Genomic DNA, 72,089 nt, shown 5'->3' with positions numbered 1-72,089 from the left:
TATATATATAGATGTTTTATTCAAAATGATCAAATATTTATTCAAAACCATCAGCTGTGCATTACTTTAAAATCCTATTTAATTTTAGGATATAATTATCTTATTAAAATATTGATTTTTATCTTTGTGGCTCCTTACGTTGGTTATGGACAGTGTTTCTCTGTCAAATATATGGCTTCTGACTGTAGAACTGGATATGCATATAATACTTTATATCAATTCGAATATTTGTATTTTGAACACATTTCCCAGTTACTAAAATAACAATGCCATGTATTATGTCTCTAAATTTTGTATTTATCATTGTTTTCTTGGATGTTTGTTATATATTACATATAAATGGATTTAGTTTGGATTTATTTTCATACTTTTTACTCTATATCTTTAACATCAACTTTATTTTGGACAGCAAGAAATTCACAAAAATAAATTAGGTGCACACACAAATACAAATTCATAGCCCTTGCCTAATTTAAGACACTTAAATTAGGGTAAGTTAAGGATGTATATTATAATTTCCAGAATAACCACTAAAATGTATGAGTATTTACTAGAAATCTAATAGAGTAATTAATATGAAATATAAAAGAACATGATCCAAAGAAGCTAGGAATGTAAAACAAATGAAAAATAAGATAAGACAAATTAAATACCCATGGCAAGTTAGAAGACCTAAATAAACCATGTGCCTCATTATTCAAGAATTTTGCCATTTTTTTTAATTGCCAAATGGAATTTAAAAAAAAAAGAGGGGGGAGAAAAACATCATCCTATCTATAAGAGATACATAATAGATACATAGCTAAAAAAAGGACTAGAAATAAAAGAATGGAAAAAGATAGAATGCAAACAACAGTATGCTTAAGAAAGTAGGACAACAATGTTCTTTTTTTTTTTCTTTCAAGATTATATTTAAAATCAAGTTAAGTTAACATATAATGCAGTATTGCATATTCAGGAGTATAATTTAATGATTCATCATTTTCATAATACACCCAGTGCTTATCATAACAAGAGCTCCCTTAATGTCCTTTACCTGTTTAGCCAGTCCTGTCACTTACCTCTCCTCCAGCAACCCTCAGTTTGTTCTCTATAGTTAAGAGTTTCTTATGTTTTACCTCCCCCTCTGTTTTTATCTTATTTTTTCTTCTTTTCCCTTATTTTTCATCTTTTTTTTCTTAAATTTCACATATGAATGAAATCATAGGGTATTTGTCTTTCTCTGACTGGTTTTATTTCACTTGACACAGGACCCTCTAATTCTATACACGTTATTGCAAATGGCAAGAGTTCATTCTTTCTGATGGCTGAATAATATTCCATAGAATATCTATATCTATCTATTTTATATATATTTTACATATATTTCACATATATCTATATCTATATCTATGTCTATATCTATATCTATATCTATCTATATCTACCTATATGTACACACCCCACATCATCTTTATCCATTCATCAGTCAATAGACATTTGGACTCTTTCTGTAATTTGGCTATTGTTATTAATGCTGCTATAAACATTGGGTGCATGTGTCCCTTTGAGTTAATATTTTTGTATCCTTAGAATAATTACTTAGTAGTGCAATTGCTGGGTCATTGGGTAGTTCTATTTTTAAATTCTTGAGGAACCTCAATACTGTTTTACAGATTGGCTGCATCAATTTTCATTCCCACCTACAGTGTAAGAGGGTTCCCCTTTCTGCATATCCTTGACAACATCTGTTATTTTCTGAGTTGTTAATTTTAGCCATTCTGACAGATGTGAGGTAGTATCTCACTGTGGTCTTGATTTGTATTTCCTTGATGATGAGTGATGTTGAGTATTTTTTCAGGTGTCTATTATTCCAGGAGAAATGCCTGTTCATGTCTTCCATCCATTTCTTAACTGGATTATTTGTTTTTGGGTATTGAGTTTGATAAGTTCTTAATAGATCGTGGGTATTAGCCCTTTACCTGATATGTCATTTGCAAATATCTTGTCCCATTCCATAAGTTGCCTTTTAGTTTTGTTGACTGTTTCCTTTGCTTTACAGATTTTTATCTTGATTAAGTCCCAATAGTTCATTTTTGCTTTTGTTTCTCTTGCTTCCTAAGATGTGTCTGGTAAGAAGTTCCTGTGGTCTAGATCAAAGAGGTTGCTGCCTGTGTTCTTTTCTAGGATTTTGATGGTTTCCTCTAGCACATTAAGGTCTTTCATCCATTTTGAATTTATTTTTGTTTATGGTGCAAAAAAGTTTCATTCTTTTGCATGTCACTGTCCAATTTTCCCAACATAATTGGTTGAAGATACTTTTTTCCATTAGATATTTTTCCTGCTTCATCAAAGATTATTTGACCATATGTTGTACATCCATTTCTGGGTTCTCTATTCTGTTCCATTAATCTATATGTCTGTTTTTGTGCCAGTACTATATTGTCTTGATGATTACAGCTTTGTAATATAGCTTGAGTCCAGGTGCCTCCAGCTTTTGTTTTCTTTTTCAACATTACTTTGGCTATTTAGGGTCTTTTCTGGGTCCATACAAATTTTAGGATGGTCTGTTCTAGCTCTGTGGAAAGTACTGGTGTTACTTTGATAAGGATTATGTTGAATGTGTAGATAGCTTTGGATAGTATAGACATTTTAACAATATTTGTTCCTCCAACACATGAATAAGGAATGTTTTTCCATTTCTTTGTGTATTCCTCAGTTTCTTTTTTTTTTCCCTCAATTTCTTTTATAAGTGTTCTATTGTTCTCAGAGTACAGATCTTTTACTTCTTTGGTTAGATTTATTCCCGGGTGTCTTATGGCTTTTGATGTAATTATAAATGGGATTAACTCCTTGATTTCGTTTTCTGCTGCTTCATTATTGGTATATACAAATGCACAGATTCCTGTACATTGATTTTATATCCTGCAACTTTGCTGAATTTGTGGATCCGTTCAATTGGTGGATCCACCAATTACTGGTGGAGTTGTTCTGGTTTTCTGCATAGAGAATCATGTTGTCAGCAAAGAGTGAAAATTTGACCTCTTCCTTATTGATTTATATGCTTTTAATGTCTTTTCTTTCTTTCTTTCTTTCTTAGAAAGAGAGAGTGATTCAGGGGGAGGGGCAGGGAGGGAGGAAGAGAGAGAGACTCTTAAGCAAGCTCCACACCCAGTGTAGAGCCCGATGTAAGGCTCAATCTCACAACCCTGAGATCATGACCTTAGCCAAAATCAAGAGTTGGGCTCTTAACTGACTGAGCCACCAGGTGCCCTGCCTTTTATTTCTTTTTGTTGTCTGATTTCTGAGACTAGAACTTTCAATACTATGTTGAATGACATGGTGAGAGTGGGCATTCCTGTCCTGTTCCTGACTTTAGGGAAAAAGCTTTCAGTTTTTCTCCAATCAAGATGATATTAGCTGTGGGTCTTTCATAAGTTCCTTCTATCCCTACTTTGTTGAAGGTTTTTGTCAAGAAGGATGCTGTATTTTGTCAAATGCTTTTTCTGAATCTATTGAGAGGATCATATGATTCTTATCCTTTCTTTTCCTAATGTGATGTATCAGGTTGATTTATTCATGAATTAAACTACCCCTACAGCCCACTTGATCATAAAGAACAATCCGTTTAACGTGCTTTTGGATTCAATTAATTAGTATCTTGTTGAGAATTTTTGGATCCATGTTCATCAGGGATATTGGCTTGTAATTTCCTTTTTAGTGGGGCCTTTCTTTGGTTTTGGAATCAAGGTAACCCTGGCCTAATGGAATGAATTTGGAAGCTTTCTTTCCATCTCTATTCTGTTGGAACAGCTTCTGAAGAATAGGCATGAATTCCTCTTTAAATATTTGGTAGGAAAAAAATAAAAATAAATGTTAGATAGAATTCCCCTAAGAAGCCATCTGGCCCTGGACTCTTGTTTGTTGGGAGACTTTTGATTACTAATTCAATTCCTTTGCTGTTTATTGGTCTGTTCTTTCTGTTACTTCCTGTTGCAGTTTTCATAATTTTTATATTTCTAGGAATTTATCCATTTCTTCCAGATTGCCCAATTTACTGGCATATAACTGCTCATAATATTCTCTTATAATTGTTTGTATTTGTGGTATTAGTTGTGATCTCTCCTCTTTTTCCATGATTTTATTTATTTGGGTCCTTTCTCTTTTCTTTTTGATAAGTCTGGTTAGGGGTTTATCAATTTTGTTAATTCTTTCAAAGAACTAGTTCCTAGTTCCATTGATCTATTCTCTTTTTTTTTCTTTATTTCTGTATCATTTATTTCTACTCTAATCTTATGTATTTCCCTTCTGCTGGTTCTAGGCTTTGTTTGCTGTTCCTTTTTCAGTTTGCTTAGGTGTAAGATTAAGTTGTATATTGGAGACTTTTCTTGCTTCTTGAAGAGGACCTGTATTGCTATACACTTCCTTCTTATGACCACTTTTGCTGCATCTCAAAGGTTGTGAACTGTCATGTGTTGATTTTCATTTGCTTCCATGTAATTTTTTTATTTCTTCTTTAATTTCCTGATTAAGTCATTCATTCTTAAATTGGATGTTCTTTAACCTCCATGTATTTGTTGCCTTTCCTTTTTTGTTTTGGTTGGCTTCAAGTTTCATAATGTTGTGGTCTGAAAATATGCATGGTATGATCTCAGTCTTTTCCTACATGTTGAGGCCTGATTTGTGACCTGTATATTATCTATTCCAGAGAATGTTCTATGTGCATTCAAAAATAATGTGTATTCTGATGCTTTAGGATGAAATGCTCTGAATATATCTGTTAAATATATCTAGTCCAGTGTGTCATTCAAGGCCATTGTTCCTTGTTGATCTTCTGCTTAGATGATCTGTTCATTGCTGTGAGTGAGGTATTAAAATCCCATAATATTATAGTACATTATCATCAATGAGTTTTATCTGTTTGGCATTAATTGATTTATATATTTTGGTGCTCCCAAGATGGAGACATAAATATTTACAATTCTTAGATCTTCTTGTTGGATAGACCACTTTATTATAATATAGTACCCTTCTTCATGTCTTATTATAGTCTTTGGTTTAAAATCATGTTTATCGTATATAAGCATAACTACTCTGGCTTTCTTTTGATGTACATTAGCATGATATATGACTCTCCAATCCCTCACTTTCAATCTGGAGGTGTCTTTGGATCTAAAATGAGTCTCTTGTAAGCAGAATATCTATGGGTCTTGTGTTTTTGTTTGTTTGTTTGCTTTTGTTTTTGTTTAATCTATTTTGATATCCCATGACTTTTTTTTTTAATATTTTATTTATTTATTTGACAGAGAGCGATCACAAGTAGATACAGAGGCAGGCAGAGAGAGAGAGAGAGAGAGAGAGAGGGAAGCAGGCTCCCTGCTGAGCAGAGAGCCCTATGTGGGACTCGATCCCAGGACCCTGAGATCATGACCTGAGCCGAAGGCAGCGGCTTAACCCACTGAGCCACCCAGGCGCCCTATCCCATGACTTTTGATTGGAACATTTAGTCCATTTATTTTCAGAGTCATTATTCATAGATATGAATGTAGTGCCATTGTATTCTCTATAAAGTCGCTGTTCCTGTAGATTATCTCTGTTCCTTTCTAGTTTGTTTGTTTGTTTGTTTTTTGGTCTCTCTTTCCTGCTCAAAGGTTCCTCTTCAATAGTTCTTGTGGAGCTGGTATTAGTGTTCATGAACTCTTTTAGTTTTGCTTGTCTTGGAAATGCTTGATCCCTCCTTCTATCTATCCCTCTATCTCATCTCTCTGTCTATCAATCCATGAACCTTGCTGGATACAGTTTTCATGGCTGCATATTGTTCCCATTTATCATATTGAATATATCATATCACTCTCTTCTGGCCAATCAAGTTTCTGTGAACAGGAATGCTGCTAACTTTACGTGTCTATCCTTGTAGGTTAAGGAATTTTGTTCTTACTTACTTTCAGAATTCTCTCATTATCTTTGCATTTTGCAAGTTTCACTATAATACATATGTCTTGGTGTTGACCTGTTTTTGTTGATTTTGAGGGGAGTGCTCTGTGCCTCTTGGACTTGAATGCCTGTTTCCTTCTCCAGATTATGGAAGTTCCCAGCTATATTTTTTTTCAAATAAACCTTCTGCCCCTTTTCTCTGCTCTTCTTCTGGCACTCCCATAATACAGACATTATTACATGTTGTGGAATCGCTGAGTTCCCTAACTCTATATTCATGATCTAATAGTTTTCTTTCCCCTTTCTTTTCAGCTTTATTATTTTCAATAAATTTATCTTCTGTATCACCTATCCAATCTTCTGCTTCTTCCATCCTCATTGTGATAACATCCAGTCAGTTTTGCATCTCAGAGTTGTTTTTTTTGTTTGTTTTGTTTTATTTTGTTTTTGCCTGGCTAATTTTTAAGCCTTTCATCTCTGTAGCAAGGGTTGTTTGGGGTCCTCTATGCTTCTTTCAAGCCTGGCTAGATATTTTATGATTGTTGTTCTAAATTCTTATTCAGATATATTGCATCTATCTGTTTTGAGCAAATCCCTGCCTGTGATTTCTTCTCTATCTTTCTGGCCCTGTTCATGTTAAGACAAGAAGCACTGCAGGCAAAAAAAAGTGAAAACTTAATAACAGTAAAAGGATCAATATATTCTGAAAGTATAACTACTATAATTATATATGAGCCTAATGAAAATCCCTCAAAAATAATGAAGTCCAAATTGTCAAAACTGAATAAAAATGTACAAAAATTCACAATTATAGTTGGAGACTAATTCCCATCATTTGGCAATGAAAAGATTAACTAGAAAAATAATCAGTAAGGATATAAAAGATATAAATGACACCACAAACTCCCTTAACTTAATTTGCATTTATAGAAAATCACACTCAATAACTGTAAAAAGGAACATTTCTTTCAAGCCCATATAGAAATTCAGTAAGAGAGACCATGTGATGCACTATAAAACAAGTCTTAATAGATTTCATTTCAAAAGCTCAAAATGTTAGCGTATGTTTTCTGATCACAATAAAATTATATCAGAAACCATAAAATATATTGAAAAGAGCCAAGTATATAGAAATTAGTTAACTCATTTCTAAACAACATGAAGGCAATTAGCAAACAGTTTTTAACTGAATGAAAATGAAAGCACAATACATCAAAACTAGTCTGATGCAGCTAAAATGAAGCTTTAGAAGAAAATATATGACTTCAAATTCTTACATTCAGAAAATTAATACTATAAAATTGAATATCCAAGTTTTCATTTTGGAAGTGAGAATAAAGAAGAGAAAATTAAACTCAGGTGAAAGGAAGAAAGTAACCAATAAGGAGCTGAAATAAATGGAACAGGAAGAAAAGCATGCAATAGAAAAATATCAATAAAAATAAAGGTGGTTCTTTGAAATATTTAAAAATATATGTGTAAAATTCTAACTGACTGTTCAAGAAAGGGGAAGAACACCAAATACCAACATTAACAATGAAGAAGATATACCACTACATACCCATAGTTAATAAAATTAGTAAGTAATACTATAAATAGGTTTGCATGATGAATTTGACAACATAGACAGAATGAATAATTGCTGGAAAGACACACTTAACCAAAACTCAATGAGAAGAAATAGAAAATATCAAGAACTTTTATATTAGTTTTCTATTGCTGGTATAATAAATCACAACAAACTTGGCAACATAAATGCATTATCTTATATTTCTGGAGGTCAGAAGTCCAAAATGGGATTCACTGAACTGAAGCCAAGGTGTCAGTAGAGCTGTCATTCTTCAAGAAGCTCTAGGGAAGAAACTTTTTCCATCTTTCATTTTTCTTTTCATGAATTCTTTGGTTCATGCCCTTTCATCTGTCCTCTAAGTCAGCAATGAGCAGTTGAATTTTTTCCAAATTGCTTCATTCTGAGTCTGTTTTTTCTATCTTCCTCTTCTATGTTTAGGACTCTGATGATTTCATTTGGTCTAAACAGATAATAAGGATAATCTTGCCATTTTAAAGTCAGCTGGTTAATAATTGTTATCTTAATTCTCCTTTGTCATGTAAAGTAACATAGTCACATGTTTAAGAGCTTAAGATGTAAACATCTTTGAGAGGCCATTATTCTGTCTATCACAGCTTATATCTATTAAATAAATCAAAAGTAAAAAAACAGTAGTTGAAAGAATTCTAGACTCAAATATTTTCAAGGAAAAATTCATTAAATATTTAAGGGAGCAATAATAGCAAACTTACAAAAAATCACTTAGAATAAGGGAATATTTCCCAACCTATTTTATGAGATCAGTGTTCTCATACCAAGATTATATTGACAATAAAAGCATACTCGATACCAAAATTTCTCATAAACATAGATATATAAATCCTTATTAAATTTTTAGCAAAAGATATCCAACACTACATGGAAGGAATTAAACATTATGACCAACTGGGATTTATTTCAGGAACTCCAGTTTGCTTTATATTTGAAAATCAATTAGTGCATGTTAAAAATTTAATAGACTAACACAGGGAAAAAAAGGAACATGTCAATAAATGAAGAAAAATATTTAAGTGTTCATCTATGATAAAAGTTTTTAGTAAAATAAAATAGATAAGAAATTCCTCAACTTAATAAAGAGCATATGTACAGGTAATATACTTATCAATAAAAGACTAAAGATCCAACTTCTGCCCACCCCTACCACGACTGAGAACAAGGCAAGGATGCTGTCTCTTCTTTTTTATTCAAAATTGTGCTGGTGGTATTGGTAATTGTAGTAAGAAAAAAAAGGGGGGAAGGCATACAGATTGAGAGAAACAAGTAAAATCTTCTTTATTCAAAGATAGCATAAGTGATCTATTAAGTAGCCTAAGAAATCTTTGAACAAAAACTACTAGATAGTAAGTTTAGTAAGATTGAAAGGCATACAGTTACTATTCAAAAATAAATATCTTTAGTTACTAATAACAAACAATTATAAAAGAAATAAAAAGATATAAAAGTATAATTCCAAATAAAATGGTATCAAAATATGAAATACTTAGGAATAAATTAAAATATATATGCACAAGAAGTGTACACTGAAAATGATAAGCTCTGCTGATTGACATTAAATACATAAATGAACATAAAGACTTACTGTGTTCTTGGAATAGAGAACTCTGTATTGTTAGGATGAAAATTTGTCCTAAACTGAATGATGGATTAAATGTAACCCCAGTTAAAATTGTGGTATTTTTTGTTCATTTGTAAATATTAATCGGCTGATTTTAAGAATATATAATAGTGCAAAAGGTGTAAAACAGTCAAAATAATTTTTAAAAAGGAGAACCAAATTGGAGGATGTGTACTACCTGCTATCAAGATTTACTATAGATCTAAATGTAAGAGTTAAAACTATAAACGTTTTAGGACAGAATGTAGGAGAAAAAATCTTTGTAATCTTAAGAACGTTCGTGTATACTTAGATAAAACACAAATAAAGACAAAAGTATCAATAAATTGGACTTAATATAAAAGTTAGACTTTGAATTATAATATTAGAGAACAAAAGGCTAACCAAAGAATGAGGAAAAAAATATAACACATACACCTGATAAAGAACTTTTCCAGAATGTATAAATCAATATATATAACTCAATGATAAAATGAAAAGTAATCTAGTAAAAATGGGCAAAAGGTTTAAATAGGCACTTCACAAAAGAAGATATATAAATGGCCCCCAAACACATATAAAGATGCTTACACCTGTAGTCATCAGGAAAATACAAATTGAAGTCCCATTAGTTACCAATTAGTAACTCATTACAAGGGCATAAATATATATATTTTTAAAGGTTGTATTAGGGATAACAAAACGGAATCCTCATATATTTCTGGTGGAAATGTTATATGGTACTTTGTCTTTCCTCAATTTCACTCCTAATTATTTACCAAAGGGAAATGAAAACATATGTGTACACAGAGGCTTCTACTTGAATGTTTATAGAAACTTTATTCATAACAGCCCCAAAAGGAAACAATAAAAGGTCTATAGGCAGGTGAATGGAAAGAAACATTAAAATATGCATACAATGGACTACTCATCAGTTACCTAAAGGATCAAACTACTGATGCACTCAATAATATGAATAAGTACTTTTTTGAAAATGTATGGTGAGTGAGCAATGCTAGACACAAAAGATACACATATCTTGAGTTCACTTATGTGCATTTCTGGATAGAGCAAAATCATAAGTGACAGAAAGCCAGTTAATGGTTGAACTGAGCCTCATGGTTATGGGAAGGACTGGCTGAAAAGCAACAGACCAAAAACTTCTGGAGAAAAGAAAATGCTCTGTGTCTTGAATGGGATGAAGATTTCACGTTTATAGGCATTTCTCAAAATTATTAATTTGTACATTTTCAATGGTCTTAGTTTGTTGTGCATAAATTATGTCTTTTTAAAGTTGATTTTAAAATATCAATTTCCTCTAGGAAGCGGAGTCCGGTGTGAAGTCACACCCAATTTGAGGCTGAAGTTGTCTTCTAAGTGACCCCACTACTATTGTCTTTTATGTGATATGACACTTGGAGTCATGAGATATGGTGACCCTGGGCGGAGAACTGTCATGGGCTTTCAAATTTACTAATATCCTTGTATATCATTTGAATTATATAACCATATGAGTTATGTTTTCAAAAATTTAAAACATAAATTCCATTGTACATATACAGAAACAATGTGGAACATGATAAAGGGCTACAAGTGTCATCCTTAAGGATAAAGTTAGACTCAGTGTGATTGCCAAATCCATTAGATTTCTGAAGAGGAGACAGACTTTTTCAACAGTCACAGTAGAGGTTATCATTTTTGTAATTTTCTTTTTTAGATTGCATCTTATCTTGATAAAGGCAGAACATTTTCTTTTTAAAATTATGTGAACTCTACAGGATAACTATTTTTGGCAACAATTTGAGGAAATGGAATCTAGGCGAAAATCTATTCTATTACAAGCTCGAAAATAACAGTTACTTTTGGGTGCCTGGGTGGCTCAGTGGGTTAAGCTGCTGCCTTCGGCTCAGGTCATGATCTCAGGGTCCTGGGATCGAGTCCCACATCGGGCTCTCTGCTCAGCGGGGAGCCTGCTTCCTCCTCTCTCCCTCTCTCTGCCTGCCTCTCTATCTACTTGTGATCTCTCTCTGTCAAATAAATAAATAAAATCTTAAAAAAAAAAAAAAGAAAATAACAGTTACTTTTTAGAAAAAAAAATAAAATAAAATGTATGATTTCTATTTTAGAAAGTACCTAGCTAAATATTTGGAGATGGAGAATAGTGGGTGTAGCAGACTTCACTTGTAAAAGAAAAATAGATACATGAATTCTTCTGCATAATAAATAAGTAGACATTAGGGATAAGAGAAGAGAGTGGGTGGAAAAAAGAAGTTGGGAAAGTCAGACAAAGAATAATTTTCATAGCTGGCCCAACTGGATTTGAATAGGGCAGTCATATAAGATGGTGAGGTGATCTGTAAATGGAATTATTTTAATATATGCAGAGCTCAAAGTCAGAGGCATGTAAGAAAAATATAAACCTCTCACCTAGTATCCCCAGGTAAAGCAGATAGAATATGTGACTCCCATCTCAATAGCTGTGAATAAAGCAAAATTTATGTGAAGCTCAAAGGACTGCATGTATTTGATGACATGTTGAATACAAAAAGAATGCAGATTTGTAATCTCTGTTCTGGCACACATATTTGTGTATTTTCTCAACAGGTCCGTTTCCTCTCTTGGTTTCTGATTCCTTTGTGACATAAGAAATTTAAATCACAGTTTTCAAGATATGTTATATTTGGATATTTGTTATGCCCTCTTGACATGCATGCCACTAAATTTAACTGTATTTGAAATTCCTTTCATATATATATATATATATACATACCTCAGTTTTGAAAAGGGCAAAGTGTTTGGGTTTTTAGGATCTTTCTTGCTTTGTTTTAATTGGTTTTATTTCAAGTTCAGTAAATACCCACAGACAACCTTTGACATTTTGAGTACATGTTGAGGCTACAATGATGACCAGGTTCATGTCTTCATGAACCATTTTCCTATGGGGGAGACAGATGCAACTCAAATTTCAAGTTGCCTAATTTTTTATTCTTTCACACGAATATTCATAAGAATTAAGAAAATCTCGCTTACAAAAAAGAAGAAAGAAAAAGAAAATCTCATAGTCAATTAGAAAAATTAAGGTTAACTTTTGGATATTTGAAACTCAAATGATCATAAACCCTATGTTGCCAACATTTCCTCTTTACAGATACAACAAAATGGTGGAGAAAAGGGGTAGAGAGGAAAACCTACTCTCTCAGCACGATGAGACAGTGGGTAATGTCCTCTGCCCTGTTGTGGCCATGTCTTTGAATCATGCTGATATTCCCTTCCACTGAAGGCAGTTTAACTAAAAGAGCAAATAGAACCAGCATATGGTCAGCCTAATTATCACTGGAAAAACTAAAGCTCACTAAATCTTTGATAATATATGACTAAGAAAACCTACGCAAAAGTAAAAGGAACCTGTTACTTCCTGTTATATAAATGCAAAATGTAATAACTACTAGAGATACTACATTTTCTTATTAGTAAGGACTGCTCTGCAACCAACATAGCTAAAATAATATTTAACTTCATAATCAAACCTCTTTTTATTTTTGGATTATTTTGATTCACGAAAAAGTCATGGTAATAATTCATGTATTCCTACCCGGTGTTTCTTCCCTCTGCATATTTCTTTCTTTGCCAATTTGAATACCTTTTATTTCTTTTTGTTGTCTGATTGCTGTTGCTAGGAATTCTAGTACTATGTTGAACAACAGTGGTGAGAGTGGACATCCTTGTCGTGTTCCTGATTTCAAAGGGAAGGCTGTCAGCTTTTTCCCATTGAGGATGATATATGCTGCGAGTTTTTCATAGATAGATTTTATGAAGTTGAGGAATATTCCCTCTATCCCTATACTTTGAAGAGTTTTAATCAGGAACGGATGCAGGAAAAAATATACATTGGAAAAAAGACAGTCTCTTCAATAAATGGTGCTGGGAAAATTTGACAGCTATGTATAGAATAATGAAATTCGACCATTCTTTTACACCATACACAAAGATAAACTCAAAATGGATAAAAGACCTCAAGATGAGGCAGGAATCTATCCAAATCCCAGACAAGAACACAGGCAGTAACCTCTTTGTCTTTGGACACAGAAACTTCTTTCAAGATGTGGCCCCAAAAGCAAAGAAAATAAAAGCAAAAATGAACTTTGGGGACTTCAAGAAGATCAAAAGCTTCTGCACAGCAAAGGAAACAGTCAACAAAACAAAGAGGCAACCCAGAGAATGGGAAAAGATATTTGCAAATGACAATACAGAAAAAGGGCTAATATCCAAGATCTATAAAGAACTCCTCAAACTCAACACTCACAAAACAGATAATCACGTCAAAAAATGGGCAGAAGACATGAACAGACACTTCTCCAAATAAGACATACAAATGACTAACAAGCACATGAAAAAGATTTTCATCATCATTAGCCGTCAGGGAGATTCAAATCAAAACTACATTGAGATACCACCTTACACCAGTTAGAAAGGCCAAAATTAACAAGACAGAAAACAACAAGTGTTGAAGAAGATATGGAGAAAGGGGAACCCTCTTGCACTGTTGGTGGGGATGGAAGTTGGTGCAGCAGCTTTGGAAAACAGTGTGGATATTCCTTAAGAAATTAAAAATAGAGCTACCCTATGATCCTGCAATTGCACTAGTGGGTATTTACATCAAAGATACAGATATAGTGACAAGAAGGGCCATCTGAACCCCAATGTTCATAGAAGCAATGGCCATGGTCGCCAAACTGTGGAAAGAACCAACATGCCCTTCAATGGATGAATGGATAAAGAAGATATGGTCCATATATACTATGGAGTATTATGCCTCCATCAGAGAGGATGAATACCCAACTTTTGTATCAACATGAATGGTACTGGAGGAGATTATGCTGAGTGAAATAAGTCAAACAGAGAGAGTCAATTATCATATGGTTTCACTTGGAATATAATATAAGGAATAATGGAGGACATTGGGAGATGGGGAGGAGAAGTGAGTTGGAGGAAATCAGAGGGGGAGACAAACCATGAGAGACTGTGGACTCTGAGAAACAAACTGAGGGTTTTGGAGGGGATGGAGGTGGAGGGTTGGGTGAACCTGGTGGTGGGTATTAAGGAGGGCATACATTGCACGGAGCACTGGGTGAGGTTCATAAACAATGAATTTTGGAGTATACACACACACAAATTAGATTAAATTAAATTTTTAAAAAAGATACAACATTTCATTGTGCATCTTTTGTAACTGTAACATGTGGTTAGATGAGTTTGTTACTTGTCTGGAAAATTTTTCAGTATCTATCAATGCTTCTTTATATTTTTAATATTATTAATTCTGAAATATTTTAAGCACAAGGCAACATAGTATGATAAGACACCAGTTACTGTAAGATTCAAATATAGTTTCCCCTTTTACTACTTGTGTGACCAAAAGCAAATTACTTAGGTTTTCATGTCTTTGTTCCTCATCCATTAAAGGGAGAGGATAATACTTCTTTTCTCATCAATTTATTATAAAAAATTCAATAAACTGATATAAATAAAGCCCTTACAAAGGGGTCTAGCAAAAGTCAAGAGGTCACAAATGTTACTGTATTGGCGTTTGAAATAAGAAGTTGGTTATCAGGAACATGAACAACATACAATGCAGAAACCATGACTCCAGTTTATAAGTGAATCCTGTGGTGACTCACAGTCATGTGCTATGGCTGTGTCCACTCAAGTCTCTCCTCTGACAGCAAGGTGTTGTGAGTGCTCTGGGTAGAAGTGATTCTGTTGCTCTTCCTGTGCAACTGTCTGATTTATCAGCTCTTCTACTCTCACTCAAGTCACATGAGGTGTTCACACTCTGCTTTAACACAGCATCTGCTTTTAAGAACTTCACTGCTCAGCTGGCATATCTTTATAAAATCCCTTTTTATGGTCTCTGTTTCCTGTGCTGTTTTACTGGACACATTTCACTCTATTTTCTGGAGAAGGTGATTTATTTTTCTTCTACAATGGTCTTTTCCGGTCCTGCTGTGTGTCTCATTCCTTCCTCCATGGCATAATTTCCTGTACTTGTACTTTAAATAGTTCCTCTGACGTATGTGCCCTGCGTACTTTCTGCAGATGCCCATCGTGACATTTGCTCCATGTCACTGGTTAAATCATCTCATCATTCAACAAATACTTATTAAATAACACTATACTCCAGGCCTTGTCCCTGCCTTTTGAGTTTAGTGCTGAGAGAAAGAAGACAAATATCAAATTAAAAAATGCATAAACATGTACTTAAGGGAAAAACACAGGACCATAGGAAATTATAATGGGGAAATATAATTTAGGTAGAGTTGAGTGTGGTCAAGGGTGGATGTTCTCAGGAGGTGTGGTCTGAGGTGTCTCTGACATCAGGAGTTAACTTGTAATGTCAGGGAAGCTAATGGATATAAATTTGAAGATTTTGAAGATGATGTTTACTACCGCATAATTGAATGAGATGATTGTGAGAGGTATAAAATGAGGAGAGTGACCAGAGCTTAGCTCTGATGAATTCCAATATTTAAAATTTGGGTAGAGAAATAAGACCTTGAATAGGTGACTAAGATAGAAAATACATGTATACATAGCTGAGGGATATTTTCTTCCATGAGTCATAAAAGAAGCTCTCCCAGGAAATAGTTAATTATCAATCTTGTATCTAGTGAGAACACTAGTTGGGTGAGGAGAGAAAGGGGGCATATAGGAGTAGATTTCATTGTTGACCTTTCAAGAAATTTTAATGGAGAAGTGGAGATGAATACCAGACAACACATCAGAGTTGGGAAAGAAGAAATTAAAAAAATAGGTTTAAAAACTTATGGGAGGGAATGGCAGGTGCCACCTTCATAGCTCCTCTTCTTCCTGCAAAATTAAACCCTGAAATTTGGCAAAACCCAGGGTTACTTGGAATATAACAACTTCTCCATCCCCCTCTTCACCTTAGTAACTAACATCTGGCACTTGAGTTATAAAAGGATGTGTTTGATGGGCAGGAAGTCTTCTTAAAAGAGGGCTGCCAAACACCCATTTGTGTCTTCTGACTTTGTCCTGTCTTCCTTCCCATGTCCTGGACTAAAGCACAATGGCTGAAATCTTCAGCTGCTATTTTTAGCCATGGTGCTGAGGGCTACACCCTGTTGATGTTACTACAGTAGATTGGAAGGAACCAATTTATTACCAAATAACTGAGCTGCAGTACCAGTCCCAGATTAACAGTTTTCAGATTTCATTTCAAAAGATAGAAGTAAATTTCTGGTAAACCACCCTTCTTTAAGTTTTCTAGCCTAGAAACCTGAGCTTAATTACACCTGAAAGAAGATATTTAGCTGTAAAGAGGAAAAAAGAAATTGTAGATAAAATTTTTCAATGTATTTAAATACACAAATAAAACATTAGGGTAAGAGTTCAAAGATAAAGAGGAGTGCATTCCTTAAAATAAATACACAAATAAATGACAGATGATAGTGATGATATAGGTTATTATTGGAGATAACCACATGTATTCTAACTAAAAAAAAAGTGTATAAAAATACATTTAATACAATAGATAGATAGAAGATAGATGGTAGATAGATGATAGATGATAGAGAAATAGATGATAGGAAGGACATAGAATCCAGAGAAAAGATAGAGGAGTTGTCTTTTTTTTTTTTTCAGTGTAACAGTATTCATTGTTTTTGCACAACACCCAGTGCTCCATGCAACACGTGCCCTCCCTATTACCCACCACCTGGTTCCCCCACCTCCCACCCCCGCCCCTTCAAAACCCTCAGGTTGTTTTTCAGAGTCCATAGTCTCTTATGGTTCCCCTCCCCTTCCAATTTTCCTCAACTTCCTTCTGCTCTCCATCTCCCAATGTCCTCCATGTCATTTGTTATGCTCCACAAATAAGTGAAACCATATGATACTTGACTCTCTCTGCTTGACTTATTTCACTCAGCATAATCACTTCCAGTCCCGTCCATGTTGCTACAAAAGTTGGATATTCATCCTTTTTTTTTTTTATAAACATATAATGTATTTTTATCCCCAGGGGTACAGGTCTGTGAATCACCAGGTTTACACACTTCACAGCACTCACCATAGCACATACCCTCCCCAATGTCCATAACCCCCTCCCCCTCTCCCAATCCCACCTGCCCCCAGCAACCCCCAGTTTGTTTTGTGAGATTAAGAGTCACTTATGGTTTGTCTCCCTTCCAATCCCATCTTGTTTCATTTATTCTTCTCCTATCGTGTATGGAACTAGAGGGTATCATGCTTAGTGAAATAAGTCAATCGGAGAAAGACAACTATCATATGATCTCCCTGATATGAGGACATGGAGATGCAACATGGGGGGTTAGGGGGATAGGAGAGGAGTTGTCTTAAGAAAGGATAGAGATCATTCCTTAAGGGTAATGGAAGAAGTAAATATGAGTTCAGAAATAAGCAGAATTGTAAATTCGATGGTTGGAAAACAAGGGAGTTCTAATTTGGTAGCTTTTAATTTTTTTAGTGAAGATATTTAGCTGATTGGTACAGAGTGAGAGAAATTTGATGAGAGTGAACTAGCCATGAAAATGTTAGGGCAATTCCACTCTGAAGCATATACACAGAAGAAATTCTTACAAGGGAGCAAAGAAAAATGAAAAGAATGCTCAATGAGAATCACTGTTAACTCTGTGGTTTATGAATTTCTGATGGGATTATCTTCTCAAAATGTTTTCCAATTGCAGGGTCATAGGGAAGCTCTATTTTTAATTTCTTAAGGAATCTCCACACTGTTTTCCAAACTGGCTGCACCAACTTGCATTCCCACCAACAGTGCAAGAGGGTTCCCCTTTCTCCAAATCCTCTTCAACACTTGTTGTTTACTGTCTTGTTGATTTTGGCCATTCTAACTGGTGCAAGGTGGTATCTCAATGTGGTTTTGATTTGAATCTCCCTGATGGCTAGTGATGATGAACATTTTTTTCATGTGTCTGTTAGTCATTTGTATGTCTTATTTGGAGAAGTGTCTGTTCATGTATTCTGCCCATTTTTGACACGATTATTTGTTTTGTGTGTGTTGAGTTTGGTTATTTACTCCAAAGATACAGATGTAGTGAAAAAAATGACCATCTGAATCCCAATAATCATAGCAGCAATGGCCATGGTCGCCAAACTGTGGAAAGAACCAAGATGCCCTTCAATGGACGAATGGATAAAGAAGATATGGTCCATATATACTATGGAGTATTATGCCTCCATCAGAAAGGATGAATATCTAACTTTTGTATCAACATGGACAGGACTGGAAGAGTTTATGCTGGGTGAGATAAGCCAAGCAGAGAGAGTCAATTATCATATGGTTTCACTTATTTGTGGAGCATAAGGAATAACATGGAGGACATGGGGAGATGGAAAGAAGTGAGATCACGAAATTGGAGGGGGAGACGGACCATGAGAGACTGTGGACTCTGAGAAACAAACAGAGTTTTGGAGGGGAGGGGTGTGGGATGTTGGGTGAGGCTGGTGGTGGGTGGAAGGCATATCTTGATGAGCACTAGGTGTGGTGCATAAACAATGAATTCTGGAACACTAAAAAGAAGTTTAATAAAATAAAAGGTTTAAAAAAAAAGAAAAAGAAAACATATTTAGTAATATGGTAATATATGTATATATATTCTCCACAGCTTGTGAAAAAAAATTTGTTTTCTGTTAGGAAATAGATTAAGTTAAAGGAAAGTCTGAATTTCTGGTCAATCAATGCCCCCCAAGAAATGTAAGTTTGCCTTTGTTATATTACTGGTAACTCTGCTTTCCAAACAGTGTCAATGGACCAATCATTTCCTGGAATAGCAGAGACAAAAAGAAGATGACTATTGTGTACTTTTGTTTACTTCTCCTTTGCTATTACATATAGATTACATGGACCAAAGGAAACCCTTAGATTGCATTTTGAATGAGTTCTAAAATACTAGAAAAATGATATTTTTTCAGATGAAATTAATCATACTGTTCCAAATATAAAGATACTGAAAAATTAGAAAACAATCTAATATTCAGAGATTAGGAAAGTATCTTGTAACCTCTTTATGTGATCTTTGATAATGAGAAAAAAATGTAATGAATATCTTGGCTGCCTTTCCATTGATAATACTACATAATTGTAAGTGGCTCATTGGCTGAGATAGTGGTTTCTGTTTCCCTTGAATGGAATCACTCCTTAGGCCACAAACAGTAATTTCAGCATCCTGTGTAATATCAAGAGTTTTAACTCATAAGAAGGACCAGGGAAAATGAAATAGGTTCATCATAATTTTCTCTGTTAAGCCCTTAATAAATATATATTGTGAACAGGTGCTTCAATTTTAGTTAGGTTCAATTTATTTTCAGTAATAATAGTATTACCTTAGTATTTATGATTATTGAAGATAAAAGAATATTAAGTAGAGTATGGAAAAATATCAAATAATTAGTCACTTAGAGCAGACTCTTTGGTACCTACACTATTTAAATTGCTAGGATTTTAGAAGGAAAACTAAGATAAAAAGATAAGTTCATATCTCAGAAGGGTTCGCCCTGGAGGTTTCAATATAGCCATGACTAAGTTTTTCAGAATATCATTAAAGTAGTCTTCATCTTTGTAGGCCCTGAAATTTAGTTCTGCCAGTTCAATCAAGGGTGATAAGTTCTGGACAATTAAGTTAGCCAAATCATCCCAGTGAGATACTCTTAATAGAACATTGAATAATATTTTATAAACTATACAGAGTTCACTAAATTGTTACCACCATACAAAAAGGCAGATATTGGCAACCATCATTTGTCTTGTGTGGCTTACATCCTGATTTTTTTGAAAGAATATATTTTTTATTTCACATGTGAGCAGTTACATGTTAACAGTTCTGGTAAACTATCATCAAGTCAATGTCCATTTATGGTAATGCCTCTATATCATCTCTTACACTAATGTCTTAACCTGTTAGATCTGATATCTGAATCAGCTTCCAACTTATTCATATACTTATCCATAATGTCTTAACCTATTAGATCTGATATCTGAATCAGCTTCCAACTTATTCATATACTTATCCATTTTGAGTATTTTCTTTATGCAAGTCACTGCTTTAGGCTCTGGGAACTGTGAAAAATTGAACAGCAATACTACATAAAATGAGGGATGCTTCATTGACAATATTTTTTTCCCCAAAACTACAAAACAGAATAGATTTCCTTGGATAGAAATAGTTGAGAGAGTCTTTCCATTAAGTCATTCAACAATTAATGTTGAGGACCAACTACAGCCCAAACAGTGTATTAAATCTTGAGGCAACAAAACGGGATAAGGCATGGCAATTGGGTAAAATTTTTATTTTCTTTCTGTTACAGAGATCTTATAAATCAATGGACCTAGAGTATGGTGGCTTGACCTTTTTTTGGTATTCAATATTGGTTGAATAAATTAATGAATCTCCAAATGTCAGTCATGCTGAATCTGGTTCTAAAGATAAGATTTTTGTTTAAACCTAAGGATATGGTCCAATATTTGTACCTTTGAAAAAAATTGCAAGACCTCTGTAAATTAGTTAGCTAGTGCCTGGCATTTAATAGGAACTCCTGCTCATGTCCTTTTTCAAATGTAATAGAAATAATCTGTATATATTTAACATGATGAACCTGGCTAAGGATAGATGGGAAAGATGGGAAAGAGAGGGTCTTGAAATATATTTTAGAAATACAAAATGTGATGTAAATGTCTAGTGTAATTTCAATGCTATATTATTCTTGTCATTTATTGACTGGCACCCAAAACTCCAGCCTTATGGTTTGCCTTCCCCCACATACCATTTGTTCTTCAGTTATATAAAACCACTGGAATCCTTGTGTACACCATATTCTTTGTCCTTCTGTGCTCTTCTATGTTATTACATCTGTTTGGGGACCATATTTATTGGTAAAAGTTATTATTATAGACAATGGGATCTACCCTAGCTAAACAAAAATATATATAAAAAATGTAGGTGACACAGAATTATTGGAAAAGCTAAAGAATAGATTTAAGGCTGGTCTTTCAGAAAATTCTTCAAAGGATTTCACCGATCTGGCCATCAGGGAGTCATTGCTTCTGATCCATGAGAAGAGTAGCAGAATGGAAGGCTGAGTGCCACAACAACTGGCTCAAAGTCACCTTGTCTCTCTTCAGTTATGGGCCAGAACCATGGAGATACAACTTCTGCTTCTCTTTCCCTAGAAATTCAGTGGCAAAGTGGCACTTAGGACATCTTGTAGGAAGAACCTAAATCCCATCCAGAACCTGAACTGCAAGAGAGTCTGCAAATTATAGTTCTTGCTTCCCAGATGTGGAACCTTTGAAAGCATTTGGCATAGGTGTTAGTAAGCCAATTTAAAATATATCTTACAAACTCACACTTTCAATGAGTTTCATTTTTCCAGTTTCATTCTTCTTCCTTTATATCACTTCTTGTTATCCACCCAGATTCACTCATCTGTTTATTCATTCATTGTTCGTTTGTTCATTCAACCACCCCTTCCTTATTGAGGACATAATATCTTTTCTGGTTGCACTGAGGAGTTTCTTATATGCAGTTCTCTCACAGTTATCATTTAGATTATGCATGTTTCTATAAGAGATTTTATAAAAGGTCATTGTGATTCTTTTTTTAAAATATTTTTATTTTATTTATTTGACAGACAGAATTGGGTTGCATTCCTAGCCACTCTACTGGCATCCAAGGATTTCTTGGTGTCTTATGTGGGGCAATACCACCTGCCATGTTAGAATTGAGTCTGGGAACACTTAAACAATATCAAGTTGTCAATAGACAATCTATGGTTCAACCATAAATTCTTAAGGAATGGGACATTCTTTTAAGTGTGTTCTCAGACTTGGGGTTCCTGGGTGGTTCAGTTGTTAAGCATCTGCCTTCGGCTCAGGTCATGATCTCAGGGTCCTGAGATCGAGCCCTGCATTAGGCTCTGTACTCAATGGGAAACCTGCTTCTCCCTCTCCACTCCCCCTGCTTGTGTTCCCTCTCTTGCTGTGTCTTTTTATGTCAAATAAATAAATAAAATCTTTAAAAATAAATAAATAAATAATGTGTTCTGAGACTTGAGTATAAGAGTGAATAAATGAAGGATTAATTAGAGAATGAATGAATGAATAATTTCCTAGATCAATTTGTTTATAGTGGGACTTAAGCTTTATTCTTGGAAAGAAGAGTGACTCATTTCTCTAGATTACCTTCATAAGAACTGGTATGCAGCTTTTGAGTCAATGACTTTATCCCAGTGTTTACCAGTGGAGTTGCAGATTCATTGTCTAAATCAAGGGATTTCATGTTCAATTAAGTTGATGAACCACTGAACCTGAACTCAATTCTTGTTACCTTTACCATGTTTGGACTGGCCAAAATAAGCTTTAAGCATTTGGGGCTGCATTTAATATATATCTAACTTTCATCATCATGCTAAATTTCTGGAAATTTCTGGAATTAGAGACCTGCTATTTCTCAATTTCTTACTAAACTATTTGTTCTGCCTTCCATTTTGTTTCTTTAATACATACTCTTGAGAAGTCAGTTGGATTAAAGCAGCATATTTTTTTTCTGAGATGTCAGTATTTTCTTTTCTATTTATTTATTTGTTTATTAAAAAATATTTGTTGAGAATATGCTCTGTATCAGGCATTATTATAAGCAGTTATGAGAACCAACAAACTTCTTTCTATCAGAAAATTTATATTTCAGTGAGAAATGATAACACATAAATAAATGAATAATTGAAAATGCTAAAAATAACGTATCAGATAGCTATATATCCTGTGAAGAGATTTAATTTAGGTAATGGGAAAAGGAGCAGCCTTATATTAGTTATTCAGAAACATCTGTATAGAGCAATACATTTGGCAAGGAATCTGAATGAAACAAAGGGCAAAAATGTCAATATTGGAGGGGAAGGAGCATTCAGAAGAACCAGCTAACACAGGGTTTGGCAAACTTTTTCTAGAAAAGGTCAAATATTCTAGGCTTTGTGGAACAGGGTGTCATGACAACTACATTCTCTTGTTGCAGCACAAAATGAGCCACAACAAAAATACAAATGAAGGGAAGTCACTTTGTTCCAATAAAACTTTATTTACAAAATCAGGTTGTAGGCTAGATTTGGCTATCAGACTGTAGTTTTCCAATCCCCGTGCTAATACAAGGACCCTAAATTGTAACTGCACAAACTGGGAAAGTTAGAAGAACTCAAAGAATGGCCTGATTGTACCCTTGTGATAGGTGAATGGTGTTATGAAATAAAGCAAGAGCTGTAATCAGCATCAGCATCATATAAAAAAAATAAAGAGATTGGGTCATATTTTAAGCTTATAATAAATTATGAATTTGGCAACATATTCCTGCTGTACCTGGATCCATACATCATTTTTTATATTTAGTGTGCCCTCATAATCTGATTTTGGACTTGAACAGCTTTTATGTACTGGGACTAGTTTTCATTTCTGTTTTTAGGATAGATTTTCTTTCATAAAAGTTCAAGTTCATTCAGGCTTCTTAAAGAATAGATTATAAACTGACAAGAAAGAGGATAGGATGGCTCATTAAAACTATGCCAGTACTACAGAAAGACTTGATGTCAGAGGGATAGTGAAGGTTCTAGACATGTTTTGAGAGTGGTTTCAACAGATTATCATGTGGGGTTGAATGTGGGGAGTGAGGAAACAAGAGAAGTCTAGAATCACACGTCAATATTATAATTAAGATGGTAGAATGGTGATATTGGACTGTGAGATGGGGAATGTCTGAGAATCAATGATCTCTGAAGTGAATGACAATCAAGAGGTTTGTTCTGACCCATTTCAGTTTAAGGATCAACATGATACCTAGAACCAAAGAGATTTCCAGTTTCATGGCTAATTAAGTCTTCCTGCTTAAGCAATCAAGCACAAGCATTTTAGGTCTTTACTTGAAGTTGCCAAATTGAGTATAATACCTAGAATTGCTGGGAAAATACTATTAAGACATAACAAGAGGGACAGTGAAGAGAGACCAGTGAAGAGATAGAAAATGAGAAAGCCCTTTCAGAATTAGACCTAAAGATTCTGGTCACTATAAATCAGGTTTCACTTCTTTTGGGGCAATATTTATCTACCTCAGAACACCTCCTGTATCTTAACTGAGTGGCTCATCAAGGAATGAAAACTTTCTCTCCTTCTAAAAGTGCTAGAGTGGAAAAACCACTGCATTAGGAGATGAGCAAGGTAGGGCTGGAATTGTGGTGTCACCACTAACCCATTCTGTGATCTTGAACAGTCATAAAATCTCTCTCCTCAATTTTCCTCTCTCTATATAGTACAATTTAACAATTCCTATGCAAAGGCATTTTGAGAGGATTTAATTGGTTTAGATTAGTTTCACTTTTGTTAGTGTTTATTATCAATTACAATAAAATTATGATCTTGAGAGGTCTTCACGATCAGGCTTGTGTACACATTACAAAATCCAACTCTACCACTGTCCTTTCTTACTGTCCTTCAGCCACAGAAGTTTGGGATTTTTTTTTTCCTGCATCTAGAACATACCGTGTCATCCTTATCTGAGACTTTGCATTTACCCCACTTCATTTTCACAAGGCCTAATCCTCCCTGATCTATAAGATGGCAGCCTAAATGTCATCTACTCAAAAAGGTATTACCTCACTGGAACACTGAGTTTCAGAATTTTTATTTTTTTCATAGCACTTAAAATTTAGCTTAAGTTATTTAATCTATTTATTGTTACTATCTTTCTTCCCTACTAAAACATAAGCTTCATAAGACCAGGGGCATTTATCATGTTTTTAATAAAAAACCAAGCATAGTACAAAGTCTGACACAAGGTAGAAACTCAGTAACTGTTAGATTGTAAGATAATTGATTAATTTGCTCACTTTTAATACAGAACTTGGCACTCTAAATAATACTTAATATTGTTGTGATTTTATTATGGTCCCATTTTGAGAAAGGATTTCTGAATCCCTCAGTAGTCCTCTGCTTTCAGTAGACTTTCAAAGAAAAATCTCTCAAATAAGCTTTTATGAATTTTTCCAACTTATCCAAAAATGGTCCCAATGGAACTGCCTTTCTCTTTAATAGAACCAATTAGTCTAACAAGTTTGGGTTTGACTGAAAGGTGTTCCAGTTTCAACCACTTCTACAATTAAGCTGCCTTAGATATCTAGGCCTTGATTTGTATTTTTCTGGCACAGAAATTTGTCCTGTAGTCTCTTATATAACTACAGAACAAATTTCCACTCATTTACTCTATTTTTATTTCTTTCCCTCTCTTCTTCCTTTCTCCCTTTCCTCCCTCTCTCTCTTTTTCCCCCTTCTTTTCATTATTCTTTCCATTTCCCCTGCCCTTTTGTCTTCCTACATTTAATCAACTAATCAGGCATTGCTCTTAATTCTGGAGGTAGAATCACAAACATGACAGAAAACCCTGCTCTAATGGTGCTCACACTCAGACATGGAAGACAGGCAATAAATAAGAGACCAGATAAGTGAGGGATTTGTGTAGCTCTTTTCATGAGGAACATTCCAGTCCAACGGGGTAAGAAATGCAAATGCCCTGAGACAGCAATATGCTTAACATGTTTACAGTGAATAAGGATATCAGCCTTATAAGTATGGAAGTTGTGGGAAATTACATTTGAAGATTTGCCCAAAGTAAGACCAGTGCAGCACCTATATTTTACTCTAAATATACAGAAAAAAAGATTGAAAAGTTTTGCCAAGATAATGGTTTAATCTGATTTACATTTTGACAAGTTTGCCCCGTTTTGTGTGAACCACAGAATGTAAGGGGTCAAAGATGGTAGCAGGGAAACTAGATAATGATGGTTTGGAATGTAGCATAATCATAAAATAGTGAGTCTTGGGATCTATTTTCAAGGTGAGGCCAATAGAGTTTATTTGTGGTTTAGTTACAGTGTATGAAAAAGAAAAATCAAGCTTGATTCTACAGTTTGTTTTCTAAGCAGTGTTGTAAATAGTAATGCTATTTATTTGGACAGGGAAGAATTAATTAGGATAGAAAATCGAGTTCAGTGTTGACATGTTAAGTTGGAGATGTATCAAAGGTTTATAGTTCTATATGAATCCAGAGTTCAGAAGAAAGATGGGAATCAGCTATAAAATTTAAGAGTCATCTGCATAGTGATGATGATGTTAAAATCCATGGCTTGAATAAGGTCATGAAGGGTGTAAGTGTACTCAGGAAAAAGGCTATAATATTGATTTAGGAGTGATCCCAAATCAGGAAAGAAAGTCAAGTGTGTAAACCTGGCGATTCACAAACCTGTACCCCTGGGGATAAAAATACATTATGTGTTTATAAAAAAAAAAAAAAAAATGGAGGAGGAGGCGAACCACAAGAGACTATGAACTCTGAAAAACAACCTGAAGGTTTTGAAGGGTCGGGGGTGGGAGGTTGGGGGAACAGGTGGTGGGTAATAGGGAGGGCACGTATTGCATGGAGCACTGGGTGTTGTGCAAAAACAATGAATACTGTTACGCTGAAAAAAATAAATAAATTAAAAAAAAAAGAGATTGAGATAAGGAGCCATTGAAATTAGAAGAAAACCAAGAGTGGCTTTCTGTTATGGTAAGGAAATAAATATGGAAGGTGAGTGCACCAGGAGAGACCACTTGATGAAAAGGTTTTCTTTCTCCTTAGGTTCTATCTAACCATGATTCCCTCTTGCTCACTACACAATTACTATGGCTAATTGACCTTGTGGTAAATTCCATGTTCACTACAAAAATGATCTGTTGACAAATGCCCAATTATCTGACAACTTTATCTGACATAGGTTCTCATCACACCTCACATAAGAACATAAGATATTATTGCAGACAACTGGATTATTACCTCCTTTGTAAATTGAAGATAGCATTTATTTACTTTTGGAACTAATCCTATGTTAGTCCAATGACATGATGCACCTTAAAACTCTTTGAACATTATACAGTACTCTATTAATGCCACTTTTCTTTGCTATCATTTGTAAAAGAAACCAATGATAGTGAGGAAAGACAAAGAGAAGGAAAGATAAAGTTTGGTTTGTTTCCTTTTTGATTTGGCATGAATCACTGGGTGTACTTAGTTTCTATTCCTTTTCTTTAACATGAGTTTTCAACTTTGCTACTCATAAGTTTAAGTCTTATAAAGTGTTTCCTGCTGAAATGCCATGCTGACTGTTATTCAGCAGCAAATAAATATTGCTGTCCTCACTAATTTGAAACAGTATGAGTTGTAAACCTCTAGCTGTGGGAGATTTATTAAGATTACAGTTTTCATCACCATCCCTTCAAGTCCATCAAGATAGGTCAAAGCTGTATAATTAAAAAAAAAAAAACAAAAACAAAAAACAACTAACAGCAATTTCCATTCTTTTTAGACTATGCTTTCTGAGCCAGCAATATTGTTAGAAACACAGGCTTGAAGTAAATGAAATAGATATCCACAAATCCTTGTAAATAGTTTAACCTGACCTCTAATTTTGGAAGTAAGAAATTTTGTTGAGTATTTCATTTAACCATAACTATGAACACAAAGCATTCCTTGCTAAAAAAGCATACATTGTATATACTAAATTATTTTTATGCTTTCTTTTCAAATAGTTATTTTATAATAATTAAGTTAAAATGAAAACGTAATCTTGCTATTCACTCTGAAATGGTGAATATTAGTAAAAAACTCTTATTTAATCTTGTAATTTTCTAAGTATCATTTCAATAAATTGCCTAATTGTTGTATTTATTGATTTAGAGTAAGTGGCCTCTGGCAAATGAATAAATGGCAAATGGAACCATTTTGTTCTGAGTTCATTAATACTCAGACAAACTGAAGTTTGAGAATACTTTAGTAATTATGATGGTCAATGCATAGAAATAGCTTGAGAAAAATTTGAGAATGTTTCAAGAAATACAATTTATGGAACAATAGTCAGCATTTGAAATGGTCCTTCTCTTGCTGGATAGATTTTTTGTTGTTGTTGTTGGATAGATTTAAATTAACACTCAAGTGAGAGTTAGTATTTTGCCTAATAGACCAGTCATGACCATGAAATTTTGAGAACAAATTGTATCATTATATAACAAATCCAATTTTAAAGGCATTAATTGAGTCATTTTTTTTCTGAGAAACTACAATGAATATTTTTATAAGGAAAAAAATGACTCCTCTATAGCTAATGACCAATTAAACATTACAGTAACCCTTGCTATGCATAGGTTTTCACTCAATATTTATTCAATGAATAAATATATCTATTATATAAGTCCAAGTTTTCAGATTAGAATAATTTACTTTTAGTGATTTTTGCATATTTATGCATAGCAATGAGTACTAGATTTTAAGAAAATCACCTTATGTACTTTTTTTAAAATAAATATTTTATTTATTTATTTGACAGACGGAGATCACAAGTAGGCAGAGAGGCAGGCAGAGAGAGAGGGGGAAGCAGGCTCCATGCTGAGCAGAGAGCCTGATGCGGGGCTCAATCCCAGGACCTTGAGATCATGACCTGAGCCGATGGCAGAAGCTTTAACCCACTGAGCCACCCAGGTGTCCCTAATGATTTCTTAATTCAAAAAATGTACTAGATAATTCTTATAGAACATTAAAAAAAGAAAATGTATCCAAACCAACCAAAACTCTCAGTAAGCTAATAAGTGGGCTTTAAAACAGACACCTAAAGTTATATCTTTTCTTTAAGTAATGATAGTACTTGAATGCAACTTACAAATTGAATATTTTGTGTATGGCTTAAAAATACTAGTGAATAGAATAATAAATATTTTGCTACTGCACATATATGATGAATTCATTCTTCATGCTAGAAAGTCCTCCTCTGGATTTTACAGCTCCATCCTATTATTCTTGTTCCCCATCCTGATTTTTCACCCACACTTTCTTTTTCATTTTTCTTTTTTAAAAATTTTCTTTATTTTTTTTTAATTTCTTTTCAGTGTACCAGAATTCATTGTTTATGTACCACACTCAGTGCTCCATGCAATATGTGCCCTCCATAAGAACCACCACCAGGATCACCTAACTTCCCACCCCCTCCCCTCCAAAACACTAAGTTTGTTTCTCAGAGTCCACAGTCTCTTGTGGTTCTTTTTAAGAAGAATATATTCATTCCTCTAGTTCTGAGTGAAGATATACCTGCTAACCCCCTTGTAATCCTCTCACTATGTGCCCTTTTTATTTTTAGCATTTGAAAGAGATAAAGTTCTGCCACAGACTGGGTAGCTGTCAGGATGGGGCAGGAAGTGTTCCAGGGATTCCAACAGGTGGATATAAAGACTTCAAATAATTAACTGAATCTCTCAAGTCTTTTTGAAATTGAGTCACCTACCTTTGTTGCTTTATTACGTCTTCTTTTCTGTCAAAAGTTTAAAATGTGGTCCCCTTACCCAAGTTTCCTTCTTTATCTGCTACCTAGTATAGAATGTTACAAGTATAAAGTGCATTGAACCAAAGGATTAGATATGAATTATTAAACCCGCATTTACTACCTCATAATCTTAGATAGGTTTACCTTTAGTCTCATCTCATTATATGATGTTACTACTGCCTCACTATATGTTGTTACTCCATTAGCTATTATTTCCTCATTATGTGGTGTTACTACATTTATTGTGAAAATTTATATTAAAGATCCTATCTGTTTGTTAGTGGACGTTAGCTGGGGATGCTAGCTGAACATAAATAGGTGTTGGTGATTACATATGTAAATGAAGTTGGCTACATTTGAAAAGAAAATATTGTTTCTATTGCAATTTTTGATGAGTTTCTAATTATTTATCTTGCAGAATTTTAGGTCACTTTAAACATTGATTTATTCATTGAGCATTTCCCATGTGTCTAGTATTTAAAACATTGTGCTAAGTATCATGGCAAATGGGACTCAGATTGGTGAAATAGTTGTGAGACCTTGTTTCCTCTCATTGGTTCAACTTTACCTCTTCTTTTCTCCCACAGCTTTTGTGCTTAGTTCTGTTTCCTTAATGAGTAACAATTTTTTTTCATTTTATTTTATTTTATTTTATTTTATTTTTGCAGTGTTCCAAGTTTCATTGTTTATGCACCACACCCAGTGTTCCATGCAATATGTGCCCTCCTTAATACCCATGACCAGGCTCACCTAACCTCCCCACCCCCTCCCCTTCAAAATCTTCAGTTTGCTTCTAAGAGTCCAAGATCTCTCATGATTCCTCTCTTCCTCTGATTTCACCCAATTCACTTTTCCCTTCCTTCTCCTAATGTCCTCCATAGTATTCCTTATCCTCCAAAAGTAAGTGAAACCCAATGATAATTGACTCTCTCTGCTTGACTTATTTCACTCAGCATAATCTCCAGTCCTGTCCATGCTGATACAAAAGTTGGGTATTGAAAAAAAAAAAAAAAAGTTGGGTATTCATCCTTTCTGATGGAGGCATAATATTCCATTGTATATATGGACCATATCTTTATCCATCCATCTGTCAAAGGGCGTCTTGGTTCTTTCCACAGTTTGGCAATTGTGGGCATTGCTGCTATGAACATTGGGGTACATATGGCCCTTCTTTTCACTATATCTGTATGTTTGGGGTAAATACCCAGTAGTGCAATTACAGGGTTATAGGGTAGCTCTATTTTTAATTTCTTAAGGAATCTCCACACTATTTTCCAAAATGGCTGCATCAACTTGCATTCCCATCAGCAGTGTAAGAGTGTTTCCCTTTTTCCACATCCTCTGAACACTTTTAGCTAAGGGACTTATTTCTTTCACCCCAGATTTTATCAAGTAACACATTCTCAAGAAGTATTTATTAAAAGAAGGAATGGTTGAATAAAGCAGGAAGAGTTCAAGGGGGTTACTGACCTACGATGGTTGTGAATGGGTGCTCAAAGCAGAGCTGGTGTGACTCAAGATTTCTTGCCCAAAATGCTTGACACTTTTTCTCTGCCATGAGTTTTGGCATCCAAGTCAATGAATCATGAATTGAACATCATATTTTAAAATAAAAGTATCTGAGAGGGAACTGAAGGCTATTGTTCTGGCATTATTTATAAACTAATGATTTTGTGTGCATTGATTCTCCAAGCCCTAGGCTCCAAAAGTATTTTTTGTAATTAAAATAAAATCAGTTTGTTTTCCTCCCACATCTAACTAAGCTTAGCTGCACCAATTCAGTGGGAGTCTGGGGAGGAGATTAAGACTCATTTGAGATCCTTGAAGGAACTGTTTACACTTTTCAGTGAGCTTGAGTGGGGTACTACGTTTGACTGATTAAACCTAATTGAAAATATTTTGTGAAATAGAATTTGCCATCCTGGTTTGAGAATCTAATTACCAATAAGAACATTGAATACATGGAAAACAAAAATATAATCCAGATTTCTACTTACTCCAGATTGTTTGGACAGGTCCTTTCTGTAATTTTATTTTTTTTTCCTCATGCAGCAATCAAGTTATATTATGCTTTAGGTAATCAGGGCAATATATGTTACATGATAATTAATTGCAAAAAGGAGAATCAGTGGTTAATAAAATAGTTTATTGCCTAACAACTGCTGAAGAGTTTCACATTATTTCCTTTAGTTCCTACCAAATCCTTATAAGATTAGTAATACTATCACACTATTCTATATACAAGGAAAGGGACCTGGAAGGAAGAGAGAAAGTCAATATTAGAGTCACAATTTGAAACCGGCCCCTTGGTGTACTTCAACATTGTTACATTGCACTGAACCCATATTTATCTACCCCTCAAGAATCAGTGGGTCCTATCTTTGTGCCTGGCACAGTGCCTGAGTAGAGTTGTGGGCAATGCAAACATTTTTGTTCTTGTCTTACGGAGTATAGATCCCAATGCAGGGAGAGAAATTACACCAATAAACACACAAATATGTACTTAGATGTTACCATCTATTATTTGAAGTAAAAAGGTGGTTATGATGAGAGAGAAAAAGGGATGCAATTTAATTTAAATAATGTAGTGATGATTGGAGTGGTCAAGAAAAGCTACCTGGGTAGGTCTAATGGAGGCAGGGCTTATGTGAGGTCTTGAAGGGTGCATACGATGTAGATAAACTAAAGAAAAGCGTTTGTAAAAAGACAAATACTTTGAAGGTCCGTGAGAGTAAATGAGGTTGGTTCTTTCCAGAGACTGTGAGATTAGTCTGGGTGGGCTCTGTGTGTGCTTGATCATTGAGCTGGCTGTAGCATCAAAGTCAAAGGGTTTTAGAGATCCTGCCTGAACTTGTCTGCCAAGTCCTTCTCTGGATGCCCTTATACCATAAAGTTAAAGCAGCTGAAGCTGACTCACTCCCATCTTGTCTCCCTTTGGTAGGCAATGATACTTATCTAAATTTCCTGGAAGTTTTCTCTTATAGACATTTTCAGAGTTTTCCAGGGGCTTTTCTGACAATAGTTTTCTCACAGCTTGAAAATAAACAGATAAACTCTAATTTGAGTTCCACCAAATAGTTTCATTATCCTCTAAGCTTTAGGAAAATGTCTATTTCATGGATTAGAGTCTGTGGAATGTGTGTTTATATTTCATGGAATATACTCCATGGAAAAATCAATTTGGAAACCACTGCATAATACACCTCTGAGATCATGGTCTCCAGTAATACATAAAAACAAACAAACAAATAGAAACTGATCAAAGTTGCACCAAAAATAATGTTTCATTTTCTTCAATGCAGCATTTCTCTAAGTCTTTTGATCATGGAAAACTTTTCTGTTGCTGTTGAGGGTTTTTAAGAACTTTACCTTCTAACTCATAGTTTGGGAAAAGCAGCTTCAACTCCATCACATAAACCTTAATACATAGAACTCTCTCTAAGGAAGGCATTTTACTTCTTAAATTAACAATAGACAAAATCAGATATGAGTAAGCAACTAATAATTAAATCTCATTGATGTTTTGTTGGCACATAAATCAATTTACATGGCACTGAAGATATTCATGGGTTTAATCTCATCTCTTTTGTATGATTTTAACTGACCCACCTATTAAACAATTTGGAGGAACCAATCATATAGGGGGGGAAATTTGTACATGTATTTCATTTCAAAGTCTCTCCTAAAAATAGATCCTAAATATAATGATCAAAAATATGACTTTATATCTTCTTAATATCTACCATCAACGTATATTTTTTGAATTAGTATTCTCTCCTACAACTTACCTAACATTTTGAGGAATTAACAATTTTTTAACAAATTAAACTAAACTTTCTTTTTTCAATATGTAAATTAATTCCAATTCTTAATTGTCTTCTTAATCCAATTTTCTTCTCTTTAGCCATGTGTACACGTATGAAATATTTTAAAGATTGTCTTGAAATATAGTTATTAATATATCTCAATTTTAGTTTTAAAAGTTACTCTCTTACAAAGTCATGGAGTTTTGGGATCAAATGAACTTGGTAATACTTGCTTTGCTTTGTTCATTATATCTTAAGGTGCCCTCTAGGTTGCCCTGGACTTCATACACTCCATGCTGGGATCATCTGTTCTTTTTTCTAATTTGAGTTTTCCAGCTCTTTTTTTTCCCCCTCTTAAATTTGTTTTAAAATACTATCACCATTATTTGAGGCATATGGAGAAATGGTAGTTTTTGATGCATTTTCTCTTTACTTCTGTCAGACTTAATTATGTATTATATTATACATTTTTTTCTAGCCCATGTTTGGCTAAAACAATATTTGTTGAGACAGAGACAATGATACTCAAGATACGTTACTCAAGAATGTTTCAGAACACCTCCTAATACTTTGAAATAATGTAGATGTAAATCTGGAGCCCCAGAGTAATTTGCCTAGTATCATCCAGCACAAAGAGGCAAAGCCTCTGGTTTTTCTGGTCCAAGTATGTGCTCATGCTTCTCTACCACAAAATCTCACTTCATTAATAAAATACTAACGATGACTGGCTTGGTAGTAACCCATGCAAATGTTAGCTGCTGTGATTTTCCAGATGTTTCTTTAATAATCTAATTAGTACCCCAGTGGATAAATGTTATGCAGTAGGAATATATGTATGAGAGAGAAAAAGTTAGTTTTTATTTAACAAAGATGAAAATGATACCATTGTTATGAACAGATATTAGCTAATAGCTAAATATGAAAAATTGTGTTTAGAGGCAGAATGCACTTGGATTGCAAGTCTTTGCTTTTTATTTAGCTGATTTTTTTTTCCTATTTGCTATAGGTTAATATACTGATTTCTAACAAGATGTGTATGCGTCTGTGTGTTTGTAAGACAGACAAAAATTATTATCAGATAGCACTCCTTAATGACAAAATATGTAGAACTTTTAAATTTGGCTTATTCCCATAAAGAAAGAGACAAGAAAGAGATCTCCTCAGATAAATCCATATCTAAAATAACACCTTAATTTATACTAATCCCTTTTTAACCACTTCAGTCAATAATGATACATATAATTTATTGATTTGTATTTTTTACTCAACGTATATTGGTGGGGTGATTTTTTTTTTTTTTTTTTTTTTTTTTTTTTTTTAAGATCAGGTTCTATTCTATGCACTGGGGACAAGGCTTAAATCAGAAATGGCCCTTGCCCTCATGAAGTCTTTTGAAGGGTTTGAAGACAAACAGTAAACTTGTAAACAATTTACAGATTGTGAACAGTGATATAAAACTGCTATACTGGAGAGTAAAGTGTGCAGGTTGACATTTAAGCTCAGTCCTGAAGAACGAGAATGAACTAGTCATGCAAAAATTTCACTGAAAACAGTTCTACTCAGAAGGAATGGCAGGTGCAAAGCCCTAGGTCAGGAAATACCTTGGCATGTTTAAAGAACATTAAAAACAGAAACAGAAACAAAACACCACCCACGACATTTTGGACTACAGTGAGCAAGAACAAAATTGGTAAGAAATAAGATAAAAAAAAATGGCAACACAGATCCTTTAGGATCTGGTAGGCTGTAACAAAAGGTATTGGTTCTATTTTATGCGCACAGGGTACATCAGAATGTTTTTAAGCATAAAAATGATATAATCTCATTGTGGTTGATATCACCTCACACCAGTCAGAATGGCTAAAATTAACAAGTCAGGAAATGACAGATGCTGGCGAGGATGTGGAGAAAGGGGAACCCTCCTCCACTGTTGGTGGGAATGCAAGCTGGTGCAACCACTCTGGAAAACAGCATGGAGGTTCCTCAAAATGTTGAAAATAGAACTACCCTATGACCCAGCAATTGCACTACTGGGTATTTACCCTAAAGATACAAACATAGTGATCCGAAGGGGCACGTGTACCCGAATGTTTATAGCAGCAATGTCTACAATAGCCAGACTATGGAAAGAACCTAGATGTCCATCAACAGATGAATGGATCAAGAAGATGTGGTATATATACACAATGGAATACTATGCAGCCATCAAAAGAAATGAAATCTTGCCATTTGCGACGACGTGGATGGAACTAGAGCGTATCATGCTTAGTGAAATAAGTCAATCGGAGAAAGACAACTATCATATGATCTCCCTGATATGAGGACATGGAGAAGCAACATGGGGGGGTAGGGGGATAGGAGAAGAATACATGAAACAAGATGGGATTGGGAGGGAGACAAACCATAAATGACTCTTAATCTCACAAAACAAACTGGGGGTTGCTGGGGGGAGGTGGGATTGGGAGAGGGGGAGGGGGCTATGGACATTGGGGAGGGGAGGCGAACCATAAGAGACTATGGACTCTGAAAAACAACCTGAGGGTTTTGAAGGGTCAGGGGTGGGAGGTTGGGGGAACAGGTGGTGGGTGATGGGGAGGGCACGTTTTGCATGGAGCACTGGGTGTTGTGCAAAAAGAATGAATACTGTTACGCTGAAAAAAAATAAATAAATAAATAAAAATAAAAATAAATAAAAAAAAAGAAATATTGATAATTCAAAAAAAAAAAAAAAGAAAAAAAAAATGATATAATCTGACTTATGACTTGTACGTATTAATCTGAATGAAATATAGAAAGCTGATAATAGGAAGTGTGGCATAAGCAGTAGTTGAAGACAAATATTCCATTTTTCATATTTCTTGGAGTTGAATGCTGCTGTGCTGTGTCACTAGTTGGCTTAGTCAGCAAAAACCCCCACAGACAGGTCTCTAGTCCTTCACGTTCTGCACTACAGCAATGGAGGAGGATAAATTTTCCAGATAGTATTTCTATTAGATGAGGAGTCCCAGTCAGCCTGGGCCCCTAAATGACTATACACAGCAGAGTCCCTCAAAATTCCATAAGAAGCGTGTAACAGGAGCATGAAATGAATACTAGTTGGGTTAAGCCACTGCAGTTTTGGAATTGTTTGTGACCACAGCATAACCAAACTTGTTATGGGTAATACAGAGAGCAATGTGGGTGAAACAGACAAAACCAGTGGACATATTGGATGTTCTGAATGTCTTCTAAGTGAAGTTAGTCTATTTTATCAATTGTCTGTTGGAACCTGAAACCCATTCCCACACTGATCTCTAACGTCTCTGTAGCAAGAGCTAGAAGCCTGGAACCTACATTCTCTGGAGTCTCTGAGGCAGGGTTCCAATTTATGCCCTGCAAATGGAAAATTCTTGTTAAATATTTGATAGGATGAGAAGAGTGGAAAGTTGCCTTAGCTTCAGTGTGGAGGTGTGAAAGCGCTGGAAGGTGCCAAACAGGAGATTTTTGCTAATAGATTCCAAGCATCAACATGTGAATCAATGTACTTGATGTTGAGAGTACGTTTGTTTGGGGTTGACAGTGATCTCTGCTTATCAGGATTTCTGGAAAGGCAACAGCAATTTCCTTGATCCTCTCTGTCCCCACTTACCCAATAATTTCAAATGCTTCTAATTCTTTGTATTAAAATCCCTTCTTAATGGAAATACCTACAGTTGTTTCTGTTTTCCACACAAACTGTTCATTACCCAGTATGATATAGCATATCTATTTTCTAATAAATCACCTTAGTAATCAGAGGAAACTGAGGCTCAGAAAGTTAAGGGCATTGTCAAAGATCCTTTCATTATAATTGGTGTAACTGGCCCATAAAGCCAGTCCGTAACTCATGATTCATAATTTGTGCTCCTTCTACGATAACATGTCTCTCTAAATCTTAATATTCTTCCCTACAAAATGGAATTTTAAACAATCCCCTTGTAATCTCTGAGCTTTGATTGACACTATCACAATTTATGCATTCTTATTCCAGCAATGAAATTTCTGCTTATAAGGAAATGATACCTACTGGTGCATCTTGGCACATTTTTATTTTCCATCTGATTTTCATTTTCACATAAAGCTACCAAATCAGATTTCATAATTTGAAACTCTTTGAATTTGCTGGTTTAGCTTACAGGTAAATGATACTATGCAGAATTGCTGTTATGAATCCAATAACACCACAGTGAGAAATGAGAAAATAGACATTATTGAAGAAGTGGGGAAAAGGTTTTAAGAAACTGATTTTTGAGTCAAACGCCTTTCATCACAGAGAGAGGAACATTAACGAAATGCCTAAGGTAAGCAAAATGTTGCAGCTGTAGGTTTTTGGTTTCTTTCTTTCTTTTTCTTTTCCTTTTCCTTTTTTTTTTTTTAAAGCTATTTTTGTTTTTCTCAAATGTTCTGGGAACATGTATGTTTTTTAACTTCTCAAAATTAACTTTCGTCTTTCTTTTTCATAGTCAAGGGTGTCATTTTCATTTCAGCCAAGTGTTAGGTATAAATAGAATGGACAAGTACTTGGTTAGAAGTAGTTAATTAGGAGAAGTAAAGAGAAGCGGACACACATACACTTAGATCCATAAGTAAATTACATGTGAATCATACATAGAGGACAATTCACCATGTTTTAGGTTTCACTGAGTAGCACTTTCAAAAGAACAGAGAGGTCCTAAAAATCAAGTGAAATTATTCAAATATCATTCTGTTATTTATAGTATATACAGCATGTTAGTCTGCTCAGGCTACCACAACAAAATATTGCAGACGGGGTGGCTCACACAATTTAATTTCTCACATGCAGAGGCTGGAAGTCCAAGGTCAAGGTACCTTGCAGCATTGGCTTCAGGGAGGCCTCTCTTCCTGGCTTGAGATGGTCACCTTTTCACTGTGCCCCAACTCACCTTTTCTCTATGCACACAGAGACAGAGACATCTTCGTCATCTCTTCTTATGAGGACAGCAGTCCTATTGAATCAGAGCTCCACCCTTAGGAGAGTATGTAACCTTCATTAACTCCTTAAGGGCTCTATCTCCAAATATAGTCATGTTGGGGTTTAGGACTTCAACATGTGAATTTGAGGGGAAACACAGTTAAGTCCAAAGCCTATACATAACAAGGATTCAATAAATACATGTAGAAATGAATTTGAGACTAATACATTATAGATAGAAATTATGATTGATATCATCATCTCAATTTCCAAGTGACTGTTACAAAGTACTGGCCTAAAATATGGATGGAACTACATCTTCAGTTACAAAGTCAGAGGACTCAAGAAAAAATACCATTGTTATGCTTTGACAGAAACTTGGTCAATATTTTTTTCTTATATTTTTATTCACCGAATTTGTGAATGAAGCTACTATGTGATTTTTATCTTCTATTGGGTCCATTCTCATGGCTCTCTTTAAGTATAATTAAATAAAACAAAACCAAAAACAAAACAAACAAACAAAACCCAAAAGCAATAGTATTGGTCTTCAATACCCCTGCTCTCTGGAGAAAAGAGGTACTCCTAAGCTTAGAAATGAAGGGCACTAAGAAAGGATAAAAGCCTAGATCTGTCTATGTAAAATTAAAATGTTTTGTCAATAATAATCCATTTTAAAAACTGTACCACATACTGAGGAAAAACAGCTAACCAAAAATATAATACTTAAAATGCAGAAAATTCACAAGGAAGGAAAAAGAAAAATATTCCTCCTTACTAATAATCAAGAAGATACAATTCATATCCTATTTCTCACCTGAAATAGTATTTCAAAATGCAGACAGCTTGCCAGTGAAAAAGATGCTCTCATATATTGTCAGAGTGGGTGTAAATAAGAACACTGACTCTGGAAAATATGATGATAATATTTATTGGAGTCTTTAAGTTTTATCCCCATTGATCTAGTTTTGTTAAACTTGAGAAGAAATTACAAGTAAAACTATAAATATTGTGGAAAAGCCCAAATCGTGACCCTTAAGGATATCATATCCCAGTTCCTAGAACTTGTAAATATTGCCTTATGTGATGAAGATTTTTCAGGTGTGATGAAATTATGGATCTTGAGATCAGAGTATTATCCTGGAATATCCAGCAGGCCCTACATCTTACCACAAGCACCTTTATAAGAATGAGACAGAGGGAAACACACACACACACACACACACACACACACACACGTACAAGCACGTGCACACATGGGGTGGTGGAATGGCCACAAAGCAGAGAAAGACTTGAAGATGTTCACCTTGAAGTCTGCAGTAATATGGCATTATTGGGGAATGCTGGCTGGCAGACCACACAACACAAGCTGGAAGAGGGAAGGTGTGGATCTTGTCTTAGAAACTTCAGAAGGAACACAACTCTGACAGCACTTTGAATCTGACCCAGTGATACTGATTTTGGATCTCTGACCCCCAGGACTGTGAGAGGATGAATTTCTGTTCTTTAAGCTGACAAGTTTATGGTACTCTATTACACAGAAAACTAGTACATGTAGATTAAAAAGAAGGAAAAAAAATAGTTCATAGCCACATCATTTCCAAATGATGGGAACTCAAATTCTAAAACTATAGATCAGCCATGGTACATTTATCCAATTGAATACTATTCTACTTTGAAAAGGAATAGCTGTAATTTTAGACAAAATTTCCAAAATTAGTGATGAAATGGACAAAAAGTTATGTAATTGTAATTATGACTATAAAAATAAATGAAACACACTTTATTTCAATATTGAACACTTAACAAGATGGAAATTAATCATGGGTTAGTATGACCCTCTCCAGCCTAAGTCTAGAGATACTGCAGAAGTTAAAGGAAAGTGTATGTGTCTACAAGTCGCTGAGAAAAGCAAGGGATAAGGGAAATATCAAGCAAGTGACATTTGTTACCTCCCACCAGAAGGAGCAATTCCAAGATGACTACCTCCTTCATGGTTCACAGGTATTGGGGATACCAAGAAAGATATGATTCACACAGGCACCTGATGGAACAACGCTTTACTCACATAGAGCAAGACAGAGCATGATCAGCATCAGGAGTGAACATAGGTCACCCACAGACAGTGGGTCTAACCCCACAGGCACAGAAGGGAGATGCTCTGCACATCCCCTTCTTATACTGCAGGTGAAGGATCATGTTCCCCCCCGCCAAGAGCAGATAGAATACTGAGTTGGACAGGTGTCATATAATACACACACTTAAGCAGAACAAAGAGAGGGCAGCCTAGAACACAGGACAGTTTTCCCAAGCAAGGTTATAGGCACAGCACAGAGTATAAGGGCTCTCTCTCTCCCTGTAAGGAAATGCTCCCCTCTGCTCTCCTCTGCTGTAGGTAACACTCTACATACTGGTATATTTAGGCAGAAATGTAATGAATCTGCAATGGACTTTGAAATGATCTCAACAGATGATAGTTTAATGGACAGATAGATGAATAGATGGACAGAAACTATTAATGGTTGAATCTGAATAACAGATATAAGGACGATCAACGTAAAGTCTTAAGCTTTGCAGTAAATACTGTTTGAAATCCTTATCATTAAATGTTGAGTGAGAAAAGGAAATACACTTTGTACCACAATTTTATTTATGTAGACAGTTGACCCTTGAACAACGTGGAGGGAGGGGTTAGGGTGCCACCCCCTCACAGTTGAAAATCCACATATAACTGTGACTCCCCCAAAACTCAACCCACTAATAACCTTCTGTTGACCAGAAATTGTATTGATAATGCAGTCGATTAACACATACTTTGTATGTTATGTGTACTATTACGATAATGTAAACTAGACAAAAGAAATGTTATTAAAAAATCATGAAGAAAAGAAAATATATTTACAGTACTTATTTAAAGAAAATCTGTATATAAGTGTCCTGTGTAGTTCAAGCTCATATTGCTCAAGGGTCAACAGCATTAAAAACATACTCAAAAGGCACATCATAGTATGCTGCAATATTAGGAACATATGTGAAACAAATCAGAGTGGTCACTTATTTGGGGGACAGAAACGATAGAGGTGAATGGAGATGGTAAGGGAAAAAAAATGTGAATTTCTTTGCAGAGATTGGAGATGACCAAGGCCAACGAACCAAGGAATGCAATTAGATCAGCAGTTTGTGCTGAGATCCAAAATAATGAATATTGTTTTGATAGCCAGTGAGAGAGAATGCTGTAAAAAGCAAGCATCGCATGTTCCCTTCTATATTATGTAACCAACTCCATGTGAGAAAGGACGACTGACCCACATTTCTGTGACATAAAATGGCTGCATTTTGTAATCAACTCCATATTCCAGGAACCAGCTATCTGTATAATGGTTCAATTCTGGTTCTATATAAAAACGTTTGAATCTCCAGGTACCACCCATATTGAAAAGTATTGCAAAAAGAAACATGGTTCCACTGAGGAAGTCAGAAGACCAATATGTATCCTGATATCCTGATATTGTCTTGTGACTTGTGTGCAATCGCTTCAGCACCTGCTTCTGAAATGTCTCCAGGTGTAGAGTGGGTGGGATAGGACTGAATACCTTCTCCAAGTCTTTTTTTTCTAACTGCATCATTTTCTGGAAAGATGTTAGAACAGAATAAGTGCAAAATCTCTGAGTTCTGGTAGTTTCTAATTCTAGTTCTGCAACATGCTTATGAGGTAAACATGGGCAAGTCTCGGGATTTTACACAGCATGTTTCCTCTCCTGTAAAATGGAAAGAAAGCATTCAGGCCAGGACAATTGTGAGGATTTAAATAACAGCATAGGTAAGGCACTCGGTAAGAGATTCATCATCTCATATGGTTTCAACAAGTATTTTTGCTAATAAAAATTTCAGTCTAGTTTTTCTCTCTGAGTAGTTTTGCCAGATCATCAAAAACACGTATTAGCCTTTTAACTTAGGTCTGATTTGAACATGCCTTGGAGAACTCGATAAATACTTGGTATTAGCAGTTCATTAGATATCATTTTTCTCCTGCTTCCCATAAGTGGAAGCCTTGTTCTGATTCACCTGACAGATGCTGAACTCCCAAAGAAAAGCTTGTTAAACATTTAGCCAACTGGAGCATTTTTGTAATTTCAATGGCAAATGTACCAATCAAATAAGCATTTGTTGAATAAGGAGCTCAAAGCATGTGTTAGTAGTCACTGTCACGGGAATCCTGGAACAATCTTTCTGCCAAAACTAACTTAGTCTGTCCCAAACTCCTGTTCAATCCTCCCACATTTCCTTTGCTTAATTTTTTTTCTTTTACATTTTTCTTAATTTAGTTTTAAAATGCAAGAACCATTTTTATCAATGGTGAGCTTTATGTAGTTTCCCCCCCACCCCCACCCCCTGGTGTTGCTGGAGTGCTGACTGGAAACTGACAGCTGGGCCGTGGAAACCAAAACTTTTTTTGTTACATTTTGGATTTTCTTATTAAGTAGCTAGGTAGACCTTAGTCTATCACTCATCCTCTGTAGGTTTAAAGATCTCTGTCCCCATCTTTAAACAGCAGGTCCATTGTGATCATGCCCTGAAAATAGAGTCTTTGTTTCTGAACTGACACTTCTGTGCAAAAATATAAGGGTCATATTTATATACATTTCTCCCTGCCCTTATAGCATTGTAAGTCACAATTGATGAAGGCACAACACTCTGTGATCTGATGTAATTCACTGTGAAACCACTATCCATTTTTGACACTTAAGCTCTGCTTGCCAATTTGTAAGTCTGCTTACAGACTGCCCAACTGTGGGGTCAAGCAATTATTCTGTGGGCCATTGTGAATTCTCTGATGTGGTTGCTCTCTATGTGATTTGATTAAGAGGGTGGCCTGAGGCCATATCCATACACTTCTTAACAATGAACAATTAGGTAGAGAGTGTTTGAGCATGAATGCTGTGATTTTAAGGAACTGAGACGGTCCTTCTGTCCTTTTCTTAACCTTCTAAATGTTTATACTCCAAATCAAGTTAACAGGTAGAAAAAAAGCATTTTATTTCATGGTTAGAGGTTAGAATTTAAAAGCAAATGCCTGGGGTTAACTAAGACCATTTAGCTAAGTTACTTCTTGTGCTGGGTTTAACAGTGTCTCTCTGTCTCTGTCTCTGTCTCTGTCTCTGTCTCTGTCTCTCTCTCTCTCTTTCTCTCTCACACACACACACACACACACACACAGATATACTGCTAAATCATATCATTCCTGGAATTCAGAATGTGACCTTATTTGGAAATAAATTAATTGAAGTTTAATTAGTTAAGTAAGATGAAATCATAGAGATAAGGTGGATCCTTAATCCACTATGACTCGTGTTTTAAGATGAGAAGAGACACACAGGCATACAGGGAAAATGCCCATGAGACAAGAGGCAGAGTTACTGGCAACAACTGCAGCTAACAGAAAGGCAGGGAACAGAGTCTCTGCTGAAGTTTTCAGTGAGAGCAGACCCCTGCTGACACCTTGATTTAGGTTAGATTTCTAACCTCCAGAACTGTGGAACAGCACACTTACGTTGTTTTAAACACCCACCCTGTGATGATTTGTTATGGCAGCCCTAAGATGCTAATGCAGTATATCATATATATATTACATAATGCAGTATATTATATTTTGGAATTTTCATAACATAAAGACACTGAACCCTAGGGTGAAGGAACACAGGAAATAGATGAACATAGTCAAAAGTAGCGTTTTATGCCATTCCTCAGTAGCTTACCAAAACATTTTAAAACTGGAAAGATTGTCCACATAAACTCTAAGAATGAGATCTGGGCTTTCCCCTCCTTACATTTTTATTATCTCTGCTTCTTCCCTTTTTTGCGTGAACTTCATTAGCCTTCATTCACACACTTTGAAGGCCATTATGTGCCACGTTTTTAAAAACTAATTTATTTCTGTCTCTAATTCTTGGAGCTATCAAACGTAATTGTCCCCATGGTCTCATTGATTAGTAAAACCCTGCAAAACAAAATAATATCTCTGTTTATAAATTAACTTCTGTCGTTGATAATAAAAGAACAACTGAAATTAGCGTGCATGACATTTTGAAGAAGCCATTAACAGGGGCCATTTTGACGTAGACAGTTTAAGGAAAGCAAAAAATTAAAGCTTCTCTTAATTAGTCTTTAGGATATTTTAATTTGCACAACGCACAAATTCATCCCCATCCTGAGTCTTTTCCCATCTGGATTTCTGGCAACCAACCATTATCCTCAGTCAAATAGTAACATGGGTTTGGACTCAGGACTCAGGGATGAGGTTCTTGTTGGGTGGCCAGTCATGGATACAGTCTGAGAGAAATGAGCGTCAGAGATGGGATGAAGCCAAGGAACAGCCCAGTGTTTCTTTTGCACACTTTTAAATTTATTTCTCATGAAGCACACAGATCGTGTTTTGTTTGTTAACACAATCACACAGTCCTTTAATAGGGGGAAAAAGAACATTTTCTTTTTTTTTTTTTTTTTAAAGATTTTATTTATTTATTTGACACAGAGAGAGATCACAAGTAGGCAGAGAGGTAGGCAGAGAGAGAAGAGGAAGCAGGCTCCCCGCGGAGCAGAGAGCCCGATGCGGGGCTCCATCCCAGGACCCCGAGATCATGACCTGAGCCGAAGGCAGCGGCTCAATCCACTGAGCCACCCAGGCGCCCCGAAAAAGAACATTTTCAATGGATATAAAAAATTTGCCTTACCCATCTTACTGGAGGTTACTGTTTAGGTTTTTGCTTGTTCATTTTCCTTTTCCTTTCTGTTTATTTTGCTCATGTTTTCAAGTTACTGTTTACTCTGTGTTCTTTTATCCATTCACTTCCTTTTCTGATTTTTTTTTTAAATATTTTATTTATTTAACAGAGAGAGATCACAACTAGGCAGAGAGGCAGGCAGAGAAAGAGGAGGAAGCAGGCTCCCTGCGGAGCAGAGAGCCCGATGTGGGGCTCGATCCCAGGACCCTGAGATCATGACCTGAGCCAAAGGCAGAGGCTTTAACCCACTGAGCCACCCAGGCGAGCCCGATGTGGGGCTCGATCCCAGGACCCTGAGATCATGACCTGAGCCGAAGGCAGAGGCTTTAACCCACTGAGCCACCGAGGCGCCCCTCCTTTTCTGATTTAAAGCAAGCACACATTTCTTTACCATTATATGAAAACAAGATGCCTTCTATCCCTTTCAGTAAAAATGCTCTATTTTTCCTCCTACTGTTCTCTCCAGACTCATTAAAATAAAAACTTTAAAATATTTTTATTCTCCCCATTTCCCGTTCCCACTTATTCTTCGGTCCCTATGAATCAAAAGGATTTGAACTATGTGAAATTACCAATATCTGGGCTTTTTAAAAATGGAAATTGTATATAGATTAACATGTATTTATGTTCTGTCCCCAGGAGTTGGTCTTTATAGCTTTATTCTCTATATTTCTCTATATGGAGCTTTTTGCCCCTCATGGTATTTTATAGAATTAATTATTAAATATTTTCTTCAGGTCAGTTAAATGGGTCATACATTGCTTGAATCTTTACAAATATTGTATTTTTTTTTTCACCCTGGCAAGTAAATGATATCTTGGCTTGAAATGAAATGCTTGGGTGATAGTTTTTTGTTTTGTTTTTTGTTTTCCCTTAGGCTTTCTATGAAGGCTTTTAAATTGTTATTGTTTTATTTGGTTTTGTTTTTAATTATTGAAATTTAGAAATTTTACAAGGATCTGCATGGAGCTTTTTTTATTTTTTTCCCCGAAATGAAAAAAGCTTTTAAGCTATGTATTCTATTTTTAGTTATTTTTATTTTCATAGTTGTTTGGGAATAACTTCTCAGTTTACCCATTATTTTTCTTCTATTTCTGGTTCACTTCTAATTATTTGGAAGTCCCTTATATCTGTCTTCTTAGGTTTTTGCCTTTTACTTCATAGTTATTATTTCTTTTTGTATTTTGGTGTGGTTTAAGCTTTTTTGGGGGGGGGGATTTGATATTCTAAGCCACTCCAAAAATGAGCCCCTTTCATTTAGTTAATTTGCTTAATTCTATAGTTTATTTATTTTTATTTATTTTAAGATTTATGTATTTATTTGAGAGGGAGAGAACATGAATAGGAGGGAAAGAAGAAGAGGGAGAGAAGAACCCAAGGTGGGGAGCAGAGCCCGAGGCGGGACTCAATCTCACCACCATGAGATCAGGACCTAAGCCAAATGCAAGAGTCCGATGCATAACCAACTAGGTGGCCACCCAGGCACCCCAATAGATAGTTTAAAATACTGTGTGTTGGGGCACCTGGGTGTCTCAGTCGGTTAAGCAGCTGACTTAGGCTCAGGTCATGATCCCTGAGTTCTGGGATGGACCCTGCCTTGGTCTCTGGCTCAGCAAGGGAGTCTGCTTCTCCCTTCCCCCAAACCGCCCCCATCCCCCACCCCCCCCACCCTGCTCCAAGGTTCATGTGCTCTCTCTGTCTCTCTCCCTTAAATAAATAAATAAATAAATATATATATAAATAAATAAAGTAATAAATAAAATCTTTAAAATTTTTTTTAAAATACTGTGTGTTTAGCTTCAAAAATACTTTTTAGATCTGCAATGGAACCACTTTATTTTCATTTTTTTTTATATTCATTTTTGTTTCTATTGTTGTTATGTGTCTCCTTCAATTGTTTATTTTCTCCATAGAGAACAGATTCTTCTTAACTTATGCTGAGTTGACAACCCTCTGGTTCCCGGATCCCCGTAGCAATAAATGTTCTTTTGCTCTCTCCTTAAGGCTCCACCATGCCTGCCACCTCTCAGGAGAATAGAGCTGACCCTGGGCCAGCATTGGACAGCCTTGACTTGAGTTCTCAAGTCACTAGGAAAGGCTTGTCTGTGTCTCATTTCCAAGCAATAGTGCTATCAACATCATTCTACCTGACATTTTCCCCCACAAGTTCTGAAGGGAGGGATGTTAGTGACTCCTCCACCATGGGGTGGCCAATCCTTTCCAAAGAAGTTTATACATCCCAAGAAGTCAAGCCCTTTCTGGGATCCATCTTCTTATATTTGTTTTAGGGTCTCTGGCAAGAGTCCTCAGACTCTCTTCCTGAGCAGAGGGGAACAATCCTGCATTAACTCTCTGATCTGAACAGTAGCAAGTCCCATGTTCTGTTCACAATCTCCCAGCCCTGTCTGCCCAGCATTTCCAGCACCTTCTTGGCCAGGCAGAGAACCAATGTTTGGACAGGAATTGGGAACAGGAATTGCAGGGGAAAAAAGTCAAGTCCCTGTTTTTTGGTTTTTTTTTTTGTTTGTTTGTTTCTTTGTTTGTTTTGGAATTCATGCAATATTTTCTGTACCAAATGTTTCTGATATGTCACCCCATTTAATTAGCCACTCTCCAATATACTTTTTTGTGTAATAGACTAATTATTAGTACAAATAGATGTATTCTCATGTGCTATATGGTTGCCTCTCTGAGGTAAGAGACAAACTCATTCTTTTTCTTTTTTTCCTCTTGTATTTATCGTGGTCAAATGATCCTTGCCAGTGCAATCCAGATGCTCAATAAATACTGTTTGATTTGATAAAATCATTTAAGAAAGTCAGAAAAGACATACATCCAGAGTTTAATAGTGCTTTAAAAGAGTAATATTACTTCTGTATTCTTTGAACATTTTATAAGCATGTTTTACTTATTTTAACTTAAAAAGACACATACACAAAAGAGTAAAAGTAATGACCAAAGCCTTTCAAGTTCAGTTCACTGGATTCTTGTATATTTAACTTTCTAGACCTTGAATTATACTGAACATATGTAGAGTGAAGGAAGGAAAGAGAAGAGAAAGGGAGGAAGAAAGGGAGAAAGGGAGAAAAAAATAGAGGGTGCTACAGATAAATTACTTTTCTCTCTGATTTGGTTTATGATATAGCCATGAACAAGAAATTCAGTTTTGTAATATTTTCATGACCCAGTTACAAAACCATATTTAAGTGAGATGTATTAGAATTTGAAATATTTGGACAGTTACTAAAACATCACAATTTCACTTGTTCTCATAGAAATGTTAGCCCATAAAAATCTGTAATACATCCATAAAAGGAGCCAATGGTCTCTCCGAAGCATCTTTGGTAGACATCTTGAGTATTAGTAACCATCTCTAATAGCCTGCTTCTTAGTTGTTTGATAGTTTTATTATTCAGGAGCTGCGTATGTTGCATATGATGTAGATCAGTTTAACAGTTAATGTCTTAGCTACATGACGTGGGTTTGAAGAAATGGCCTAGTATTGAAAACAAAATGGAGAATTTGAGCAAGAATGGAACACTTGCATATTTTTGTAGTTTGAGTCATAATTTCTGTGTTTTACTAATGGTCAAAGGTAAGGTTCTGAATGGAGTGAGGTGAAGTCTTTCACTTGAGGAATCTGTCCAAGCATGTAGATGTCCTGCAGTTGGGCCATAGATGAAGGTAAGCATTTATCTCTGTATTAGAACAGAAGTGAAAGTGAGTGTGTTTTTCCTCTGTTGAATGAATGTTTGGCTCTCCCTTCAAAACAAGAATAGACTGTATTCACATGATGTTGAGCTTTGGTTGAAACAGTGTCTATAAGGCCTTATCCGCATCCATGCTAGATTTTATCCAAGACCCCATCAAAAGGAACCCATGCCAAGCTAAAAGTGCTATAAAATGGTAATTTTCCCATGCTTGTAAGAGAGGAAAATACCCCTGATTGTGACTTCTTCTAATGTTTCTGTAGCATTTAGTGTGACCTCAGAATAAAGAACTTGTAAGAACAATGAGAATGTAAAGCTTTGTCTTACTTCAGATTCCACCCAGTGACACATATTCGGCCAGAGATAATGTTTCACAGAAATTTCTGTCTCTTGACATCATTATTTCATCTTTTCCTAGTCATTTTTGCTAATACATAAAACTCTAAGATTTCTGTTATTAAGGTGATTCATTATGTTTTAATGTAGAAATTAGCTGAGAAATCTCGAGAGCTTGGTTCTTGTGTACATAACTCTTACTTAAGTGCAAATTTATTAGAATTTTTCATTAATACATGTGTCAGTGCTTCTAGTGACACATGTGTTAATATTTGTGATGTGTGTGTATGTGTATTAGCTTTAACCGTGTCTATGTTGTTATGGGTGAGAGTGAGGAAATGGGTGTCAGTGGTTGGGACTGACAGTGATGGGTAATTCACTGTGATAAGTGAAGGAAGTCACTGATGGATGTGACTGCAACCTGACCATGAGCTGGACCTCAGTAATCACAAACTCATCATACCTTCCCCTTTCTTTACAATATACCCTCTGCCCAACTGAACAGTATATATGAATGAACCCAAATAAAGCCTTTATATAAACTTTTAAGATTCTGGTGGGCCAGTGCAGAAAGCTACTCATCTTGAAAGTAGACAAACATCGCCCCTCCCAAGACAAGCCTCACATGCAAATTCCCTTGCTTGTTAAACCTGTCACCAATCTGGAGTGGTCTCTTTCTTCAATCTCTCTTTGCCCTCTGTGTATGAAGCCAATTTTCAAACCAATAGCAATGTAGTTAAATGTAGTTCATATAGTGAAGTTTATCAGACTATATTCCTCCCGTGTGATCAATTAGCTAACATTTCCCATTTTACTGCATAAAATGGACCATCAAAAACTGTCTAATGTTATGAGAATTTTAATTTAATCAATTAAGAATTAACTCATTAGTTTAGTGTACGTATTAGAATAAAACAACTGGAACGTTTTTCTCTTAGATATTTTTTATTCATGATTCTTTGAGATCAAGGTATTTGATTTATTAACAAGTAGCATGTTTGAAATCCTCCACCTAAAATTAGAGTCTACAGAATTAATGGAAGTTTTGCCAAATCTTGAACAAAGTTGGCACTGACACTGGGAGGTACGGTCTTCACAAACAAATTTCTAAACCCCACCCGGATAAAATGAGTAATAAACTTTTTTCAAAATCTCAAACTATAAGAGAATTAAATTTACTAGTTATGCAGAATTCTTTGATGATAAGAGTGCATAAATAACGATAATAATATGGGATTTTTGGCAGACAACATTCTGCCTGTCTAGGAGGAAAACAGTCATAGCTAATTGTTAAGACATAGTCTAGGTTGAGTCTCTGCAACATTTCCAATGCAGACAGATAATAAAAGTTACTAATAGTTTTTTTTCTATACCAGAATAAAGATGAAAATAATAAATAAGTTGGAATAAATTGAAAAGGAATATAATAAAACAAAATATAGACACTTTATTTCCATTTTCTCTTTGTCCTTAACTTGTCCTTATCTACTCTGAACAAAGTATCACAGAGACCTGTTAAACTCTGGAATGTTAGTGCAGAGATAAGCACAGAATCTCTGCCTGTGGAGACCCTAAGGCTCCCGTTTTTCAAAGAAGTTTAGATGTAATTGCATCTGCTGGCAGTAGGAAGGGGCACCGTCTGTGTTTTTCTCCTCCCTTCCTCCCTATACCTCCCTCTCTGCCTCCCTTCTTCCCTCTGTCCTTCTTCCTTCTCTCCCTCTTTTCTTTCCTTCCTTCCTTCCTTTCTTCTTTTTTTTTCTTCCTTTCTTATATTCTCATTCCATTAGTCTAGAATAAAAAATCTATGGCTTTATTTATTTTACATCAAATTTAGAATAATATAATAGTCTTATTTTAATGTCTGCAGCCTTCCTATAGAAATTGTATAGATACTCAAATGGCCTCATAAAGAATCTAAAAAGAGGAAATTAAGAACCTTTCAGAGTTTGCCTCCTGCTTTCCTTATCACTATTTTCAGAAACATCCTCACCCACCTTCATCACTGTCTTCCAAGGCCTAGAAAACTTCTATCTCCCCTAGGAAGTACTATGTTCACTTCTTTCACTTCAAGCTAAAAGTAATCCCTCTTTTTCCCCAAAGAAACTTTGCAAATATTTTTAAGACATTTATCTCTTACCCTTATGTGTTTGTTCACTTTTATTGTTTTATATATATATATATTTGTTTATATATATTAAAACAATATATAATATATATATTGTTTTAAATATATATATTATATATATAGTTTTTATATATATAAATATATATATATTATATATATATAGTTTTAAATATATATATATATTTGTTTTACTTCTCTTCTTAAATTAGGGCTCACAGATTTAAATACCATCAGGTGCCAAGCTGAACATGGATGAAGGATCCAGTGTGGATGATAGGAAATAGTGAGGACTATGGAACCTGAAGAAGACAAGTTCAACCTAAATCAAAGTATACTAAAATGCTATCTTAACAAAACTCTGCCAAACTTGATCTTAGCCTGTAAATGACTAAAATAGATGGTGTGACTCTCCTCTACCATAATAGGCCCAATATGTTATCAACTTTATATGAAGCATAGTTATACATTATTAGCTAACCCAACAATGTGTTGATTGTCTGAATCAGCAAAATACTGTAGTCTCAGGTATTTCTCTATCCTTTGATTCTACCACTCTCCTTTGAGTGTGAGTTTCTTTAAGATGGAGGTTGGGGGAAGATCAAGACATAGTTATGTTTGTTTCCCCAAAAAAGTACGTGCTCTAGAGTCCGGTATGAAGGCACAGACATTTGATAATTGCCTAGAAGAATGAAGTCAGAATTTAGTTTGTAGGACTATCAGGAAGAACTGTTAGGGAGCATGGTTTTGTGAGGTTCTGATCTTGTACTAGATAGTAGGAAAATATAAATAAAGTTGACTCTTGAGCAACATGGGTTCGGACTATGTGGGTCCACTTATACAGAGAAATGCATATATAAAAATACAATAGTGGGGCACCTAGGTGGCTTAGTCATTGGGCATCTGCCTTCAGCTCAGGTCATGATCCCAGGGTCCTGGGTTTGAGCCCCACATTGGGCTCCCTGCTCAGCAGGGAGCCTGCTTCTCCCTCTCCAACTCCCTCTGCCTATGTTCCCTCTCTTGCTGTCTGTCTCTCACTCTCTGTCAAATAAATAAAATCTTTAAAATAAATAAAATAAAATAAAAATACAGTAGAATTCTGTAAATGTATTTTCTCTTCTTTAGGATTTTCTTGATAACATTCTTTTCTCTAACTTACTCTACTGTAAGTACACAATACATATTACATAGAAAATGCATCTTAATTGACTGTTATCGTTAAGGCTTCTGATCAACAGTAGACTATTAGTAGTTAAGTTGTTTTTTTTTTTAAGATTTTATTATTTATTTGACAGAGAGAGAGATCACAAGTAGGCAGAGAGGCAGGCAGAGAGAGAGAGAGGGAAGCAGGCTCCCTTCCGAGCAGAGAGCCTGATACGGGGCTCGATCCCAGAACTCTGGGATCATGACAGAGCTGAAGGCAGAGGCTTTAACCCACTGAGCCACCCAGGGACCCCAGTACTTAAGTTTTGAGGGAGTCAAAAATGATGACTTTCAACTGTGTGAAGTCTTGGAGGCCCTAACTGCCATGTTGTTTAAAGGCCGAATGTACGGAGATATATAGTTCTAGCATTTTCTTTATACAGATCAGAATGTATGGATGAAAGGATGAAAAATGAATGATCTATATAAAATTTTATTTTTTAATTTAATGTTTATATATATTTGAGTGAGTGACTTTACCTGTGTAGACCTACATCTCTCTATCTTATAAGAATAAAAATTTGGCAGGGGTCGGGGGCTAAATGAAGCCAAAAATCCCTTTTTTTTTTAATATTTTATTTATTTGACAGAGAGAAATCACAACTAGGCAGAGAGGCAGGCAGAGAGAGAGGAGGAAGCAGGCTCCCTGCAGAGCAGAGAGCCTGATGTGGGGCTCGATCCCAGGACCCTGAGATCATGACCTGAGCTGAAGGCAGAGGCTTTAACCCACTGAGCCACCTAGGCACCCCAGCCAAAAATCCTTTTTAACCTAGAAGTCAAATGAGAATCACTGGAAATATGTTTTTTGAGAACATGGAAAAAATAAAAACAAAAGCAAAAAACAATTATTTGTTCCTATAAGAATTTTAATGAACATAAACACAGGGGTTTTTTTATGTTTTTTCTTCTTTTTCTTCTGAAATAAATTCAAACTTATAAAAAGAATCTAAAACAATACAAAATTATCCTAAATATCCTTCACACATATTCTCCAAATGTAACCATTTATAGCAGTTGCTTTTCTTCTCTCTCCCTCCTTCTCTTCCTCCCTCCCTCTCTCTTTTTCTCTCTTATTCATTTAATTATCATAATTCTTTAGCCAACTTTACTTTGGAAGTGTCTTTCTGTTTTTGTTTTTAAAGGTCTTGTGGTTTTGAAGAGTATAGGCCAGTTATTTTAAACAGTATCCCCCAGTTGGGGTTAGTCCACTATTTGCTCAGGATTATATTCAATCTATGTTCTTTTGGAGCAGAAATATCAGAGAAGTTGTTTCCTGTCTTTCTTAGTGCATCACATCAGGATGCACATGGCTCTCATTTGTTCTGAGTTTCATTTATGGTTAATTTTGATCACTTGAGGAAGGTATTGTCTTCCAGGTTTCTCTTCTGTAAAGTTCCTCTTTCTTGCTTTGCAGTTAATAAGTACCTTGTGAAGATATTTTAAGATTATGCAATCATTTTATTTATCATCATACTTTTGGTCACTAGTCTTACCATAACAGTAGTCTTACCATTAGAGGTTCGATGTCAATTTTTTTATGTATTATTCATATCACATGAAATATATGGTCACATACTAGGTTTATCTAGACCATAAGAATACTTCTGCAATCAGAAAGCTAAAGTCTTACTGATGAACTCCCACCATAACTTTAGTAGGTCAAGGAGCCCATGGATAATTCTGTTTTGACTATAACAACAGGCTGAAGAATGTTTGAAGGTATAATTGATAGTCCTTTGGGAATTTTGCTTAATAGTTTAGACAACTGTGCCACGATATGTTTCAAAATTATTTTTTAAAGAGTTATACTTGTGGAATTATTTATCCATTTGTTTTTTATTTTTTGCTTTGTTATTGATTGTCTTTGGGCTTATAAGCATAAAAGGATAAAACAAATAGATGTGTAGATACCTTTTCCTTTTTCTTATTTTTAATTAGATTCCATTTTTAGAGAATATAAGCGCATTTTTACCCTTTTATCTTTGATGCAGACTTTATAATGTTACATTGCATCCTGTCAATGTTTTTGCCGTGAGTTTTGATAAATAAAGATGCAAATCTGTACATTATTTTGATTTACCATAAAGAAAATAATATGAGCTAATACTTGGTTTACTGGTCACTGGCAAAGATTATATTTTTCCTTCTTTATTTTTTTTTTCGTTAACTACTCATTTGAACATTAACTGACACTTCTTGTCTCTCTTAAATACTTTATTAGTGAGGTGCAGTTAAGGATAGCCAGAATATTTATAATTCAGGAGGCAGATTGCTTTGACTCATAAGTTGTGAACATCAGGAGTCTGAATAACAGCACAAATGATCCCTCAAAAATATCAACAAGTATAATCAAATAAGATTTGATTTAAAAAGGAAAAACTAAGCTGAATTACCTGTGACGCAATTATCCAGGAAACTGAATACAAGTCAATATACTTCTCACAAAGCAAATGACAAATCATTTGTTTGTAAAGTGACAGAAAAGTTTAAAAATAGTTCATTGTTAACAAGAAACTATTAATAAAACAATACTTATATAAATATTATGTGAGAAAGTTTTATTCTAGATCTAGCTTATTTAAATCATCTTCCTGCATTTGACTTGATTTCTCCAAATTTTTAACATAGCTATTTATTAGTAATAATGGTTGATATTATTTTTAAGATCTATTTGAAGAACAGTTCTTTTTTTTTCAATGTGTCACAGAATCACTTTTTATGAAATTTAATTTAATATTTCTTATGTTAGTCTGGTTTCTCCAAAGAAACAGGACCAATGGGGTAGACAGATAGATGATACGTAGGTAGATAAACAGATAGACAGATTATAGACCTACTATAAGGATTTGAGAAATACTTTCTCCTTACTCAAACTTTTATTCCATTTAGGCCTTGAAGTGATTAGTGAGGGGTCTGCTTTATTCTATCAGTTCAAATGTTAATCCCATTCAGAAACTCCTTCATAGACACCCTCTGGGCACCCCATACCCAGCTGACACATAAAATTAACCATCACATTTGTGTTTAATATTATTTTGGTACCAGAAAGAGAAAATATTTGGGGGCATGTGAAATTTGAAGTGTTTGTTCAATATTAAGATGACAATATTTTACAGGTTTTCCAAAAGAAGGTTTACAGCTAGGAAGAAAATTTCTGCTGGAGCTTAAAATTTGCTGGTCATTTCTCCAAAAGTAATGGCAGATGTTCTAAGATGTATTTGGGATTGTTACAGGAGATAGTAAAGACAGAGATGAAGTAGTCTAAACATGGGTCTTTGAGTTAGCACATTTAATACACAAGGCATGTACAACCCAAGGCTTCTGTACAAACAAGGGAATTCAGGAAGAGTTTTGATGACAAAGAATCCTGATTTCCAGTATCACAGAGTCAGGGTGGGAGGACATGTACTATGTGGTGCAGAGGAGTGGAAAACTTTAACTCCCAGAGTTGGCATGCAGAACAATCCTGAGAACAAACTCAACATTCTGGTTGGATAGGAAAAAAAAAAAAAAAAAAAGATGGAATAGTCCTAGATTTTGGGCTTTAGTCCTAAATTTTCAAACAATGTATTATGATTTGGCTTCCATACTATCAGAGGTCTTTCCCTATTTTCTTATGCTAAAATGAGTTGATACCGTGTTTTTAAATGTTAACTGTTGCAAAATGGATTTAGGAAAAGTTGTCTTTGTGGCAATTTGTCATGGAAACTAACAAAGAAATATAAGTGGCTCTTTTGTAATAAAGCAAAAAGGGATAAAAAGTCATTGATTGGAATAGAAAAAAAAAGAAAATATATTTTTCATTTTGATGTGCATTTTGTTAAGACCTAGATTGATTTTAAAGACAATGTAGATAGAGAAACAAATATATATCTTCTATATACATTTTTATTGAGCTATAGATATATGACAGATTTTATCAAATTACACCTTAAGTATGAGCAGCTTATTGTACGTCAATTAGACCTTAATAAAGGTGTTAAAAACAGTAAACCAAATCATATATCTCTATGGAAAGCATCACGATATCTTTAGGTAGTGACTGTACACTTACATTGGACTGCATCATTAGATTATATCAGTTAACCAAGGAACTCAGTAATATTTTCACTGTCTTTCCACTGAGTTAACTTATCATTGATAACTGAACAGTCTGTATTTCACATCGCCATAATCATAGCAATATTTTTTGACATTGTGTCCGTGGTTAGCTCTGTCCCCACAGTCTGACACTAAAGAGACTTTCTGACAATAATCACAATTTCTAGGCTTCACTGGCAATAACAAAATTGGAAGTATAGGATATACAGAATGAAGGTATTTCTTTCTCTTTCTCTCTTTCTCTCTCTTTCTCTAAATAAATGAAAAATCTTAGGAAAAAAGGTAAAGAGAGTATGCTAAAAATCCAATAACCTTGTCGATAGAATCAAAGAAAGGATTTATTATTATTATTTTTTTTAATGTCCAGGCCTTACTTTTTTTTAAATATCCCTTTAAAAAGGGATATCAGGGTATGTTTAAACATTTATCTTTCAAACTTTAAAGAAACAATATGCATTAGATTTTTAAAGAGTAAGATATATTGCACATGTCTGATTCATCAGAAAGAAAGAAAAAGTCATTTCTATTCTATTATGCTTTACAGTTTATAGGTATGTTCACATGTGTAACTTCATTTAAGTCTCTTAGGACCTAAGGCACTGATATTCTAATTTTTTAACCAAGTAGCTGAAACTTGGAGAAGTGAGTGACTCATGGTCAAGAGATAGTAAACCAGCTGAAACTGACAACTTGAATTCATTTCCTTAATGCAAGGAAACTGTCAAAAATATGGTCCTGCATTCCCATCCTAATGAGAAGTTCTTAGAAGTTCAGTTTCAGGGCAGTTCTTAAAAAGTTGGAAGACTTGGGGCGCCTGGGTGGCTCAGTGGGTTAAGCCGCTGCCTTCGGCTCAGGTCATGATCTCAGGGTCCTGGGATCGAGTCCCGCATCGGGCTCTCTGCTCAGCGGCGAGCCTGCTTCCCTCTCTCTCTCTCTGCCTGCCTCTCTGTCTACTTGTGATCTCTCTCTGTCAAATAAATAAATAAAATCTAAAAAAAAAAAAAAAAAAAAAAAAAAAAAAGTTGGAAGACTTAGTGGAGAGTGACAGCAGCTTATCTTCATTGACCTGGTTTATTCATCCATAAAAATCATTGAAGGCAGAAGAGAAATAGACTTGCAATGCAAAATAAAAAGTGAGCATTTTGGTTTAGCACAAATGCAAGCCCTGAGTACTAAGAATACTGAATGGCAAACGGCCAACAAGAACTGCCAACTCAACATCTTCAGCAAATGGGATGAAATTCAGAAGTCTGCTCACAACCTGTGTGAATATTACACCAGGGAGCATTCTTTCTTTTTTTTTTTTTTAAGATTTTTTAATTTATTAATTTGACAGAGATCAGAAATAGGCAGAGAAGCAGGCAGAGAGAGAGAGGAGGAATCAGCTCCCCACAGAGCACAGAGCCCAAAGTGGGGCTTGATCCCAGGACCCTGGGATCATGACCTGAGCCGAAGGCAGAGGCTTTAACCCACTGAGCCACACAGGTGCCCCACCAGGGAGCATTCTAATATCCAGGCTCTCTTTGAATGTAACTATCCACTGAGATTCTAAAATCACCTGGAGGAAGGTTAGGATAGTTTTTCTGGAGAAGAAAATATTGTCATTGTGTCTCAATGCTAAATAAAAATGTAAAAAAAAAAAAAAAAAAGAAAGAAAAGAAAGAAAGAAAAGTAAGTGAAAAAGCTGAGATGTTTAAAATCTTAATAAATGGACAGGTAAGAAAGGATGGAAATTATTTTGCTAAATCCTTTGATGAATGATATGTATGGGGTTTCTGACACATTGGTGTTCAGATATAACCAGTGAGATGTCTTTGGTAGCAGCGAACTGTATTATTTCAAGATGGACAACAACCTCCTTTAAAATCTATTTTTGGGGAATTATTTTCTTTGATGATTAATTGGATTAAAACAGATTTGCTAGGAGACTTTTTTTTTTAAAAGATTTTATTTATTTATTTGAGAAAGAAAGCAGGAAAGGAAGGGGGGAGCAGAGGACTAGGAAGAAGCAGACTGCCTCTGAACAGGGAGCCCATGTAGGCCATCCCAGGACCCCAAGATCATGACCTGAGCCAAAGGCAGCCACTTAACCACCTGAGACACCCATTGCCCCACTAGGAGACTTTTATAAAACTTTGTCTCTGTTCTCCTCCCCGTTATTATTGCAATTATGTTTTTAATAACTAACAGCATTTGGTATGTTCAGTATAATGTTTTCTTTCTTTCTTGGAAACAGGAAATAGCCCAATAAAAAATAGGAAAGAATGAAGGGGGAAAAATTACAAACACACACACACACACACACACACACACATATAATTTACAGACATAATTAGCATTGATGTAAGTACTGTATTTCAATTTTAGTTTCTTGGCTGTCTAAAACTATTTGACAATAGAAGATAAATAGACTATAAGTTGACTGTATGCTCATTAAAGTACTAAAAATATTTTCATTAAAAATAACGAATTTATGGGGCACCTGCATGGCTCACTGGGTTAAAGCCTCTGCCTTTGGCTCAGGTCATGATCCTAGGGTCCTGGGATTAAGCCCCTCATCAGGCTGTCTACTCAGTGGGGAGCCTGCTTCCCCCTCTCTCTCTCTCTGCCTCCTCTCTGCCTGCTTGTGATCTCTGTATGTCAAATAAATAAAATATTAAAAAAATAAATAAATAACTTAGTATTTTCTTCATCTCAGTTCACCCTAACTAAAGATCTTAGAAGAAAACACTAGAAACCTTAAAAAATTAAGTAAATTAAATAAATTAAATGCAAATTTATTCATTCGGCCTTAAGACTAATAGAAAAGACATATTGATAATGTTTGGTTTGTAAGTGAAGTCACTCTATAAGACACATACCTGCTCTGGAAACAACTTCTGCTGTTGAAATTGCTTAAAAAATATTCTCAATCAATTATCTGTATCAATAGCACTAACAGACCATTTGTGATTACTTAGTATTTTTTAACCATGGTTTTCTATTAAATAATTAGCAGTGATATCCTAAATCTAACTTCCTGAAAAAGTTTCACCTGTGTTAAAAGGTTATCGTGCACATACTTAGTGACTAAAAATAACAATAGTTTCTCAGATTCACACAGCGTGAATTCAGTTTCCATTCCACCAGTATAATTGCTTTCTTCCATCCAATCCTAATTTACTTTTCTTTCTCTTCTTTTCTTTCATCTCGCTCTCTCCCTTCTTTCCTCACTTACTGAGTGCCAATCAAGGGCTTGCACAAGATAAAATTAGATTTTAGAAAATCAAAAATGGAGGAGGTATACTTTGCTTTTTGAAAAGTATGATCCATGCAAATAAACAATTACAATATGATTTGATAAATATTACAAAGACATCTATTGCGAAATAAGACCTAGAAAGGAACAACTAACTATTCCTATAGGGATATGGTGAAAAAGATCCCTCCTAGAATGGTGTTTACTATGAACCTCGAAGTGTGACTAGACATTTTCCAAGCTACAAAGGATATAGGGGAAAAAGAACCCCAGACAGAATGTGGAAGAAATAATGTGGTGCAAATGAACTAACATTGAAAGAGAATTGTGATTTTCTTTGGAAAAGGTATTAACTATAACTTTAGGGAAACTTTTTCTTCAGGTTGGCACTGATTATGTCTGATCTCTCCAAGCCACACACATTTAAAAACAAAAATCTGGGGAGTCTCTTAGCTTGGGTTGCTATAACAAATTACCACAGACGGAATGTCTTAAACAACAGAAATGTATTTCTCACAGTTCTAAGAGGCCTTGAAGTCTGAGAGATCAGGGTACCAGCATGATCTGTGAGCGCCCTCTTCCTGCTTTGTAATGGCCATCTTCTTGTTTTATCCTCACACGCAGAGTGATCATCCCTCTGGTGTCTCTTCTTTTTTTTTTTTTTTTTTAGATTTTATTTATTTATTTATTTGACAGGCAGAGATCACAAGTAGGCAGAGAGGAAGACAGAGAGAGAGAGGGAAGCAGACTCCCTGCTGAGCAGAGAGCAGGATGTGGGACTGGATCCCAGGACCCTGAGATCAGGACCTGAGCCAAAGGCAGCAGCCTAACCCACTAAGCCACCCAGGCGCCCCTCTGGTGTCTCTTCTTACAAGAGTTCAGTTCTATCACGATGGCTCCATTCTCATGACCTAGCTCCTTCCTATAGCCTCCACCTCTAAATACCATCATCTCGGGGATTAGGGCTTCAAGATATGAATTTGGGAGGGACTCAAGCATTCCATCCATAATAGGAGAGTACCTTCATATTTCTGTAGAACAAAAAAATTTATTTATTTATTCATTCATTTATTTTAAAATTTTATTTATTTATTTGAGAGAGAGAGAGAGAGTGAGAGAGAGCATGAGAGGGGAGAAGGTCAGTGGGAGAAGCAGACTCCCCACAGAGCTGGGAGACCAATGCAGGAATTGATCCCAGGACCCTGGGATCATGACCTGAACCCAAGGCAGTTGCTTAACCAACTGAGCCACCCAGGTGCCTAATAAATTGTTTTTAAATGATATAAAGATAAAATGAAGATAAAATATGTGCTATTTTAAAACTGACACCTCCTACTTCAGTCAACATCTAAGGTGGATAATTTAGCTTGGAGAGCAAGTTTCAGTAAACTACGGCTCTTGGGCCAAACCTGGACTGCTGTCTGTTTTTGTGAATAAAGTTTTATTGGACACAGTTGTAACTATTTATGTAGAGATGTATGCATTGTCCATGGTTACTCTTGTTCTGTAACAACAGAGTCAGTTTGTAGAGACAGAGGTAATTTGGTTACAAAATACTAAAATATTTACTATTTGGCCCTTTATGGCTAAAGTTTGCTAATCCATGCATTAGATCTGAAGTAATAATCCCATCTCAGATTTTCTGATTTACCTCATATGTGTCTGTTGGGGAAAAAAAAAATACACACACACACACACACACACACACGACATACTTAGGGACTGGTTCTCCCTCTGCCTCTCTCTCTCTGTCTCTTATGAATAAATAAAAACTAAATGCTTAAAATATATACTTAATAATATGTAAGTTATATGTATAATAAAATAATTATAAATAATGTAATGTATGTTCTATTGGGAAGTATGTATGTTTTACATATAATAAAATAAGTATAAATTATATAATTTATACATATATGAATATGTATTCATGCATATGTATCTACCCATGTAATTATACACATACATACACACATAACATCAAGAAGTACTTTAAGGGGCACCTAGGTGGCTCAGTTGATAAGGGTCCAAGACTTGGTTTCAGCTCAGATCTGATCTCAGGGTCTTGGGATCCAGCCCCATGTCAAGCACCCCACTCAGTGCAGAGTTTGCTTAACTTTCTCTCTCTCTCTTCCTCTGCTCCTCTCCACTTAGATTGTGTACTCTCTTTCTCTCTCTCACTGAAATAAATAAATAAATCTTAAAAAAAAAAGAACGAAGTATTTTAAATTACTAGGCTTAAATGATCCTTTACAGTTCCTTTTTTTATGTAAGAACGACTTATATTTAAATATGTTTCAATTAGTTTATAAAAATAAAATGTGGTATAATTAATCTTTCTTCCCTGTGTCCTCTGCTGAACTTATTTTTTATTAAATATTTGTAATTCCTTTGTCAGTCTTGCTCATTCTGTTCCTTAATATTATATTGCATTGTGACTTAGCATTTGAGATGTGGTCATAGTCAAGTTTGCGTCTCACAGGTTAGTTATTGGACACTGCTAAATATGCTTCATCCTTCTCTAGCCCAAGCCTCGCCTATTTGAGGTAATTCAACCAAGACTTGTATCAATTGCCAAGTATTTGTGGAACATAGAATATCAGTTGTATCTCAACAATTATTGATATTCTTAAGAAGCATATTAAAACATCTGTCCTTCTTTCTTCTCTCTTCCCCACCAACCCTTTTTCTTTCTTTCTTTTCTTTCTTTTTTTCCTTCCTTCCTTCCTTTCTTTCTCTTTCACTAAGTTTAATTTTCATGGATTTAATGCAATTGATTTTTGTACTAAAAAATATCCCTACCATATATCAAGGCAAAAGGAAACAGAAATATGTGTTGCATGTTTTCTGAGTGAATGCACACTTGCTTTAAACAACAGTGTGTCTATAGAATCAACATTCACTAAAACTAAATTTATTTCAAGGGATATTAGGTTGTTGGCATTTATTAAAATGTTAAAAGGAAGAGTAGTTTAGGTAGTGGTTTATGCTGACATTTTCATGGGAGAAAAATGGGTTGAGGATAAACATTGGAGGTATCCAAGCTAGAGAAATCAGCTTGAAGATGTAAAGGTGTAGGATGAATTCTGCTTTACTGACTCATTGGTTTTAAAGACATTATGGAAGAGAAAGAACATACCTGTGTAGTATGAAGTGCCAAAGGAAACACATATTTAATGTAAAGCACATGTATATATTAAATATAAAATTAATAAGGTTATCAATATTAGAACCCTACATTTCAGTTTCATGTTTTGAAATGAAAGAGGAGTATTTAATGCTTATTAATTTTACTTTTAAAGTTAAAAGTCTTAGAACCAAGTATGAGTTGTATGAGTCATACAACCAAGGATATGTGCCTTAAGTCCGTAGGTAAGGGGTCTTAGGTATGGATTAGAATGGAGATAGTTTCCCTGTGGGTGATAAGGACTGACAGTGGTCCTAAGGTCCCCTTTGTTCAGCCAGCATCAGTGCACAGAGCATTGGACCCAGAAGGGTGTCCAGCTGCCACTGTTTTCTGAGACTGCCGGGTCCAGTTCTTCAATCTTGTCTTCTCTGGAGGCTCCCTGAGTCAGAGACCAAACCCTGGGGCCGTTTAAGGCTACATATATTTACATGTGATAGTAAAATTCCCTTTAATGTTGAAAGATAATAAGGCCTTACTGTTTCAAATAAGTCTGGGGAGTCATCAGTACTATAGTACTATCAGTACTTCAAATAATTTGAAAAGGAATCTTTGCAGAAAGTTTTCAGAGCATTTTCAAATTATATAACATTCTAGACCAAATTGGAAACTGCAACCTTGTACAGTTAATTCCAAGAAGAGACCCCTTACCTGAATCCAGTGATGGGCTAAACATGTACCTCAAAATAATTATAGTGTTTTGATCAGTTGCTTGAGATTTAAATTATATGTTATCCCCATTTGTATTGTTGGCCTACAGGTAGTAACAGAAATAGAAAATGAGGCCACCCTTTCAAGTGTCATCACTAATTAAAAGTTTTTTCTTATTATTATTTTTGCTTTATTTTGTGTTTTGTCTCTGGACTTCATCAGAAGTTGCTATAGACATGTCCCAGGACACGTTGTCATGTTTAAAACTGCAGGGCCCCTCTGATTAGAATACAGCCTTACTTCTAAGGGTAGAATGGCAAACTCAACTCTGTTTGTCTTCTTTGCAACAAATTAAATTACTGGCACTTACAAGCTTTTGGAGAGCAGGTCACTCATTATTAAAATGTGAATTTTAATGAAGGTGTGACGACCTTTAATTCAGCTTTGCTCTCCAAATTTTCCCATCCACCAACCTGAATGCAAAGATTAATTTTCTGCCATGTTTTCATTTCATGTCATCTAACAAACTATATTTATGTTTACTTTATAACTTAGAAAGGGAAGCTATTTTTCTTCATCATTTTCATTTGCATTATCATTATATCATCATCACTGGCGGGGGATGAAAAGTCTTCCTCGCACTGACTTGTGTCCAGGGTTAACCTAAGAATCTATAGGAAATGCACATGTAGGTCATAGAATTCTTTCCTTTGCAAATATGTCAAGCTTTACATCTCCTAACAAGAATTTTATTTTATTTTTGCCCCCACTGGCTGAAAGTAGACATTTATTTCAATAAAGCTGTTCATGCTCCGAAACTCTGCTTTGGTCATTGTCCTCGACAAATTATTTTTAAAATCTTCTAAGGGTGAATTTTTGTCTTTAATTTGTATTTCATTATGGGTCCCTTGAGGCAATATAGAGATGAAATCAGAGATAGGTCCCTGGCTTCATATTCTTGGGGCTCAGCCCCAGTTGCTATATGTACTAGCTATGTGATCGTGACACTCCCCAGTTCAATTTTCTCACCTACAAAATGAAAACTTTAAGAATAGTTAACTCAGGGCACCTGGGTGGCTCAGTGGGTTAAAGCCTCTGCCTTTGGCTGGGTTCATGATCCCAGGGTTCTGGGATCGAACCCCACATCAGGCTCTCTGCTCTGCAGGGAGCCTGCTTTCTCCTCTCTCTCTCTTTCTCTCTCTGCCTGCCTCTCTGCCAACTTGTGATCTCCATCTGTTAAATAAATAAAATCTTAAAAAAAAAAAAAGATAGTTAACTCAGTGAAGTTGTAGAGACGAATAACAGAGCGAATGGTGCCTAATCAAAGTAAATACATGTTAGCTGTTATCATTCCAAGTCAAGTTAGGTAACACATGACAGGCTTGGTAACAATAAGGTTGAATAACAGATATTTTTATTTTTTGAATTATCTTGTAAATTGGAGGAATTTCTTAAGAGTAACACCCAAAATGAGTTATATAATTGGAACAAATACATGAACTTCCAAGATTATTGTCCTTAATAGGGTAGCATGGATTATAATTAACATATAGGTCATAGATAATGAAATATAATGTATGTATATGTGTGTGTGTATATATATCTATGAATGTAAATGTGTATATGTACGTGTGTATATGTATGTATGTGTATGTATGCAAATGCATGTTTACATATATGTGTGTATATAATATACATATATATATTTTTACCTTCTAGTTACAACTTCTCATTGCTTGAGAGGCTGTTTTGCCCTCTTAGAGTTGCCAATCTAGGAGGATTTAAACAGATTTGAAATGTTTAATGAAGGAGTTGGGTGACTGCTCTGGATATGTGATAAAAGCATGTGTATCTTTAGAAGCCAGAGAGGATCATCTTCACAAGAGAACATTTGACTCTTGAAGGTTTCATAAATTTATTTAATAGCAGTTCTAGATAGTGCTTTTACATTCTATTTTATCATAAATTTTGCTGTAGTGTGTTATTTCTCTCTGGACACCTTGACAGCTAAGTGCAAATTTCTACTCTTTCTAATGGGCATTCATAGGGCAGTTTTCTTTAACACATCCTGGTTCTAACACCATTGGCATCGTTTCCTGATATTTTAAAAGTTCTTTGGTCAAAGAGGTTGCTTATTATTTGCTTAACTCTCTGGGAACTGTGCACTTAAACCATAAAATCCCTCTCCACTAAACAGGGCCTCACATTACCACCTTTGCCAAAGGCCAGGAAGGATTTATCATGGTGCTACATCATGCATTTGAATATGAACTGACATAGATCTATAATATGGTTTAGTGGAAGTAGTTGATGTTGTCTGAATGATAACTCTTGACCTGAGAAGCTCAGAAGTAATGAAAGGGGGATAAATTTGCATGATTTGTGCCATAAGCAATATTTATAATGTAAGAGGGTTTTAAAGATTAATACATTCCCAAGGCAACACATGAAAGAGACAGGAAAGGTTATTCGATGATCATTCAAGTGCACTATTTATTTGCCATGCTTTCATCTGAAAGATTTTCTTCATTTTCCCCCTTTCCCCCATTAATTTAGTATACAAAGGGGACATTGATAACTCCCTAATTTTAAAATATTTTCTGTAAGTTTAACTCTTTTAATCAAGGAGAGAAGGCACAGTACTGCTTGAAGAAATAGTTGATTGATTGTCTCTCATTAGGTAAATGGCCTAAAGTATTTTGTAAGTTCTTATATCACTAACTCCTTATTTTGAGAATCAAATAGCTTAAAGTATTTTTCACAAAATAGTTACATTATTGCTTTATCTAATTATCAATTTGTAGAAGAAAAATTGATTTGTAAAGCCCCTAAGAAAGTATATAATTACAAAGTTTGAGAATTCAAGTCTGAACTTGACAACACACTTAAAGATAGTCCTCAGCCTAATTTCTTCTAAATTACTTATCATGAAGTTTTACCTTTCTGTCTCAAAATATGGAAAGTTTTCAAAATGGCTTCATACTCCTTATTTTTCCCATCTTAAAAATTAAATGATTCTTGGTGCAGTGCTAAAATGAAAAGATTGGTGGGAAGAATCACAAAAGAAAATGTTCAAGAAAATTTAAGGGTTAATTCAGTTTTAATATCTACATACATTGTATTTTTAATTCCTTTGGCAAATGATGTTGTGACAGTATAGTTGTGTCTACACATTTCTAAAACAGTTGAAACTAATTGAAAAGCAAAGAGTTCTGTCAGTCAAACATTAGATTTTCCTCAAAGGGTCAAATTGCATTCAATGAAGATACAGAATAGGATGTTTATTCTAGAAATGTGGACGGAGGTTGAGCAGCCAATAAAAAGATTCCCTGCTGCATGGGTTCATACTCCTGCCCTGCTTCCCATCATAAACTCTGTGTAGGAGACTTATTTTCTCATTCTTTTTTTGGTAGATTAGATCTCAATGATAAAAGAGTTGGGGATATTATGACTTACTTGGTAATATTCCTCTGAGGGAAAAACAAATTCATTATCTCTTATCTCGTGTCTCATAAAGCATGATCTAATATTGCTTCCATTTACAAATGAGAGAAATTATTTAGGAAATTTAGCCAAGGTAACACAAGAAATAAGTAGGACCAAAACTAGAGGTCTCTTGCTTTTTAATTTTTTCCTTAGATATTTAACAGTAATTTTCTTTGAGATCAGCTGCAAAATTTTGAAGAGTAATTTAGAGAAAAAATTTCTATTTTCCTCTTAGAGGCACACAAAACATAAAAATGGCAATTGTTTAAGGATGATCACTTGGATCCATTCTCGAGTTTTGGAGAACAGTAAGCTTTGTATTTACAGTGTAAATATAATTTATATATATATATATTTAATAATTAAGTTATTATAGCAAATTCAATGGATACAGATAAATTACTTCCTAAGCATTATGGTCTTGACTTAAAATCAAATGACTTTTCTTCCCCAAATGGTCTCCATTCCATCCTAATAGCTTTGAAGGATAAGCCTGCTTACTTCCACTTTGAAGATCTATTTTCAGTTGAGGGCCATAGACTCACTGGAAAGATCCCCCTGCTTTACTGACCTAAACTAAAGAGGAAAATTCACATTCTCTTTACATTGTTTCCCTCACACCTGATAGGATGATTACAGGCTATATAATCAATCAGTTCTAAAGCTGTAGACTTTAGCTGTATATTGGGTACACCACTGCCCTCTTGAAACATAACTGTGTACATCTTTGTAAAACAAGGATAATCCTGTTCTTGTGTTACAGAATTATTGCTAGGGTTTGAATAATAAAATGCACGATAAAATCCTCAACACATTGTGAGTGGTAAATGTTTGATATTACATCATTACTTAACATCTTCTAATGTTCTACAAGCAAACATGGAGTGGGTTATATTGCAAGGTGGAGATGGAAAATACATCAAAATAATAATAAAATCTTATCTTACCGCCTGTGGCATGAGATTCCTTCCTTTTCAGAATATTCTTTTTTTAAAGATTTTATCTATTTTTGAGAGAGAGAGAGCACACGAGTTGGTGGGGGAGGCAGAGGGAGAAACATTTCCCACTGAGTAGGGATTGGAGGAACCTGGGATCATAACCTGAACTGAAGGCAGATGCTTAACCCACTGAGCCACCCAGGTACCCTCAGAATATTCTTGACTCGTATTTGCCTATTAATTTACCATTGACTGGTTGCTTGTTACCATAATTATGTCCAATTATTCCAACTCTGCTACAAGCATCTTGAGGGAAGGTGTCTGGACTTTTAATTCAATCTAAATATACATTCTATGTAATAATATATAATCCATAAAATGTATTTTGAATCCAAAAGAAATTCAGGAAGTGTTTCTTTGAAAGAATAGGCCATGTACCTAAGGTCAGATGATCGTATTTCCATTTGTGTTTCTTAGTCTCTGCAAGCTACCTTTTCTAGGAAAATCACTTAAGCACAGGAGCAGCATTACCCTCATCTATACAATTGTGGTAATGCTACCTCCCTACCACTTAGAATGATGTGAATCATACAAGATAATGCAGATGAAAGTACTCTAAACTTTAAGCATGTGTCAAGTTAAGAAGTTAAAGCCCTAAGTTGAAAATGAGAATGAGAGTTGGCCCTTATTATGACGTCTCAATGCATAATACTATAATATTTAGTTGCATTTATGTACTCGGAATGACAATGTGATTTCGAGAATGCCCTCAAATACAGTAATTTGCAGATGGATGTGATCTGCTTATAAGCAAGAGCACTGTTAGGAGTATTCTGTGTCTCCTAAAATCTGTTGTTGTATATCATGCTGACATATGAATAAATATAAAGAAAATAATTAAGGAAAAAAAATCACTGGCACAAAGTCACGTTGCCAGCATCATGGATCCTCCCCCCATGGACAAGGAGACAAGCCTGGAGAACTGAACTGGGATGAGAATAATTTTTATTATTTCTTCTCACTCCCAGACTGAACTTTCACCCCTCTGAAAGAACAGTCTTGAAATTCAACCTCCCTTCTCGAGCTTTAATAAACATACACAAAGTTTATTTCCATTTCTTTCAGAAACTGGAGTGAGAAATGCTGAAATACCACATGAAAGGCCTTGCTTATAGGGTTTCCAGCTGAGACTGGACACTCAAGTGGTGAACATTCTCACAAGGGATCCAGGCCTTCATGATATTTCCAGACAAACTTGTGGTTCCGCAGGGACAAGGGTAAACTTATGGTGCGTATCTGAGGCTCTCTCTGGTAGACCCAGCTCCTTTCAAAGTTGTCTTACATAAATGGTGGTAATGAAGAGCTTTAGACAAGTTTTCTTGATGATATTTTGCATTTTCTACATTACTTACATTATTTTCTCTGCTTTAAATAGGAAAGGAAAGGCTATTTTTCACTTAATGTCAAATGTTAACTACATTGTGGAAGATCCAGCTTCTTCTTCCTTCTTTTTTTATTTTTTTTTATTTTTTAAATTTTTTCAATGACCTCTCCTCAGGAAGAAGCTGGTGGAAAATGAAGCGTTACCTGGCTTAATAGGTTTCAATCTCCTGCACAGGCAGCTTCAGTGATATTTTGGAGTCTGTTAAAAGGGACTCAAAATTGCACAGTAGGAAGGAACTACCAAATAATTCCTTGAAGCTCAGTTTTCTGGATTATCAAAAAAGAAAAATAGGAAAAATGCATAATGTATTACTTTCTTTGGTTGTTGTTCTGTTGATGTAAGATATGCTCTTCCTTACTAGAAAATTACAAAGAATACCCATAGCATATCCAAGTAAATGGCCATAAATGATAAATGAGATTGAAATAAAAGCATAACTATTGAAATAATGGGAAAATACAGTTTTTAGTTTAAAAAGTAAGATATTGTATTGTAACAATCTTTCAAGTTATTTGGGTACTTTATTTTTAAGAAATAATCAGTATTTACTTCAAATGATTAGCATCATTTTTAAAATAATGTGAAATGGAAAACATAAGCACATGATTCTGTTCCTATTCAAACTTCTTTGGGGATGTATATATCCTTGCATCATGAATATTCTTGTTGATAACTGATGTTAATACTCCACTTTCATCTCCTATACATTGACTTGGACCAGTGCAAAACTCTGGGGCAAAAGAGGGTTTTCCCTTGTGATGTCTGTTTTAGAATAAGAAACAGAGAATTTATACATAAAAATGATTTTGTTGATTAGTATTTGTCTTTGAGTTGTACTAAAAATAGAGATGTTCTACATGCATACAAACTGCATCAAAACTGCATACAAAACACTGCATCAAAAACTAATGATGTATTTTATGGTGACTAACATAACACAATAAAAAAAAAAGAAGCATACAAACACTGATTTTTATATGGATACTCACTATATAATTTCTAATTAAATCTTGTCTTTTGAAAGATTGTTCTTTGGGCACCTGGGTAGCTCAGTTGGTTAAGCATCAGCTTTGGGTTCAGGTCAAGATCCCAGGGTCTTAAGATTGAGTCCTGCATCAGGCTCTCTGTAGGGAGCCTGTTTCTTCCTTTCCCCCTGCTGGTGCTCTCTCTCTCTGTGTGTCAAATAGATAGATAGATGATAGATAGATACATAGATAGTTAGATAGATAGACAAACAGACAGATAGATGATAGATAGATTAAAACCTTTAAAAAAAGGAAATAAAAAAAGAAATATTGTTCTCTTCCTATAATATGTTGAGTTTATTTTATTTTATTTTATTTTTAATTTTATTTATTTATTTTGACAGAGAGAGATCACAAGTAGGCAGAGAGGCAGGCAGAAAGAGAAGGAGAAGCAGGCTCCCCACTGAGCAGAGAGCCCGATGTGGGGCCCGATCCCAGGACCTTGAAACCATGATCTGAGCTGAAGGCAGAGGCTTTAACCCACTGAGCAACCCAGGTGCCCTAGCAAATTTATTTTTATGACTTCTTGCTTAACCCCATCCTCTTCATTCACTCTTTGACCCCATATATTCTCACCCCATATGTTGCAATATCAATTCTCATATCTTTTCCTATTACTTCATTTAACAAAATGTCAGTACTGCTAGGGTAGTGAACAGCTCAGGTTTGCCCAGGACTGAGGAATTTCCAGAGATGTAGGACTTTCTGTGCTGAAACCCAGAATGACTAACGGGGATGATCTGTCAACCTAATGAACAGCCTAGAAATAATGTGACTCCAAACTTATTCAGGTCTTACTCAGACTTAAAATTCTGCTGTGCAAGAGGCTCTTGTGGTCAGATTTTGCACTCTTTCTCACCTTGCTTTTCTACTCTTCTTTGTCCACTCACAAAGCTGCACTTGGCTGCTCCAGGTTTGATTTTGGAAAGGGACAGTAAGGTCTGCCAAGATTGGTACAGGTAAAATCTGTATCAGTACCCTCTGAGAGGACCCTGCCCTTTCTTCACATCCTTGAAATCAATTTCATCAGATGCAAAGGAAAAAATCTCTCTCATTTATTCTTCCTAACTCTCCTCTGCAGAATGGCAAGGATTTGGGATGAATTTGCTTTATTTTGTCTTGCAGTAGTTAATTCTTATGATCAGGAAAGGCCATACAAATGAACTTTGTATTAGCCACAAGCTATGCTGCCTATGTGAGCCTTCCATAAGACCTCAAAAACAGAGGATGGCAAATTGAGATCTACTATTGAAACTGTTGGAATTATTCCCTTGATAAGTTTACAAGAATAATGTGAAGACCTTGTATTTGGGGGGGAAGAGGAGAGAATGGGTTATGATTAGGGAAAATTGTGGGTTTGCAGATACAGTTCTTCCATTACCAAACAAGGGATGATCTGAGGTCATGATTGTATATACTGCCTTTCACTGGTTGAAAAAGAAATGTCAGTGACTGATTAAATAATAGTAAGCCTTTCCTTCTGGACCCATTATAAATCGCCTGTTAAGTTTGTCAGTTCTCTGGGTTTGTAGACAATCCAGGAAACTCACTGACCATGGA

The sequence above is a fragment of the Meles meles genome, chromosome 6 (genome assembly GCF_922984935.1).
Source record: "Meles meles chromosome 6, mMelMel3.1 paternal haplotype, whole genome shotgun sequence".
Classification (NCBI taxonomy): Eukaryota; Metazoa; Chordata; class Mammalia; order Carnivora; family Mustelidae; genus Meles; species Meles meles.
The sequence above is the reverse complement of the archived record's forward strand: the minus strand, read 5'-3'. Positions refer to the sequence as shown.